The sequence below is a fragment of the Meriones unguiculatus genome, chromosome 11, assembly GCF_030254825.1.
Source record: "Meriones unguiculatus strain TT.TT164.6M chromosome 11, Bangor_MerUng_6.1, whole genome shotgun sequence".
Lineage (NCBI taxonomy): Eukaryota > Metazoa > Chordata > Mammalia > Rodentia > Muridae > Meriones > Meriones unguiculatus.
Window position 1 is genome coordinate 58,689,815 of NC_083359.1, and position 72,089 is coordinate 58,761,903.

Sequence of the window (72,089 nt, forward strand, 5' to 3'; positions counted from 1 at the left end):
ACAGCTACCACGGTCTAGGTGAAAAGCCACTTCTTGTATTAGATATATATTTTTTTTTCTGAAAATACATCAGTGATTTCAAAAGCTTTTTTAATAAGCAAATAATGTTGATTTATTTCAAATAAGTAATTAAGCTTTTGAGAGTATATAAACCTTTTTAGCATGACTGAGTTGTTTGTGGAAGGCAGGTCATTCACAAAAAGTGCTGATGATGTTTACTAAGCCATTTTGTGAAAGACTGTTGAGCATTTTCCATCTCAGGGAGTAGAGGCCCTGATTTAGGCAGAAGTCAAACCAACAATGTAGGAAGTGAAACAGAATTAAATCTTGAGTTGAATACAATTAGAATTGAATTTATAATAAAATCCTTCTTCGTACCATATGATTCGAGTTTATCTTTTTAATATGAATAAGTGTAAGCCCCCTATCTATGTCTACAAAATAAATGTAGCAGCGGAAGGGTAGAAGTGTGCAATAGTGACTTCATCAAAACGATGAATGTTGGGTTGGTAGCTTTCCTTCTGCTTTACACTATGTTAGCTGGCATTTCATTGTTGTAATTAATACAAGAGATAACAAATTTATGAAGAGAAAAGGTTAATTCTGTCTCATAATTTTGAAAGTTTTGGTCTTTGATAAATTTGTCATTGCTTTTAGGACTCCATCAAGGAAGCATTAGACTTACCACATGGCCTGATGGGAGGGAAGGAAGAGACTGGGGCTCTCTTTAAGTGCTTGCTTCCAGTGATCTAACACATCAAAATAGACCCTCTTCGTGTGTCAACTATATCTTTACAATAGTGTCAAGTTTGGGAGTAGGCCTTTATCTGGGGATGGGGGATATTTTAGGTTAGAACCGTAGCTAGCAATGACCTTGATACTATTGGGAACTCTGATGAGTTATTACATTGAGCATGGGGACTTGGTTTTGCCTGATTTTCTCCCTTGGCCAGCCTGAGGCTATGCATTTCCAGTGAGAATGGATGCTGTCTCCTCCCCCTAACTCAGGAAGTACAGGGCTGTGTACATCTTGGTAATTGCGGTGTTCACTGACTTTAGTTATTTCATTTGGCTTCAACTAATTTCCTAGTCAAACTCCTTTACTTTTCTTAATTTACATATGCTAGCATGGTATATAGTTCTGTGGGCTCTAACAAACCCACTGATCTGCTATTTCATCTTGAGAATAATTTAAATTTCCATGCTCACTTTCTCGCCTTTGCCTTTGCTGTTACTCCTGTCCCCACATCCCATGCTGACAGCCATTGGCTTTGGTTTAAGGCACTATAGTTTTGCCATGATAAAATGAACTTAAAACATATTTCCATTTTTGTGTGAATCAAATTTTCCCATTTCTCTTCTGCCCAATGGTAGTATAGCTTAGCCATTCACCACATCAGTTTTTAATGACCGTCAATAAAGATGCTATAGACATTGCATACAGATTACAGGTCAAGGTGTGTGGCTTTTGTATAAGGATGCTCAGTTGTTCCAGCCTCATGAAATTGCCTGTGCAATTTCACAGTATGCTGACACACCTACACAGGTCAGTTTCTGATCTTCTGTATGGGTTGTTGTGTGCATCCTTTACCAAGGCCTCATTGTCTACACTGCTGTAACTTTATAGTAAGTCCTAACACTGGGTAGTGTGAATTCTGAATCTTGTATTTCTGTTACAAAATTATTTGGCTATTCTATTTCTTCATCTTTTCAAATATATTTTAAAATTAGTTTAACAATAGTTATTCTCTCCCCAAAGCAAACCGGACAAACAAAAGACAACCTAGCCTGTCTAAAATTTTCACTGGGATTGCAATAGAAAACTAGATATTTTTTTAAGCTTCACAATGTTTCATTATAACAGTATCTAATATAATGTTAACTGTTCAAATTAAATGTTATATAATTTCTATAGTTTGAATTCACTTACAACATAATACAATGTACCTATATTACAATTATAATGTTAAGAAGTATTTTAAAACATTCAGTATAATATTATGTTATTGAGTTTTCCAGTTTATGAACAAGTATATTTCCCCATTTATTTAGGCCTTCTTTGGTTTATTGATTAATATTTGGTAGTACACAACATATATTTAGTTAAATTTTAGTATATTCTTTATAGGTTTTTACTATCAAATTTAGGGATACCTTATATTCCTTGTTTGTTGAATGTGTTTATAATTAGTAGATATTTTTTATTTTTCCAATGTTAGTTTATGGTGGTTATTTTTGCTTTGTGTTTTGTTTGTACTACCTACTAATTTTTATTGAACAAATGTTTATTTTAAAATCATTTAGGAACCATCCTAGATGTCCATCAACAGTTGAACAGATGATGAAAAAGTGCTACACATATAAAATGGAATATTATTCAGCTCTAAAGAAAAAAATGAAGTCATTAGATTTGTAGGAGAATGGATAAACTTGGAATGTATAATATTACATGAGGTCACTCAAAAACTCAGAAAAAAAACCACCTTCTACCTCATATGTGATACTAACCTATAGTATGTGCATGAATATATATAAACATCTTCAAGTCTTGGTGTAGTATAACATTGAGAAAGGAGACAAACGAAGATAATATTAGGGGACGAGAATGGGTAGAATGCAGGTAAAGGATACGCAAATCATGAAAAACACTACAAAACTAATTGGCCTTCTTGTTTATGGTAGATGAGCATAAAACTGTAATTGATGGTAAGAGTGTAAAACATTAAGTGAAGTTCCATGGCTTCAGCATGGCCATTCTAACTAGGTAGACGCTCACTGAGTTACATAGTTTAGAACTGGTCACTTATCTGAGTGGCTTTCTTTATTTAACTGTGTGATGTTTTCATTTGTGAGTTCATTATAATGAACTACTTCAAAAATAAAATAAAGCTACTTCAAAAATAAAATAAAACCAGAAAATCCAGAGATACAAAATGTAAAGTCGCTGCCACTTACTGGTTTAACTACTAAAGTTTATATGTACTTGTATATATAAAATGTGGGTCTAGTATGGCTGCCCCCCCAGACCTGATAGGCTAGGGTCAGATGGAAGGAGAGAAGAACCTCCCCTATCAATGGACTGGGGCAGGGGCATGGGAGGAGATGAGGGAGGGAGGGCAGGATTGTGAGGGGATGAGGGTGGGGGCTACAGCTGGGATACAAAGTGAATAAATTGTAATAAATAAAAAATTATATATTAAAAAAACAAAAACAAAAACATGGGTCTATATGGTAATGCGTGTCCTGTGAGTAGTACTCGAAAAATTGTGTTTATAAAGAGTTCAGTTCAAATTGCGTATGTGATAAATTCTCATGCAGTGGCAATCTTATTTTGGAATAGGAATCGCTGACTACAGTAGCTAACACATAATGTAGCATGAAGCTGGACTGTCCTGAGTATCAGGTATGCAGAACTCTGAGATATTAGCTCTGCTCTCTTCCTGGGAGCCAGATACAGGAGCCAAGGCACAGAGTAGATGAGCACAAATTCCTGAGCTCCTGCAATTACCGGAGCATGGGTCTATCTTGGCTGTCAGTCTATTTTCAGAGCTAGCTTTCTATCTCTGTCTTCTTTCTTTCTTCCCTACATCCCTCTATTCATCCCTCTCTCTCCCTCCCCCTTGCTTTCTTCCTCCCTCTTTCCCTCTTTCCCTCTTTCCTTCCTTCCTTCCTTCCTTCCTTCCTTCCTTCCTTCCTTCCTTTCTTTCTTTCTTTCTTTCTTCCCTTCATCCCTCTATCCCTCCCTCCCTCCCCCTTTCTTATTTTTTGGTGATACAACATAATCCTCATTTCACCATTTGTTTATTTATTTGTGTATGTGTGGCCAGTGCCTGTGCAGGTCAGAGAACAATTTGTAGAAGTCAGCTCTCTCCTACTTTGTGGATTCCAGCATGGGATTCAGGTCATCAGGCTTGGCAGCAAGTGTTTTTTTTTTTTTTGTTTGTTTGTTTTTTTTTTAAATTGCTGTTTCAATATATGCAACTTGAGCCATCAAAGGCCATCTTCACATAAGAACATACTGCAAATCCCTCGCTCATCCCCTTTGTACCATGCCTATACATTTTATAAATGTATATATATTTTTAGTCACACTGAATGTGACTACACTTTCATTTTTGTAGTTTAAGAAATTAAAAAGAAATATCTGTATTTATTTTTATTCTGTGTCTAGGACTCTCTGGTATCATGTTCCTTTCTTCGGAAGGACTTTCTAATGCCTTCCTTACAATGCATGTCCCTGGCAATACGACTCAGCTCTTACTTGTTGAAGAGAATGTCCCCCACCCCCTACTCACTTTGTTTTTTCTTTGGGGACAGTGTCTCTCTGTGTGTCCATGGCCAGCCTTGACCTGTATCAGCAACTGTTGTGGCTCAGCCTCCCAAGGGCTAGGACTACAGGTGTGGCTGCCACGCTAAACAGGACAGTTTATGTTTCTACTTAATTGCTGAGAAAATATTTTGGCTAGGCAGAGAATTCTGTTTTATCACGTTTTATCCCAGCACTTTAAAAACATTACTTGTTTCTGGCTTTCACTGTTTCTGACATTTGTGCAGTAATTCTCTTTATTCCCCTGTATATCGAATTCAGTCTCAGTCTACATATTTTGAATGCACATCTTTTCCTCTCGCTGCTCCCAGGACAGTTCCCTCCTCTTGTTCAGCCTTTGCGCATGCTCTGTGGAATGGGCAGCATTTTGTAGTTGCTCCATGGTTTGCTTTTTGTATCTGTGTCTTAATGCCTGCCAATAAGTGAAGAAAATTCCCAGTTATTGTTTTCTTAGAATATTTTTTCTACCTCATCGTTCTGTCTTCTCACTCAAGGATTCTGATTTCACCTGTGCTGGTTCGTTTGATCAACAAGTAACATTTGTGCATCATCAGGAGGCTGTTCCTACACTTATTAGCTGACCAATTAGCAATCATTGCTGTTTCAAACTTAAAATAATCTTTTAAAATTACTAATATATCATTGCAATGCAGACAAAATTAAATATATTTCCTCCCCATTCAGACACATACACACGTACAATTAAAACCATGTATGCATAATAATATGCTTTTTAATTTTACTTTATACAGGTCATCTTGTCATGTAGGGATATATGCTTACACTGATCCTTTTCATAGCTACATTGTCTTCTAGTGTATGGATAAAACCCTATTTGAGGAACAAATCCACTAATGATGGGACGCTTATGGAATGTGGACTTACAACCAATGAACAATGTTGCAACAGGCATGGATTACATATATTTGTATTGCAAATTACATATTAACATTTCTAGATGGAAGTCTGCTGAGTATTGGAAGGTGTAATTTGTGGGTTTACAGAACACTGAAGGCAAGAAGGGCACAGAGACCGCTGGGGCTGGGGATACTTTGAAATCCCAAACATGAGGCACGTGCAGGTGGAGTGCTCTGTTGGAGCTTGGGGAGCACCAGCCAGCACCGTGGCAGTGGATGATGCATGCTGGGGTCAGGCCTGTGCTTTGACAGTGGTTGGTGCTCCGCTTTCTTTCAGCCTGTGACCCCCAGTTTGGGTTTCCACCACTGGACTGTCTGCCTTTCTTGTTTACTGTAACTCCACACAGATGCAGAGTTCTAACCCTGAGATGATTTGAAGACAACTCATAATTTGAGAGACTGTAGCAGTGGCTCACGCTGACCTTGTGATCAATATGATAGTTGGACCCAGGCGTTCATTTTGATGCTCTGGTCAAGGAGAGATCTTCTGACCCTTGCTAATTGTTACATTCAAAAGAAGCATGGAAAAATAAAAAAATTTTACAAGTTAACCTATAGAGGGCACTGCATAGAGACCCGAGGATTCAGCCCAGCAGCAATACACTTGCATGTCTGAGGCCCTGGGGCTGATCCTGCCACCTCAAAACCAGCAACCAACAAACCCCTTAATGCAACTTCCCTTAAACACAGTCATCTCACAGTGCATGTTAAACACAGTCATCTCACAGTGCATGTTAAACTGTAACACAGTGACACCTGAAGCATGCGAATACCTAGCACTCTATGATGTGACCCAGACACACCACTTGTTTAGGTCCGTGGCTTAGAGCTAGCAGGCTAGACTCTCTTCTAGTCTTCAGCATGACTTGGTCATTAGACAGTCACCTAGCTGCTGGCCTTTGTTCTAGTGCCTCCCAACCCCTCCCCTGTCTCTGCCTAAATTATTGTTCTTACTATCTGCTTTTCTCTTACTTTATTATTCCCTTCTTCCTTCCTTCCTTCCTTCCTTCCTTCCTTCCTTCCTTCCTTCCTTCCTTTCTTCCTTCCTTCTCTCCCTCCCTCCCTCCCTCCTTCCTTCCCTCCCTCCCTCTCTCCTTCCCTCCTTCTTTCCTTCTTTTCTCTTCCCTTCCTCCCTCCTTCCTTCCCTCCCTTCTTCCCTCCCTCCCTCCCTTCCTCCTTCCTTCTCTTCCTCCCTCCCTCCCTCCCTTCCTTTCTTCCTTTTTTAAAAATATGGAACACTTCATAAATTTGTGTGTCCTTTTTGTGCAGGGGGCATGTCAATCTTCTATGTGTTGTTGCAATTTTAGTGTATGTGCCCCTGTGGTGAGCATGTGCCCTGTTTCTGATAACTCAGGGCTTTTGTACTTTATTCTTTTACCCAGTGAACATTCAGTTGTGACTTGTGTAAATTATTGTGCCATCATTTTATATATATAGCTATCGTTCACGATTAGTCTGATTCCAGATCCATATCAATAGCTCTTCTTCAAATACATTTTACTTAAAATGTGATTCATGTGTGAATCATCATCAGCTTATACACATCGTTACACATGGTAGTCTCTTCTGGCAAACTTCCTAAACCACCACTGCCACATTTTAACGGACTGGCATTACTCTCTTTCTGGGCTAATGTCAGGCTGATTGGTGGTTGCATGCTTTTCTCATGTCCTGCACTGCTCTGGACTTGGGCATGGAAGCAAATACAAAATTTCTTTGTGCTAAGTGTAAGATCTATGCCCTAGTCTGCAGCACGGATCCTGTTAGTTGACATCCTTTTCCCTCCTGACCTCTCACTAAGTAGCCCAGGGTGTCCTCCTTGAGGTCCTCTGGCCTCAGCTTCCTGAGTCTTGGGATTATAGGCATACCACAGCCAAATACCCCTTCTTGTCACTGCTGATTTCCACGATAGACCTTCAGTGGGTGACTGATGGCTGCTTGCCAATGAAGATGAGCATTGCATCGGAGTATCACAAATGTGCCTGAGGTTGCACATGATAAAGTCAGCTCTCTCAGCTGAGTGCAGCCTTCCTCCACAGTACCAGCATATCCTCCCTCAAGATGGCTCACGGAGACAGCCACCTACCTCGTAAGTCCTCTCAAGAGCTTCACTGTGTCACCTCCTCAGGGCTTGTTTGAATGTCCGGTTCTCAGTGACATCTTCTTAAGCCCTTCATCCAAAATGGTTTTACACCGTTCTAGAGTCTGTCTCTGTCTCATTTTTTTCCCCATTTGTTTTTGGCATTTAGCTGACATGTCATAGTTGCGTGTTGGTTTTGGTATCTACTGCATGTACTGTGAGCCTCAGGCAAGAGTTTGTGTCTTTGTACTGATGTTCATTTAGGTGTCATCCACCCAAAGAGCATCAGACCCGTCCGATACCTTTTTCTCAGAGGTGGGACCTGGGGCATCAACCCGCATGCAATCAGACATGCTCTTCTCTGGGTCCAAAGCGGCTGACCCTGAGTGCAGTGCTTAGCCTCGCATCCTGAGCATCAGTACAAAGTCCCAATTTATTTCTAGTATCAGAGATCAGACCTCTACTCTTGCCTGATGCGTCCAAAACAAAAAGGGGGAACTGTAGAGAGCTGCGTAATACCGCGCCTGAAAGATGGAGCTGGTTTCCGCCTTCCACCTTCCCGATGGTGAGTGCTCTCTGTCACAAACAACTCCACATTTGGCTAAGGCTGAGGATCTGGCTTGCTTCCATGTATGTGGACCTTCTTTGCATTGCCCACGTGGCATGCTGAGGTTGGCTACCCAGAGGCTATTTAAAGTGGGCTGGCTTTACCCAGGGTCAGATGATTGTTCAAGCTTCCTGAATAAACTGCATTGAAAAAAAAAAAAAGAGTTTGTGTCTTCATGCCTCTAGTCTCAGTCTGTATCCTGAGGGAACCAATGAGTTGAGCTGCTGACTCATTCTTCTGCCTGCTTTCACTTTCTTCTCCCTGATCCCTTTCTGTGTCTTCACTTCTAGCCTAGAGCAAACTCTCCAGGCACCACAGCAGGGTTCTAACCACACTCAGAAGTAGAGCAGCAGTTTCTTAGTCTCAACCTCAAACTCCCAGGTACCAAAATAGAATCAACACCGTTTTCAGGTATGCGTCTGAGTTCCGTCTTTTGTGGCCAGGGGATAAAGGGCACAAACGACTCATGCAAGTTGTTAGGCAGGATCTGTTTTTCTGGGAGATGGTAACACCAAGGAAAACTTCACTGTGCACTTAGTAGGCATCATGTTTCCAGTTCCAGACTGACAAGTGCTTTCCAAATTGGCTAACCATGCAGGATAGTTTTATGTCAACTTGACACAAGCTAGAGTTATCTGAAAGGAGGGGACCTCGAATGAGAAAAATGTGTTCATGAGACATGGCTGTAGGGAAGTTTCTTACTGAGCGATTGATGGAGGAGGGCCCAGCCCATTATGGGTGGTGCCATCCCTGGGCTGGTGGTCCTGGGTTCTATAAGGAAGCAGGCTGAGCAAAGCCAGTGAACAGGCATCCCTCTTTGGCTTCCCAGGTTCCTGCCCTGTTTGAAGTTCTGTCCTGGCTTCCTTTGATAATGAACAGTGACATAGAAATGTAAGCCAAACAAACCCTTTCCTCCCCAACTTGCTTTTGTCATAGTGTTTCATCATAGCAAAAGTAACTCTAACTAAAAAAAAAAAAACCTAAAATTCTCAAACATTTTATTTTAAATATTACTTTTATGTGTATCTGTTTTGCTCGCATGTATTTAAATTATATCACATACATGCAGTGCCTACAGAGGCCAGAAGAGGGTGTCAGAGACTCCAGAACTGTAGTTTCAGATGGTTATGAGCTGCCACGTGGGTGCTGAGAAGCAAACAATTAAGAGCAGTAAGTGCTCTTAGCCGTTGAGCCATCTTGGCAGCCCTATTCCCAAACATTTGAAAAGGCTCCACACGTGGGTGTCTTAACTGTTTTCTCCTCAGCACTTAGCAATATTTATTAATGCATCTGTTCTACTGAGAACTAGTGGAGAAAAACTGGAAACTGATTACCTAATGGGGATGCCGTGAAAAAGAAAGCTAAGTCAGGACAAGCAGGGAAAGATCATTTTAAAAGGTGGCAGTCAAGAAGAGGTTCATAATCTGACCTCAGAAAGAGCCACCGTATTTTGAAATGCACAAATGCACTGTGAGCTAATAATGTTTTCAAAGCCAGGCTGGGCCATGGGATAATAGCTTACAAGTTGTCCCTTGCTGTTTGGTAATGTTAATGCACAGGAAGTGGCTAATGATTTCTAAAGTGGTGTTGGGCTGTAGTTAACAGGCCTTCCCAGGCACAGGGTGGAACTGCAGCGCTGCTCCCTACCAAGGGAAGGGGTTTTCCATGCTTCCCTGGTTCCATCCCACGCAGGATTCAGCCTCTACGCGTCTGCACCATTTCACCCTTTCTGTCACCCCTGGTAGTACAGAGCCTGTGATGATAGCTGAGGGACCTTCTAGAGTAGGGAAACAGAAATTCTTTGATATTGGAAGCTCAGCTAAGTGGGGCCTTGTATTTGATTTTATATTTTCATTGTAATTATATTTTAAGCTGGGGGGGGGTTAAATGTACAGAAAGAGCTCATTCGCCTTTATCTGAAATTGAAAATCAACTGTGATCCTGCCTTGTGGCAGCTAGCCCTGTTCACTCTGCCTTGTTCCCTGAGTCTCAGTCTCCTCATGCAGATGTGCTCCTGCTGCTGCTCACTGTCAGCAGCAAGCATGGAAATGACAGACCTGCCCAGGAACACAGGCAGAAGTCAGGCTGGACACGGGCTGACCGGGAAAAAGCTGTTTTTCTGAACCATGCTGAGTTGACATTCAATGAGAGCATCACTGGTTTTTGTTAAAATTTTTCTTTTTATTTTTAATTTGTGCTGTGTGTGTGTGTGTGTGTGTGTGTGTGTGTGTGTGTGCTCACAAGCATATGTGTGCAGAGCCTGGCAAGTCCAGAACAGGCTGGAGTCACAGATGGTTGTGAGCCTGATGTAAGTCTTCTGGAAGGAAGAACAATTCACAAACTATGGAGCCATCTCTTCAGCCCATGAGTGACTGCACTAAGAATGTTGCTATTAAAAAAAAAATCATTCTACATTTAGATGAGAAATCCTGGAAAACCACAGGCAGACCAGCCAGAGAGAACTCAGGATGTATGCTTTTGTTTCACTTTACAGAAAAGGGCATGGAGAGGGAAGTAAAGTCTAGTGCTTTCACCTAAGGCATCCAGGCTGCATCCCTTAGAGACTGGAGGAGATGGGCCAGAACCTCTGCACACCACCTTAGAGAATCCCTCTGAGGATTGACCTCAGGACTGATGCTCCAGAGCTGCCTTCTAGGTGTGGAGGTCCCTTGCTGCCTGGCTTGCCAATGCCTGGCCAGACTCATGGCCTGGTGAGTCCGGCTTCCGGCGTCCTGTCATCAGATGACAGCTTGAGTCATCATTGCCTGTTATTTCCAAAGCAGGGTCCAGAGAGTCTACTGCAATAGATACTTTGTCAGTGCTGACACTGGCCATGTCATGCCAGTCAGAAACATATGGACGAGAGGGACAAGTAACCCTCCTCTAAAGCAAACAAACACCCACACCATAGAGGACCCTGGGCCATTTTTCTTCAGAGACCAAAGGTATTCTCACTCCAGGCAGCAAAGTTTAAGCCAACCAGGCACCTCCTTTCTGTGAAGCAGAGACTGCCTTTGTTGCTACTGTCCTCAAACTTTGTTTTTATTCAACTTGAGAGATTTGTTTATCCCAATGGGCCAGTGGTTTTCTCCAACTGCTCCATTTTTGCATGCCCCGAAACTGCAATTCTCAAAACACTGTCCAGGAAGCCAGTGTCAACAGCAGATGTTAACCTACTGTGAATGCACCTTCTCCCCCTTCACCCCCAACCCCCACCAGCACCCTGGATCTGGCACCAGAGGAGGTGCTGGCTGAGTATCTGCCGTCCTCAAGTCTCTCAGCCTCTTTGTTCGGATAGTCATAGTCCTGCCTGTGTCTTTGTCCACTGTATCTAATTATGATTTGCGGACATTCACTAACTTAAATGACAATATGGGAAGGAGAGACATTTACATTGATTAAATATTGTTCTCATTTCATCTATTGAGTTATGACCGGGTGAGCACACACAGAGGTCAACACTAGTGACAGGGAAGCTTGCTTCTACCCCAGTACCCCAGAAATGGGACATGTGGGAGGCAGTACCAGGGTGGGTCAGTAGGCAAGGACAAAGGCTGAAAAGCCAAGGCTAGTGTCTTTAATGGGGTTTCTCCAGGAACAGTGAGGCAGGGGAGGGGACAAGCTAGGGGTGGCCTAAGCATGAGCACCTCCTCTGGGCTCTGGAGCACAGGGCAGTCTCTAGGCCCTTGGTACTTGTCCCTGGAGTGATTTGAAGCAGGAGAAATACAGGCCTGGTGTGCTAGAGTTGGATGGGAGGTTGAGGCCATGGACTTGGGCTTGGCTGATGTGCCACCAGCCTTTGTTCACGCTAAAAGATGGCTAGCTAGTCCTGGGAGGTACAGCCTGTCTCTCATCAGTTACTTTTAAAGATGTTAAAAAGAAAGCATGTAAAAGCAAAAAGAATATGGTCAATACAAGTGTGTGCCAGGTCTTGGGCTAGAGACAACAGCCCTGCGTGGCTGGTATTAACAGTTTATAAACAACGAAGGTGGAATTCAGAGAAGCCGGGGATGATCTAAACTCACACACTGCAGAGTTTAAGACCAGCTTGACTTCCAAAGTCCTTTCAGGCTTAGGAAGGTAAGCAACCGTGCCTAGGTGCTTCTGCTAGGAGCCGCAGGAGACAGTGAAGGAGCTCCAGGCTGCAGTGATCTGGGGAACAGGGTTCTGAAGCTTGTTGGCTATGGGTCTGGGCGGGCAGCTATCAGAGAGCCACAGCTGCCAGCCATTCTGCCCGCACGCCAGCGGGGGAGGGCTGGGTGTCCATCCCTGCATTTCTCACAGCCAAGTTTAAACCAGTTTAAACGAGACAAAGTATTCAATTAGAGATGGTTGAGGAAACAAGGCACGTATCATCTGTGTTGGCAGCAAAGGAGAAGAAAATATTGAGCTTTTGCAAGCTGTGAGCGCTTAGGCTCCGCAGGATGGTGTTGCCTCTCGGAAGAGCAAAAGAATCCACCGAATACCTTAGAGAGATTAATTTCCCTAGGAAAAAAATAAAACAAAGGAAGAACCTCTGATTACATTTAAATGTTTCCTTGCCAATGCTTGGGGGAATTCTAGTATTCCTCCCTCGCAGAGGAAAGCTTTTGTGCATGGGGAAAAGGCGGTTAGGGCACAGGGCGCCTGGGAGGACGGAGGTGAGGGAGGGCTGGTGAGGGGAAGGATGTTTCACTGGCAGCACAGGTGCAACAGTTTGGAGTGAGTGATGGCCTTACAAATGACCCTGGCACAGAGCAGAGGAAACCCAAGGAGAAGATGAATTGAATTACAGCTCCAGCGTGGATGCATTTGATTTTTGCTGCAGAGTCTAATGGATTGTGGGGCTGGCTGACCAGCTGGGGGAAGGTCAGAATATTGAGGAAATGGGAGGGGCTAGTGATGAACAGTTTTCTGGATGGGGAAGAAGCTGCAGACCATTCGCTTTGGGATGGAGCATTTGGAGTGTGAAAAGGCACGGGTCATAATCTCCTTTATCTGTGAACACTAATTATGCCTCATGCCAAGACACTGCCAATCTCCGAGGAGTTCACTTGAACACCAGGGAGGGCAGAATGGGATAAGCCGTAAAACATTCACTTTAGTTTCCCAGAGAAACTGACATTGCTAAAGAGAATTAATAGTTTTTCATTTAGGCTGAAAATACGATTTATTTAAAAAATTGCTATCATATACCTTTTCTATGGCAACCCCCAATGCTGTGACATTTTCCTTATGTATGTTTTATGACATATACAAAAATTTTCAATATTGTCAGTATGACTTCCTATTTCCTTAGAATGTTAATCAAATCAATTGAGGAATGTGATCAACTCATTGTTCAGATATTCAATTAGTTTTTTTAAAAACATGAGTTCATCTCTAGGTAATTAACAGTTCAGTTTTCTAGTTGGTCAGTTTTTACTTAGTTACTTGCTCAATTCCTCTTTTAATTCTGTTTGTGTGATGTCTGTACCCTTGTATGCCTCTGGCTTTTGAGTTACGTATTGTAATATTTTTCCCACTGTCCTGTCAGTTGACCAGGAAGGAAGCAACCTCGTCTATCTCAAGATCTAGACAACACGGTTCTGACTCAGAAAATGCAAAGTAAGCCCCCCAAAGTAGCCAAGGTGCTACAGATTAGAAATATTACAATGGGAAGAAATATGAATAATTTTAAAATAATCATGAATTTTTGAGTGAGACAGGCTTGTATTCCAATCCAGGTGTTGCTAACTTCCTATGGCCAGAGGACCCTTCATGGTAATCATCCAGAGTCAGGGGTTCTTTACACGCCAAACAGAAACCATCCAAATGGCTTGTAGGGTTGCAGTGAGAAAGGAATAAAATGTTTGCCCAATGCTGGATTTCTTCTTGACTCTTCTAGGCTTTTCTCCCCCTTGCCTGTTTTAACAGTATGTTGACAGAAACTCTGGTACCCTGGAGGGTCACTCTGTGTGGGTCTGTGGTCTGGACTGCAATCTAGCTGGGAATCCCAAGCATGTTGCCTATTCCACATACCTCCAAGAGGGGCAGAAATTGCTCTTCTCACGCTTGCTGGCCTCTTTCGTGGCCACCGGTGCCATGGTGTGGTATCAGCTGCTTGGCCTGCCCCAGCAGAAACCTGTTCCTCACCACTCTAAAGTCTCAGTGCTTCACTGTGACTTCCGAGTGGACGCTGACTACCACAGAGAGACCTAGACCTGCCCTGCCAATTGTAAGCTGAGAAGAAAACAAGCGAAAGCCACTTAAAAGACACGGAGTGCCAGACACATGCTCATTAAGTCTGTGCCCTATTCCTGTACCCCTGGATACTTTTCGAAAGCTTCAATTACCTTTTTCTTTTTCTTTTTCTTTTTTCTTTTTGTCATTTAGCCTCACCATAGGCCTTTAAAGTAAAGAGCTAATTGCTTGGCTTAACAAACTTCTTCCTCTGACGGTCTATTAACTATTTTGTCCTTTGTAAGTTGTGCAAAGTGCAAACAGCAGCAGCAGCAGCAGCAGCAGCAGCAGCTTTGAGGTCTTTTGGATTTTTCTACGTAAGGTTTTTCCTGGGGAGCCCAGCACCAACAATTCTAAGATAGAAGAGCCTTGCTTTTCTTTCAGTGCTCTGCTTTTCATTTATTTAGTTTTCAATTGGCAACTCACTTTGATAGTGTTTTTGAGAAGCTAATGGTGAGAACAGTGGGCTCAAGTGAAGTCTCTGAGCAGCACACACCATAGGCGCTGTTAGGTGCCCTGAGCTCTGTAGATTTTCCCAACACTCTCTGTCCCTGTGCTCAGGCCTCTGGAGCCACAGCTACCTTTCCGTTGTTTGCATGGGATTCTTTCTCAAGTTAGAATACATTGCTTGGAGAATCTACAGGCTTGCTCCTCCCAGCATGGTGTTCCATCCCCACTGTAACCATACGGTCTGTGGAAATATGCTATGTAATTACCCAGTCTTCCCAGTCATTTTATTTCCCATCAGAATCTTACAGGCTTTAGTTCTTGCCTGTTGCCCACTGTGCTTTCAATTCTTTGAGACCATGCTTCTTTCCTGGTGTCATTTCTAGTGTTCAGTGCAGGGGTTGGCGCAGAGTTGGCTGACAGTCACCAGCTGAGCAGAAGGACTTGCTTTGTTAGCGATGTGGACAGAGGCTGGTCCTCATCAGACAGAGAGCAGCTTTGCATGGCTGCGTCTTAGAACCTCAAGTTCACTTTTTCCTCACCCTAGGATGTGTGATAGGCAGATTGCTTGCTTCTCTGATCCACAGCGGTGGCATTCAGTCTTGGGGATTTCATTAGCACAGCAGATTGACCCCACTGAAAGGGAAATAGGGCTCCCCTCACACGGGGAGCACAGTAAATGTGAGCCCTCTTGTCTGTGAGTTTATCTGTAGCAGAATTTAGGCAGGGGGACTCATTCATTCTCTGAACTTACACACACACACACACACACACACACACACACACACACATTCCCCCAAAGAGAATCTTGTGCAGCATGGGAGTCTGGGGATGGAGAATGGTGAGTTGGGCCTGGGGGCTTAAGAATGGGAGCAGAGACAACACAAAGAGAAGAAATCCTTGCCTTTCACAGGGCACCAGGGACAGAAGCACAGACCATCCATTCATGTGGGAAAGCAGGGGACAGGGTTACTTGTGAGCAATATAAAATACACATTCACACTCTTCAAGAACTAACATGTTTCTGTCAGCATAACAGTTTTAAAAAATATTTTAAGGAACATTATGCTATGTTACAAAAATCACAAACTAAGGAGGTAGAAGAAAAAAATTGAGAACATTTAATGTCTTTTGTTTGTTTGTTTTACTATTGATGAAACCAAGACTTTCACAAAAGTGTTAGTGGGTCTTATTTCTATTCTGCCTCCCACGTTAATTTTGGAATTGTGTGGAATTATGCTGGGAGTGGTCGTAAGGCAAGGAGTTCGTACACAGGCCATGGTGGTAACGAACACACTGAACCAGACGGTTAATTTACCTAAAGTCTTGGTTTAACAGACAGAACTAATCTAACGGCAATTGGAACAGACACAGCTAGTCGACCTGATGAATGGGGGAGTAGCCATGTACTCCCTTGTGTTCAGCAGCACACACTCACAGCACACTTTTCTGTGGGAATCCTTAAGAGCATCCTTACAATCCATGCACACTGTTTTTCTGAGAAACGTACACCACGCATTTGGGGAACAGAATTCGTTCATGATTTTGGTGACAACAACCCAGATGCTTTGTCTTTCTTATATCGATTTCCTCAAGACTAATTCATTCTTCATACAATCAGCATTCGTTTTTGGTGTGTTTGAAATATTCCACATACATAAGAAATATTGTGCTCTCCACTTCTGCTTCCCCAGATTGCTATCTGAAACAGTAACATATTCTTCCTCATAAACTGACTGGAGTCAGCTCAGTCTCCTTGACCAGTTGGCCTTAACTCACCATACACTTGGGGAAAGCCTGATTTTCTCCATGGCGTTAGCTTTTTAGAGCAACACAGAGTTTCCAGTTACCACAGCAGACACTACTGTGTGAAACTCGAGGCCTCTTTGTGGTACACTACATTCAAACTCAGGGACATTAGTTCCTATGCTTTCTGGCTGTGTCCACGGGATTAAGAATGTAAATTGATGCTAACTGCATGACTGACATCTAGTGGATAAATGCCAGTGGTGCTGTGTAGACTGGCTTTTTCTCCCCTCTAATCCTTTCCTGCACTTTCAATGGGCTTTCTTAGATGCAGCAGACTTTATCTGTATGTAAGGAATTACAGGGAAAGAAATTAATATCTGAAGTACAAAGTTATACCGCTATAAAGAAAACTGGTGGGGATGAAATCTTCTAGAAATGGAGAATTTTCACTTTGTAGAGATTTGTAAGAATGCATAATATCTTTGGAATGGAAAAAAGAAACAAACCTTGAATATAAATTTACTTGGTTTATTGGCAAGCATACAGCACAATCCCCAGAGAGAATGTCAACACTTATTATTTTTGATTGTGTTTTTTACTTAATCACTGTAAACGGTTGGATCTGTGATTCTGATATGGAAAATCACTTGTCACTTGTGACTATAGTAAGCATGTTGAAATTTTACTGTTCTTAGACTCAAGTATAAATAAATATTAGAATAATTTTTAAATTACTTGTGTCTTTTTCCTACTGGAAAACTTTATTTATTTATTTTTTTAGATTTACTTTATTTAATGAGCGACATTTCATAAGACCCTGTCTCAAAACAGGGCTTAGTTTTCAAAGGTTTTATTTTATTTATTTATTTATTTATTTATTTATTTATTTATTTATTTATTTATTTTTTGTATATGTAGGTGTCCACAGAGGTCAGAAAAATTTAGGCAGAAAATATTTCAAAAAAAAGTGCTTATATAGGTATAAATAACTTTAGAAATATAGTGGTTTATTTTTCAGATTTTTATTTTTCAAAGTTAATTTTAATAAAAAGTTTGAGCTTGTTTTTATTTTATGTGTGTGGCTTGTGGGGTGGATATTTTGCCTGCAGGTGTGTCTGTGCGCTATGCCCATGCAGTGCCTGCGGAGGCCAGCAGAGGGCGTTGGGTCCTCTAGAACTGGAGTTACAGACAATGGGGAGCCTCCACTGGGTGTGCTGACTTTTGAACCCGGGTTTCCTGGAAGACTAGCCAGTGTTTTTAACTGCTATTCTCCGGTGGTCAGAATTAACTTTTTAAAGCGAAGGATTTGTTAATTTTTGTTGTGCATGTGTGAGTGTTGTGCCTGTTTGTATGTAGATACGCTCTGAGAATGCCTGGTTCTGATGAGGTTAGAAGAGGGGGCTGGGTCCCCTGGAACTGTCCAGCAGGGTATAGCTTTGGGGATGAATATTATGACATGGTAGGACTGAGTTTAATTATAAATTTTCTCTTTTTAGAAAAATAAACTTTATTGTAAAAAAGCATGCAAAAAATAAAAACACCATGCACCAAAATTAACCAGATCCAAAGTCTATACAACTCAGTGAACTTCTATACCGTTAGAATAGGCATTTAGAGCAGTGCTTTACAGTAAATTTTCAGCTAGGGTTGAATACATCTTTTGTACTTACCTGTCAACAAAACCATATTTCCGACAGAATCAGAACTAGAAAAACAAAAAGCTTTGTATCATCTATCATAACTATATCCATTGTCTGAATTCAGTCCCCCCTCATCCCCTTATCTTTAGCTCTTCCTGTCTTCTTTCCCTCACACTCTCCTACACTATAGCCACATGTATGCTTGTTTACACATATGCATTTATTATTAGCTAGAGTCCACATGAGAGAGAACATGTGGCTATTTCTGAGATTGTGAGACCATGATTAATGTTACACATTCGGAGTCCATCCACTGGCCTGTAAAATTTTAACTCCATTTTTTCTTTTGAAATGAATAATGTCAATATATGCATATATAATTTTCACTGCCCATTCATCTGTGGATGGACACCTAGGTTGATTCCAATTCTTTGCTATAGTGAATAAAACAGCAATGAGCACGGATAACTAGAGGTGCACTTAGCTCTGTGGTGGGGTGCAGAGTGGGCTTCTGTCCAGGAGTGCAATAGCTGGTCCCTGCTAGTTATATTTTTAAACCAACTTATTTTCACAGTGACTGCATTAATCTGCACCCCCACCAACAGTGAATAAGAGTACCTTTCTCTCAAAATCTTTTTCAGCATTTTTTTTTTGTCAGATTTGTTGGTGTACCCAATGGAACTGGGGTGTGGTAGTAGCTCAAAGCTATTTCAGTTAGCATTTTCTTGATGGCTAAGGACATTGAACATTTTAAAAAATAGTTATTGGCTATTTTTACTTTAGAAAACTGTTCATTTGCCCTTTTAGTGACTGACAGTTTTATTTCCTTGTTACTTAATCTCTGCAGTTCTTTGTAAATTCTTAATAGTACCCCATTGTCTAAAGTAAGCTTCTAATGATATTTCTTTTCTCTCTTTCTTTTTTCTCTCTTTCTCCTTCCTTCCTTCCTTCCTTCCTTCCTTCCTTCCTTCCTTCCTCTGTCTCTTTCTTCCTCCCCCTCTCTCTTTCTTCTAGAAAGAAGGTCTCAGTCTATAGCCCAAGCTGGCCTGGAACTCACTGTATAACACGAGGCATCAGTTCCTAGGACTGGGCTTGCAGATATAAGGCACTGTTCCTGTCTTTACTGATACACATTTTCTTCTTGGACTATATGATAAGTTAAACTGATTACTTGAAGAGGTGGGATGAAGTCTCACTCTTAGCTGAGGAGCTATTGACAATTGATTGTTGCTGGAAAAGGAGAGTCAGTTTTCTCTAAGGGTGGGTCTCTTGGTAGGTTGGCCATACTCCAATGGAAGGTCGCACATACCAAGAATATACATGAGCAGCTCTAACTGGACTTGATATGTTTTAAAAACAAAGGACACAAATTTGGGTAGATAGCCAAGGGGTAGTGAATATGATCAAAATACATTGTACAATTGGGGGAAGCAGCTCATGTATTTAATCCCAGCACTCAGGAGGTAGAGGCAGGTGGATTTCTGAGTTTGAGGCCAGTCTGGCCTCCAGAGGGAGTTCTAGGACAGCCAGGGCTGCCCAAAGACATCCTGTCTTGAAACAAACAAACAAACAAACAAAACAAAAACCCAAAAAAAATCCCCCAAAGCAACAACAAAATGCATTGTACAAAATTCTCAAAGAACTAATAAAAATAAATGTATTCTTTGTAGCAGAACTTCCTTTGAAAGATGCTGTGTCTTTGTAGTTTGAAGCCAGGAACAGATCTTTTCAGAGCACCATCAGTGGGCCTCTCGGTTCTGCTGTCTTGCCACATGAACAAGAGGTGTTTATACAGTTTTCCAAGATACGGTTGATTTAGCCACGTGCCCTGAGACCTGCATGGGGATTGTTAATTTCATATTGCCCACGACAGCCATCTCATGACTGCTTACAGAGTTTATAGGAGTTCAGCTACAAACGTGATTATGCCAGCCATTTCTCAGTCCTGACACCAGTTTCAAATTAAAAACTGACAGCCCTCACCTGCTCTTGGGTTCACCCACAGGTCACTTTCCTGTCATTTCGGTTCTCCCCCTATTAAAATGACATCTCTGTTCATAAAGGCACAGAGAGGGGCTGTGGGAGTGTTGCCTTATTGGAGAATGAGAATAAGGTGTCATCTGCTCAGATAACGCAGTGTTTAACTTTGGCCTTTAAGGAGACAGGAGGCCAGGGATACCCAATGGATCTCCAGATACAAGAACAGAGGTCCAGAGAGGTCAGCGTCTGATTGTATGCAATCCACACACGAGAGCAGATGTGTCTTATGAAGACACATTGAAAGGACAGAATAGATGGAATTATGCAATAGTCTTTCAAGTATTCTCTCTAAACATTTAAAATTTAAAACTCTAGATGTTTATTAATTTTACCTAAGGGTAATTTTTTTCCTCTTAAGAAGAATAAGAACAACTTAGGATAATATCCACTTGAACAAAGTGAAAAAACGTTTGACATACTCATATAAAGGATTTAGTGAGACTATTTGGCATCTATAAGTATGATGCTTGCACAAACATAACAATGTACTGTCATCACCTTGCCAAGAAACACGAGTGGCCTTTAGTTATTACTTCAAATAAGACAAGTGAAAAAATTAAGGAAAAAGCTTCTTTTCTCTTTCTGAGAGAGAATGAATTGACAAATAATTTGAAATAACAGTAATTTAGCATCGTAAGATAGTACAGTGCAACACCCTCTTCTGGCATCTGAGGACATTGCACACATAAAATAAAGATAAATTCTAAAAATCTCAAAAAAAAAATCCCCAATAAAACAACTTAAAATTGTAAAACAAATGTCATTATCAAACATCTTTGTTTTAAAAAAAATATCAGAGACTTTAGACCATGAGAAGAATAATCTGCTTCCATTATCAGCGATGACAGTCTTTCAAGACTGTGACTTTAGTAATTCTGGATGTGGCTCAATGGTAACATACTTGCCTAGCATGCACAAAGTTCTGGGTTTGAGTTCCCAGCACCACAGGAGGGGAGTGGGAGCAGGGGCTGACTTTTTCATCTACCATAATCTCTACTCATGGTCTTCAACACATGCTTATTAGCATCTTTCTGTGTCAAGTATTTGCTGATTGTAAAATGAGAATAATTACACTGTATTCTGAGAGGCTAATATAAAAAATAACAAAAAGCAGTCTTTGAACACATATATATTTACTTGATAGTATTGTTATTGCTATATTATTAATTATTATTATGACTACAAATACCTTACGGTGCAATGGTTGCACTTCTGGGTCCTGCTTACATGTAGACAATAATGTTAGACTAACTTCTGGGAATAGGACATTTCATGCTTAGGGAGACACCTTTTGGCAGGTACAACTGGTTATTCACGAATTTGTCTTGTTCAAGTTAGACAAAAGTCCTTGGCTTGAGGCAGGCCACATGTCTGAAATGGTACAGGAATCAGGAGCTTACATAAAGATGTCATGGTAGCATCCTGAGACAAGCCTTAGAGGGTAGAGTTTGAGAAACACAGATAAAGACATTCATTTGAGCAAATCTATACACCAAAATCTTATGTAAGCTGTAAAGTAGATAATAGAAAACTATTTCTCTGAGCTTAAAGACCGTCTTGATTTTATTTAAAATCATTGGGAATCAGGTCGTGAATGCATAAAGGTTTATATAGTTTGTATAAGATGAGTTACTCAAAGGTCAGGACAGGAATGCAAACTGCCTGCGTCTTCCCAGACAAGTCACTGCTGTTGTATCCACGGACGTCACCGTTTGTCTCGTGCTTGTTAAATAAGAGGCAGTGTGTTAGCAACTTTATATTCATTCTTAATTTAATGTCTGATACTTCTATAGAGATAGGTTAATACTTTTTGGCTCAATTTCATGTTACTTTTGAGGCATAAGAGGTCAAGTTTCCTATGGTTACAAAAACGAGGAAGTACTGGAAACAAATCATATTCACCCCACTCTCACTCCTAACTGAATCTGCCTTTGCGCTGCTTGTTTTAAGTTTTAATAACTAATGTTGTAAAAAGAAACTAAATAAGCCACCACAGATGACACACAGAGTCAGGAACTGGGGTTTGGAACCAGAAGAGAAGGTTTAGAGTTGTTTTGTTCCTTTACTACACAACGTTGGCGAGTCACTGAATCTCCTAATACCGTAAGTAAAAGAAATGATTTACCCATGTCTCACAGGGTTAAAGTGGAAATGAGATGAGATCAGGTGAGATCACAGAGCTGGGATTCCTAAGACGTATCCTGTGATGATTGTGTTTTGAAGGTCATAATTTGCTTGGAGGATGAATGTTCGTGTTAGAAAACACTATCAGATTCCCCCTAAAGTCAAATGTGGTCTCAGTGCTTTATCTGATCCTGTGCTTCCAGTGCAGCTGTCAGAGCAATAAACACACCTCATCGTTCACTCAGATGTTATTGCTAAAGACACACATCAAATGTCGTTAGCTGGAAGGGCGTTGCACTGTGGATCAACAACAAAAGCGCTATCTTAGCTTTTTCAGAAAATCGGAATATGGCATAACACACGGCATGTATTTACTTATTGACTCCTTCCAGAAAAATTGGTCAAGTTGCAAAATGTTTCAAAGAGCTACAACAACACATGTGTAGGGAAGGAAGTGGTTTGTGTGTCTATGTGGTGTAAGTATATATTATCGGGATGCTGGTGAGATGGCTTTGTGGGTACAGTATTTGTTGTACATGCAGAAGGACCTAACACTTATATAAAGGCTAGGTGTAGCTCCACAGATTTGTAATCTCAACACTAGAGGGCCGAGACAGGTGAATACGCGGAGCTCACTTGCTGGCCTGCCAGACTATCTAACACATCCAGCTCCAGGCACGGTGAGAGCCTCTGCCTCAAAACACAAGATGGAGTGCAAGAGAGGAAGACATCAGGACATCAACTGCTTACCTCTGTACGCACTCCCACGGTGAGTGCTTCTGTATACACATGCAAATTCACAGTTATTACACACACACTACACACACTCATACTTTATTCAAAAAGAGAAAATCTGAGGAAGATATAATAGAATGACAATTACAAAGACGTATTTGACTAGGATGAAATACTAATACTTAATACTTTTATCTATGGTGTGTGGGCTGAGTCTAGTTCCACAGCATATATATATATATATATATATATAAACATGTATACATATATGTGCATGTTTGTAGCTGTGAAAAAAGAATGGCTTTAACATTTTTATATGACTGAAAAATTATTTTGTTGCATGTGAAAATTACGTGAGATTAAAATTCCATTGCCCATATTAAGGTTTTTAAAATTTTTATTTATTATTATCATTTATTACAATTCATTTGCTTTGTATCCCGGCTGTGGCCCCTCCTTCATCTCCTCCCAATCCCAACCTATGTCCTTCTTCTCCTCCTATGCCCCTTCCCTATCAGTCCATTGATAGGGGAGTCCTCCTCCCCTCCTATTCGACCTTAGCCTATCAGGTCTCATCAGGACTGGTTGCATTGTCTTCCTCTGTGACCTGGCAAGGCTGCACCCCCTCCCCCAAGGGGGAGGTGATCAGAGAGCTTGTCACTGAGTTCATGCCAGAGAAAGCCCCTACTCTCCTTGGAACAATGGCTCAGCTGTTAAGAGCTCTGGTGCTCTTCCAGAGGAACTGAGTTTAAGTCCTGGCAACCACATGGTGGCTCACAACCATCTGTAATGAGATATGGTGCCCTCTTCTGGTGTGCAGGTGTATATGCAGATAGATCACTCATATCCATATTAAGGTTTTAATGAGACACAGGCATATTTATTTGTTTGCATATTGTCTATGGCAGAACAGAGTGCATGTATGGGCCACACTGCCTGAAATATTTGCTACCTGGCTCTTTGTGGAAAAATTGTGTCTGGCCTGTGCTAGGCCAAAGAAAAGCAGCATAACTACACTATAGGGATGTAGACCTATGAAAATCGATTCTTATTTTTTTTTTTTTTTTAAAGCTAGCTTCTGAAAACGTTTGAAGCTTCAAACTTGTTTTGGCTGCAAATTGCCTTTTTGCCTGTCTCAAATACAACCAATTTTATGATGCTTTCTTTGCTCTGCCTTGGGAATACCTTTTCTCTCCTATGCCCAAACCCAGTGTATTATGTACTGTGCTTGGGTACCTGCTTGATAGAGCTCACTTTGTTTTCTAGCTGCATTGTTAGCTCCTCAAGGAGCTAAGGTGTCTCTGGCCCCACTTTTCTCTCAAGACAGCTAGCGGTGTTTTCTTTGCTAAGTGACCCAGAATTTGTTGAATGAACACAAATAGCTTGGTTATGGATTTTGAAGAAGCTTCACTCTTGACACAAAACTCACCTTCTACATGGTCTCCAGTGTAGAGATTTGGGCAACTTTCTTCACAAAAAGCCTGCATCTTCTAAGAGCTACCATCAAAACAATAGGACTCAGTGGTTGATTATATGACTTACCTGGAAAAATGTCACTTGAAGACATACATTTGAGCTCCAGAGACAACAAAAAGATAGGAAGAAGGAACAAACCAAATGTTTTGTTTGATTGTTTACTGAGGCAGGGTCTCACTATACAGCCCTGGCTAACCTGGAAGTTGTTCTGTAGACCAGGGTAGCCTCAGATTCAAAGAGATCCACCTGCTTCTCCTCCCAGGTGCTGACATTAAAGGTTGCACCATCATGCCAGCTTCTTTCTTTTTCTAGATGAATCTTCTCTTGGAGTATGCACGTCTGCTTCTGGTAGCTAAGAAAAGGCGACAAGTTTTAACTCACATAATGTTCTCCACTTTATAGAATGAATTAATTGAGAACTTTATGTTCTAATAGTTTTTCTTATCAATTATTTAGTTTTATTGGGAAAATATATTTTCAGCCTGAAAAACAATTTTTTAAATAAAAAAAATTAAATCTGGACATGCTTTTCTTTATTATTATTTTTGAACTATTGTAGTATTCCTTTCTTCTCTGATAGCTTTCTTTATCACTGCAAATATAAACTTCAATGTAATATAAAAGAATTGGAAATTCACTATCTAAATCTAAAGAAAAACTTGTTCAGCCCAAGTCATCAATATACTGAATAGCTGAGAATAAATTACAGAAATAAGTTAAGGAGAGAGCTATGTGTGCAATTCTGGGCTTAAAGAAGGGGTCTTTACAAGGTTTGTAAAGCCAGACTTGACAGGGGGAAGAAAAACAAACACGGACTTGCTGAGGGAAACCTTCTAATAAATTATTGTATATTGATAATTTCTAATCATTCCTCTGAACTACTAGGAGTTATATTATCGTCAAAGACGCCAATGAAAAGCAGGTCTGTTCTTTCACCTGCCCCAATTTGCTGTGACGTATTTTGTATCTCAGGGGATTTGGCCACAAAGTCCATTAGAGCTTCGGAGGCAGTCAGGTCAAATCAATTGTCCACGCTGCAGACAAGGTCCCCATTTACGGTAATTCTCACAGCCATGGTGGAAGAGAGGAAAGGTTAAAAGCGGTATTGTCATGAGCACATCTCATCCATCTTTAAGGCTATGGGTGGGACCCAAACACTGGGTAAGGAATAGGGTGTAGAACTTGAAGTTGCATTTTAGGACTCATACACACATCACCAAATGAGTAATTCACACTCCGAGCCAAACTGAGTAGCTGCTAATACCTGCTAAGATGCACAAAAGGCACTGGGAATGCTCAGCTCTTGAGAGGTTCAGAGTAAATTGAGCAACTGACCTCCTATTGGGAGATCCTTCGCGTTCCCCCTCTAACAATTTCCACTTCATACTTAGTCACATGATAGAGGAGATTCACCTATCTATCTTCTATGTTCATTTGATGTAAATAAGGGAGGAAAGATTGAACAAAAGGGTCATTCCAGTATATTAGTAACTATTGTGTTTTCAGGAAGAAGAAAATCTTATTATTGAACATGACATCATGAAATAGGTCAAATGGCACTTCATGGAGGCACCGACCCAGTGCAGCTGCATTTCTCCCTCCTTGTGAGTGGGGGAAGCTGCTGTTCACTTCACAAGCCCAGCTTCATTTTCAAATGACATCAGCTGCTTGTTAGACTGTAGCAGAAGCAAATGCATCCAGATCCACCTGCCCTGGGATTCCAAGTGAGCAACAAAGCCATTTGCAGCTTTGTAGGGCGGGGTGAGTTGGAGTGCATGTAGGAAGGACTAGCTCTTCATTCTGCTTTGTTACCTTACTGCTTGATTTGCATAACTTCCCTCTGGAATTCTATTTTCCTTTATAGACTTTCTCAAGGAAAAAAGTGTATGTGTGGGGTGTGTGTGTGTGTTTAAATCATATCCACCCCTAACAATATAAAAAGCTCTGGCTGTGCATTTCTCTTAGACATTACTTGTCTGTGAAACAGATATGGACTTTCTTTTTGTTCGTCTTGGTCAGATCTTGTTTATTCCTTTCCCAGAGTGAATGGGACAGAGTCAGGGCTCTAAGAGACAGCAAAAGGAATCATGAACTGAAACGAGAATCTTGGCTTTGTTTTCCTTTTCAGTGGTCCTAAAATGTAATAATGAATATTTTTTCAGCTCCCCTTTTCCTGATCACCCAAATTAAAAATATTCTGAAAAACATCAGATCAGGAGAATTTCAAACTGATTGTCGAGACCCTTTGAGAGACTCAACAGTGTCTAAATGCATGTGGACTCATATTACAGGATGGTTAACGCTGTATCTGAAAGTGCCTTGAGAAGCTTCTGTCTGCTCTAAAAACAAATGCAGTGTGCACTAGGTACCAACTGAACATCTAGCAAAGCAGGTGGATTCCTAGACTTTGAACAAAGGAGAGCTGTGGGACAGAGTTATTTTCAAGTTGTTGGTTGTTTCAGAGTATATGCAAAATATGTTTTTGAAAACTCAAAATAATGGTTTCAGCTGACCTGAGTCCTGTTACTAATTATGTGTGAACTTGTAATAAAGCCAAAGGATAAGCAGAAGAGTGGAGTCTTTTCCAGAGAATTAAATCAATGGTTAATCTGGAAAAAACAAACAAACAAACAAAAACAACAAAACCTCCCTCAGCTGGGTGAGAAAATGAATGAGATACTCTTTAGAAGTTAGACTATATATATTTTCATTTTCTCTCATAACTCTTTGTGAAGACTCAGGAAAATCAAGAATTTTCAATTTTAAAACAATGACAGAAGACACAAACCTGAGACTGTCTCCTTGGGCTCTGTGGATGAGGTAAAGTGTGTCGAGGCCACTTGGTTTTTATGCCCAGTAGGGACATGTGACTAAATGATTATCAGTTTGCTCTCCATACAGGCACTACAGTGTTTCTATGTAATTGCTGCTTATCAAGAGAGGTTGGGGCTTATTAAAAGAGGCTGCAGTAGTGAGGAATTTCCTACAGGGAAACTGGTACACAGTGTATCAGATGGCTGGGCATGGTAATGGATAAACAGAACACATTCTTATTTTCCTTACTGAAAACTTCACGTTGCCTAATGAGACTGGTCTTCTCTGTCCATCATTTTGCTTAAAATAACCCATCCTACTCACTACTTCAGTTTTCTTCACAGAAGTGATGTTTTATTGTACTTATTTATTCAACTTGTGAATTCTGAGAATGTTGGCCTTTGTTAGGCCCTGAGCTGTGTCCCCAGAACCTCCACTGGAGCCCGGCACATAGCAGGCAGAGGAGAAGTGTTTATTAAATAAGTGGATGGATCAATACATGATCACATTCATTATTTCCTTTTTTGTAAAACATTATGTAGCTTAATTGCCCACTTAACTAAGTACATTTGGCTCAGCATTGCTTTAGTCTATTTCCAAAAAGCAAACTTTTTTTTTTAAAAGAAGGCTTGGTATTCATAAGTATTTTAAACAGCATGATACATATTTCAAATATAATTATAAAGAAAATCAGTTCTTTATAGGTTTTCTTCCAAACTGAGGAGCTGAAGTAAGATAATGCACAAATAGAAATGGGTTGAAAACATGAAAACATTTCCTCTCTGAGTACTTGAAGTTTGAATTATAAAATTAAACATCACATCTCAGAAACTTAAGTTGTAATGTGGAGAAAAATTATTTCTTTTCTACTCAAATTATTCTGCAATATTTGGCTTTCTGTGACTGTATCAACTAAATGAGATAATCAGCTTATAGACACGGTTCCAGAGGTTTCCGTGTTGGCACTTTTCTTTGGACTTATGGCAGTACTCATGGTAGGATTTTCGGTGGAACAAAGCCATTTGTTCTCATGTGAGAGAAATAAAGGAGACAGAAGAAGAGGCCCCAGTTTCATGATCCCCTTCAAAGGCATGTTACCAATGACTGGAGACGTCTCATTAGGCCATTCCTCTGAAAGGTTCCGCCATCTCCCAGAAGCACCCTGCTTTAGCAGATGGCTCTTTATTTTATTCCTATCTTTGACTGTGTGTATATTTGTGAAGATGTGTAGATGTACACGAGAGTGTAGGCCCCGTGAAGTCTATAGAATGGACTGGATCCCCTTCAGCTGGAGTTACAGGTGGTTGTGAGCTGCCTGGGGAGGTGCTGCTAACTGAATCTTGTTCCTCTGCAGGAGCATTCTCTTAACTGTCTTCTCTCCAGCCCACACATGGGCCTTTGAAGGATATTTGGTACCCAGAGAACAGCAACTTCTCCATGCAAATATTTATCTTTTCTAAAAAAAATTCATCTAATCTGGTGGGAAAATGATAGTTAGAGAATCTACAAGAATCCTTACTTTGATTTTCTGCCTCCCAGGCTGGTCCAGGAGAGTCTACACCAGAGTCCCTGCCTGTTAGTCCTTCCCTTCCTTCTGTGTCTGCTTTCCTTCAGTGGATCCACCCCCTCTTCCAGCTTATTATGTGCTTTGTTGGGGAACAAGATGAAGCAAAACACACGTTTGCCAGTGGTCTTAGCCTTCACCATCTAGTAATTTTCACACACCTTCATTTTCTCAGTTCAGTGAAGAGAATAGCTTTTGTAGAAATCTTTGTTTTGCATTTGGTTATCTTTTATATAGAACTCAGGCACTGACTAAGATGTTTACTGATTTAAAATGATTTCATTTTGTTGATGAGATTCAAAGAGAGGTACATTCCAGGAAGTGCAATGGAAGAATTATAGGCAGGGTACATTTGGGGATAAGCATAAAATGAAATTAGAAAGATAAAATAGATGTCTTGTGCTTATTTCTCAAAAAACTAAACATAACCAAGACAGCATAAGTATAAAAGCCCCAATGAAAACATTGTGATAAATTGTTATTACCTTTGATTTGACAAAGTGTTCTCCAATATGGCACTGAAAATGCTGGCAACAAGCAAAAGAAATGAGTTTGCTAGATTTCATGCAACCAGGAACTTTTGTTTTGTAATAAGGCATCAACCCAAATGAAAAGATGGCCCACAGACAGAAGGGATGCTTTCTGAATTGTATGTATCATAAAAATTTTGTATCTAAATGGTGAAAAGAATTCCCATCACCCTGTAGTACAAACAGAAGATAAGTGAACAGGAGTTGGGAAAGGATCTAAACTTAGCAGAGATGTTCCACAGATGTACAAACGGCCCATAGATACGTGAAGAGATGCTTATCATTAGTCACAAGCAAGCCACCAGGATGGATAGATTTAACAGTTAGAAAATAAGAAGTGTGTGTGCGTGGGGGGGGGATGTGAAGAAAGCAGAACATTTAGACATGGATGGTGAGCATTCACAGAGGCCTGGCCAGAGAATGTCCTTGTGCCATGGATGGTGGTTAACACAGAGGCTCACTACTGGTCAAAGTTCAGAGAATAAACTACTGTGGTATGCTCAGCCACAAATAGAACATGTATATCACCCTTGTCTTTCTAAAGCTTAGTGACCATTTGAGAAGAAAGGACAGAAAGATTGTAAGAACTAGAAGTTGTGGAGGAGGAGTAAGTCACACATGACAGGCAGGCTCTCATGAACTCAAGGCAGCTGTGGCTGGTGGCACAAGATCTGTGTAAGCTCAAGCCAGTCAGCTTTCTAGCGTGGATCCACCCTTTTCTGAGAGCTATTGATTGCAGATGGCTTCCAGGTGAGGGCAGCCAGTTTTTCAAGGGTGCATCCTCTGATAGGTGGGTACCAATCCTGTGGTTGGTCCCTGGGGTATGTGGGCATCGAAAACCATACTTGGTGCGTTATTAAAGAGAAAATAGAGGACACAAAGTTGGGAGGGGTTGGAGAGTAGAGAGAGGATTTGGGATTAGTAGAGAGTGAACCTATCAAAATATATTATATGTACCTATGAAATCCTCAAAATGTATATAAACTTAATAAATATAAGTAAATGCATTAAACATAAATAACTGGAGTTTGGCATTAAACTGTGACCAGCATTATTCATGATTAGTTTCTTTTAGGAGAGGTTAAAGCTTGCATAACCTAGTTCTATTTGGGATGTAGCTTTGGCTCAGATTTACATGATGGTGGGAGCAGATTGTCAGTGTGTGATGGGAGAAAGGAGTTTTAAATTGAATTTCTTGGTAACTCTCCTCTGCTGCATAGTAGTTAATGGTGGTGTGCTGTTGGGGGATCAGAGAGGAATAAATGACTGAGCCAGATTTTTTTTTCTGAGCACAAAAGACTTACTAGTGTTAAGTTTAAACTTAACAACTGTAATAGTCAACAGACCTGGAAAGTGTTGAAAAACTGTGAGCATCCTAGCTAGATTCAAATTTAGACTTTATCACTGAAACACGGGTTTCCCCAACCCATTCTAAGTCCAACTGCTTTCATCCTTAGCATGTGTTGTTCTGAAAACTACATGAGAAAATGCTAAAAATGTATGAACAGTTTCTTATGAGGTTTCCACTGTGTACACAACAGCTGGTCATCAATGATCTATTTTTCTGAGTATACAATGGACACTTGACCAGGAGTTTAGAAACCTATGTAAAGCAGAAATTTCCGGTTTCTTTGAAGACTGAATTTTGTCATGTGATGTTTGCTCAGGTTGGCTTGTGAAAGGGGACGTGACATTTTGCTCTCTCATGGGAGGGGCGTGACTTTGGCCAGCTGAGAACATCCATGGGTGGAGGACATATATAGAGGCCCAGGCAGAGTGAGACATTGCTTTTTGGATTGACATCAGTGTGCTGATCTTTGTGCTTTGACAGTTGGCTTCACATATGGAAACATTCCAGAGAGCTTCTTGGCACAAATCCAGCTGAGTCTTCTGGCTTTCACTGCTTCACTGGACTGCTGGTATCCTGATGACTGAGTGTGGTAACTCCCTAATGACCCATCGACCCTGATCAGCAGGAAGTAGGTAAAAGAGAACTACAACCCTATTAATCTCCTATCTAAGGTTTTGGGGATGGGGCAGGAGAGTGTTAGAAGGGAGGTAAAGGTGCATAAGAATCCTAAATAAAGTAGTTTTGGTGGAAAAATCTAAGCCTACACCTATGCTTAATATTTCAACATTCTCATGCTTGCTTTTTGGCAGGTCATATAGACTATCTAGTTGATACCTAATAGACATCTGACCTTGAGCAAGACGAGTGAGAGATTTTGTGTCTCTATTTTCACAGCTACAAACCTAGGTTAACATATTTCTTAGTTTGCTGTTAGACTTAAGGAGGGGATTTAATACGCTCAGAACATTGCCTCTCACATCACAAAAAAACTCAAGAACAGTTGGGCAACATCATCATCACTTGCCGTTTTTTTGATTGCTTCCTTCTGCTATGTCACCTGTTCCCCAACTCGGATGCAAAGAATAGTCTGCTTATGACTGGGGTGCTTAAAATAGGAACGTTCTATAATTGCTCCACAAACTCTGCAAAGCAATCTGTTTTTAAATTCCTTATTCTGACATCTAGAAGTGAACAAAACTGGATTTTTAGTTAATGTCTTCTTAACAGATTTATTGAAGAGTAATTATCACAAACTGTCCATATTTGGAGCTCAGAGTTAATGAGTTTTGACATGTGTATGCACCTGTGAAACTGTCATGGCGGTTACTGAACACATCCACCATTCCTACAGCTTTCTTTGTGCTTCTTGTAATACACCTATGCACATGCTGCCCACACTAAGGCAACAGCTAACAGGCTTCTTCTATTACAGTCGCTGGTATTGTATACAGGAGGCTGTTCCCGTGTGCTTTGTTTCACATTCCATGATTATTTTGTGGTTCATCCATGACCAGTATAAATCAACAGTTTCTTTTGTCTTTGTGCCGGTATGAATATTTGTGTACAAGTCTTTGGTTGTTAGTTTTCATTTTTGTGGAATAAAGCTAGATTTTGCTTCTGAAAATTCCATGCATGCATATAATGTACTTAGATAACATTTACTCCCTTTACCCTCTGATACTACCTCTGCCCTCTGTGCCCTCTGTGTCCACCTGATCTAATTCTTCCCTTGCCATTGTAATGTTCACATCCAGTCTGGCATGCAATGTACATCCCATAGTCTCTTTCAAAAATTTCTTTTCAAAAGTTGTGTGTGTGCGTGCTTACATGCATGTGCCCGCAGAGGCAGCAGGACTAGGTCAGGTCCCCTGGAGATGGAGTCATGTTGCCAGATGTGAGTGGTGGGAACTTAACTTGGTTCTCAGTAGAGCAAGAAAGTGTTCTTGACCACTGAATCATCTCTTCAGCCTTCTTTTGAATCCCCTTTAAAGTAATTTTTAAAAATAATTCTTCATCTGGCATTGCACCCACTTTAGCATCTTTGGAATGAGTAGTTAGGGAATTGTGAACTTTTCTACCAGTCATTTTGCCTTATGCTTCTTAAGTGTTTCTTGTATTTCTAATTTTACGTGAGAGCATTTTTGCAAAGCACTCATATTTTGGTGATGTGTCCTGAGGCACGGTGCTATTGTGAAGTGTTATGGATTGTGCAGTTTTCTTAATTCCTTAGTGAAGACTACCACACTTTGACACAGTGAATATATACCACAGCCTGGGTTTACTGCTTTCTCTTTATGTGTAAAAAGATTGAGGGGGCACTTCTCGTGTGTCAGTCATGTGTGTTGTGGAGCGTGGAGTCTATAGTATGAAAACACTCTCCAGCTGTATCAACGGGAAGTCTCTGGCTCCCCTCCACGACGCGCCCTGTTGGAGGCTTGTGACCAGTTTGGGGTTATCTCTGCCCCATGCTCTGAGTTACTCCTTCAAGTGTCCGTGGGTGCGGCTGGCTTGAAGCTGTCCTGAGACTGCTCCGTGGCACAGTGTCCACATACAATATACTCAGAATGTCGTTCTTAATCCTCAGCACTGCGTGGAAAGAGACAGATGAATTACAGTGAAGCAGGAGCTGAAATAATGCAAAACTCAAGGATTTACTGGTACATCCATACAACTTTAACAACAAGAACAGGAATGGCGGGTAAACTAGAGAGTTTTTAAGGATGATAAAAAAGAAAAATAACTGCAAAGAAACTGGAAACTGGAAAGCAAAAGAAAACTGTGAGAGTTCAAAAGTTAAAAGGGAGAAAACAGGAGAAAGATGGTAACTGAAGATAGTAGTTACAAAAACAAAGAGGTAAATACAGAGAGAATAAATGAAGTTGGTTACTATAAGGAGAAGGGGGAAAATAAAAAATGTAAATGAACCTTGTTCAAGGTTCCTGAATAAACTGCATTGAAAAAAAAAAAGATAAACAAAAAACAAAAAACAAAAAAAAAAGAATGTAATTCTCTTTAGGTGTATAGATTTTAGTATGCTTATCCTATGTTATATGTCTAATATCCACTTATGATTATAAAAAAATGTAAATGAAAAAGAAAACACACACAGAGGAAGTAACTAAAAACTGAAAACAATCTCTGCACATCTGCTGCCTTAGGCACTCTCCTGTGCTCTCCTGCACTGTGGAGAGTGGGAAGCTGGAGGATATTTATGTCTCTTTACATGAGTTTCCAGCTAGTCAGTCAGGTGTGGTCTGAGATGAGAATAAGTTGCAATGGCCTTGTTTCTCTATTTTGTATTGCGAGAGGCCACAAAGCCCGAGTTTCCTCAGCTGGAGATTTCTCTGGACATATTATCTCCACACCTCACACAGAAGGACTGGGGATGAACACTTGCTTCTGGATCTTGGTCACCATCATGAAACACACACTTAGAACTGGACATCGAACTGTGCTCCCTGGGCGGGCGGAGCAGGTCTCATGCTTTCTCCTCAAGACGGTGGTTTTCCGAGGTCCAAGCCCTGAATGTCATGTGATGTCCCTGCTTACTTCCTTGATCCTGCTGACTGGACACATGAGCTGCCTTTGAAGAGAAAGCGAGCTAACTGCATTCCACACAGCACCACACCTAGTTAAAGCAATGATGAGGACTGAAGCCAGGGGGTGTTATATTAGGCAACTGCTGCGCCCAACTGCGCTGTATGCTCTGCTCCTTCTCTCTCTTTGTAATCAACTGTTCTGAGGTTTCATCAGTTTTATTCATTTTATCCGATAATCTCACTGAGCTCATTGTTTCTGTTTATTTTGTTGATATACTAGTTACATTCGTTTTAATCTACTCAAAGTCAGATTTACGTAACTCCAGTTTGAACTGGAGTAATCGCACAGACCTACTGAATTTGGGGTATCTTCATTTCTGTCAAATGGTTGCTATGGAGTGTCCAGGTTAAAGTAGTAAGATCATTGTAAAGGATGAACAGGAGAGTCTAACTTTTCACTTCCGTACAGTTCAGTCAGCACTAGGGCTAGGAAGAGATGTGAAGGCCCTTAAAACAACTGTTCTCTGACTCTGTCCTCTGTGTAACTCCATCTTGCTTTAGGGCCTCTGCATCCTTTCCCTTCAGTGAGCGGCAGAGAGGCAGAAGGAGTTCGTGGACCTGGACTGCCACATGGGTCCTTACCAGTAACCCTGCCAAGAATGTGTGTCCTTCCCGTCTAGTTCTTGTCTCAGGGTTCTGACTGCAACCAGCTTTCCCACTGCCCTTACATTTCCCTGGGGTATCAGTAAAATTGTCTTAGACCTTTATACCTCAACAGTCTTTGTCAGTTCCCAGACGCCTCAAATATTGCCTGGGAGCCTGCTTCAAATCATGTGATCCCACACCTCTACCCAGGACCATCCAGTACAATGGGTATGGTAAGTGGACATTCTGACTCCCAGAGTACTTAAATAGCCCTGTCAGTGTAAAGGCAGTCACATTTATGTGTCGCCCCAGGGCTTGGTAGTCTGAATCCCAGGCACCCCTTATATACTCTTAGGCTTTCAGTTTCATTTGTACTCATGTTGTAATTAGTGCTTCTAAACCTCTCTGTGATTCAGAATCTCTTTGAATATACTTCTTTAAACCAGAAGGTGTTTTCCTCTCTGGTGGATGCATGTGTGCATGTTTGTATACAGATGCACACGTTCGCACACGTGTGTGCACGGGGAGGCCAGAGGATGACTTCATTTCGTCAGATGCCAACCCCGCCCCCTCTTTGAGATAGGGTCTTTCTTTGGCCTGGAACTTACCAGGTAGGCTACACTCGCTGGCCAGGTAGCATCAGAGACCTGCTGTTCCCTGTCTCCCTCCTACTCTTCCGTGCTACAGTTACAAATATGTGAATACACAGATGTTTATGTGGCTTTTGTTTATGTGGGTTCTGGAGTCCAAACTCAGGTCCTCACACTTGCAAGGCAAACACTTTACTGACAGAGTTATTTTCCTAGGCATAAAAAGTATTTTTAAAACTCAGTAATACATGGCTAGAGAGATGGCTCAGTGGGGAAAAGGCATACAACCCAAAATAAATAAGCAAACTTGAGCAATTTTAAAAGAATATGTTATTTACATTATTTTTATTCCAGTGCTATAAATAAGTGATGTGCTCATTAGACATATACATCTGTATTAGAGACCTGATTCATTCATTCATTCATTCATTCACTAATTAAATTATCATGCTGGGATTAAACCCAGAGACTTGTAGGTGTATAAAACAAACGTTTTACTGCTAAGACATACCTGTAACTCTTTTTTCTTTCTTCTCTTTTAAAAATTATGACCTTGGGACTTCTTATCTGAAGTGAAACATATTTGGCCTTGGCTTCATGTTGCTCCAATGGTCAATTGATATATAAAGGATATTTTATCATTTATCTTTTTGCTAACTGTAGTTGATTGTGTCTTGAGCACATTTTAGTCAGACTGTCTAAATGTGCTTATTGATCTAAGGGCAGGAGAGCTGAATTCAGTTTGGCCTTTTGAAAAAAAAAGTAATTTCTCTTCTCTTCATGTACCGTTCATTAGCCTCTACGTCATTGCTGGCCCTGTAGTGTTTTGTTAGCACCGTTGTCCTCAGAAGCACAGATTAGCAATATTTTTGCTTTGCTCTCTGCAACAGGGATAACAGGTACATTTCTTTGGCAATCTCTGTGCTCTCTATGAAGTTTGCAGTTCACTTCAAATTGACACGTATTAGTGTGATGAGGAGAAAGCAAGAATCTCCCTGACGTGAGCATTTTCTACCAAACGAAGCGTCTCTGGGTGTTTGCAAAGAAACCACAAGACCTGTCCATCTTCTCAGCCTAGAGATGCTGTAGTAGCTGTAGGGAGCTTCGTCATTTATAAATGGAAGAGGTTAACTAGTCTGACTTCCCCCTCTTATCGATCTTCTCTCTCCCAAGAGGAACAATGTTGATTTTTGCAGTTGTTATTCTTTGGATGGGGGCCTGTCAATGGAAAGAGAGGGTGACTGAAAATGAGACCCTAATGAGTGGATAACCAATTACCACATACATGGGGCTGACAAGCCGTATGAAACACAAATCTTTGTTCTCAACCAAAGTGCTTCATTTCTAATGGAGATTACGGTAAGAGGCAGTTGTCTAAAGGAAAATGATGTCTCAGGAGTCCGCACTAGCTTGCCACAAGTTAATTCTGTGTCCAGTGTTTAAGAGTGAACAGCAAGACAACATTACCTTTTAACAGACACCACTCATGTGCAGTCCAAACAGGTCAATTACCAGCAAATTTCTGATGCTCTCAGAACACTTGGAAAGAGTCACAGAACTCAGAGGGAAAGACACACAGAACTGGAATGGGGACAAACCAGCTTACAGAGATGGTACTTCACCCAGCAGAGAAACAAAAACAGGCTGCTGCATATTCATTTCTATCATATCAAATCAATTATTTATACAGGATGAAGCACAAGTTTACAAACCATGAAATGCATATATTTTAAATCCCCTTTTCATAGGAAATGGTATGTCCTTAAGAGAGTAAGAGAAAAGAGAAATACAGACAGAGAAGGTTTCTTCTTCTTTTTTAATATGAGAAAACAAACAAACAATAAAAATCCCATTTCTTTGTTGCTAGGAACTCTGGCGAGGTTCAACACTACAAGTTTTGTGGACAAGCAAAACAATCCCGCAGTAAACACAGTAAGAGTCTATTCATCTCTCATAAATGCATATGTCTAACTCTCATTAATATTAATGGAGTTGCATACAAGCATTGAGGCGATAATAGACCCCTATTAAAATCCATTTGTATTCATGAGCTATTTTTTAAAAGGTTACTCTTCAGTCACTTTTTTTTTTTTGAGAAATGTGGGTGAGTGAGCTTCTTAAGTTCAAATGGAGCCGACTAAATGCGTAAGAACCCAATTAAAGTTTATTTGCAAGAGATTTTCTTGAGGAACTTGACAGTAAATTGACACAGTTTCCCCCAAATCACCTTCCCCGGCTCTGTTAATTTGTATTAACCAGAAAGCATCAAACGAGTCTCCTTCTTGCCTCTCTTAGTCTTTGTATTCTGAATTTGACAGACTGACAGCTGTCAATCTGTCTCAACTAAATCCATCAACGGAACATCTGCAGCTGGAGAGCAATCCAAACCAGTGTTTGTGGCATTGGCATTTGGACTGCACAGCTCAGGTCTCTCAAAACCAGACAGGCCTTAGAATATCTTTGGCTGTGAAGCTGTGGGAAATCTTATGTTCAGGACATAAACCCTCTATTTGTTAAAACACTTACTCCAATGTGATAAAGGAGAGGGTGATGGGAAAAGAAAGTGAGTGGAGCAGAGCACAGTGTTCATGCATTCATCGTGCTTGAGGAGGAGGGAAAGGGTAAGGGAAGGGATGGTGTCTGAGATCACACTCTATGTGTGTGTGATAATTTTCTTCTGGATGATATTATTAAAGCTATACTTTGTGCTTTGGGGAAAAAAACCCTTACGTTTTCAGAATTAAAATTTAAAGGCAATCCAACTATTCCTGAAAACAAGATGTATTAAATAAAGGAGGCAACTGGCTTGTTAATAATTCCTCCTTTCAAAAAGGACTAAGCTCAAGCCACTGAATTCAGTAAAATGTTAATGTGTGTTTTCTTGGCTAAGCCTTGTGTGGAATAGTGAGGTCCTCAGATATTTAGCGCCTAGATAGCAGAGAAAATATGTATTGAAACTGCAGTTTGTATTTCAAGCAATTCCATGCACCATGGCATGGATAGCCTAAATACAGGTGGAGCAGGAATAAAAGCAGAATATCTACTAGATATAAAAGAACCACAAAGGCATGGATGGGGCAGGGAGCATGGATACAGCCAGCGAGGACTTAGGATATACACACCTCTTGCACAATAATACAACCCGACCCCCACAACTTGTCCATATCTTTATGTATTTGTATATTTATATGTGCATCTACATGTACATGCATATGGAATATGAATTCCATTACATTCAGTTATAAACATTTAAATGCATATATGAGAGTTCACTGACTATATAGTGCCTAACAAATACTAGGACTATAAAAAGTCAAAGAAATTAGCGTGTGTAGAACAACTGACAAGGATAAAGCTTTGAATCCTGGCTAACTCTCTACTTTTGTGGGTTTCACATGACTTGTGTTAAGTCTAATGTCGGGGCACAGCATGTATTACAGAACAACATGACCGGATTTCCCACTTAAATGTGTCTGCTCACACACTTTGATTAAAAGCCCTGTTTAGTCAGGTGCTGGGCTAGATGATCAGATAAAGGAAAGAAAGACACGTCCTTATCCTTGTCCTGGATTGTCTGACAGTGGGAGAGGCAACAGCAGATGAATACTGTAGGTGAAATCACTGATGGGTATGACAGCCGTTGTGAGCAGGCTGGGAGAGAGGCCTGGTGGTGGCTTCAGGAAATTATTGCCAAAGATTTAATGACTGAGTTACATTCTGAGAGACCTTGTCAGGGGTTAGAAAGAACAGTGTGCAAAGTGCAATTTTTCGAGTTTTGTTGTCAGGTAAGGGGGCTTGAGGAGCTTAACAGAAATCCCTGGGGATGGAAAGAGAACATGGACTTGTGCATCTTATGAAGCTTTGTGTCTTACTTGGAAGCTAAGGCAAGTCATTGTAGAACTTTTGGGATTAATAAACCGAAGGCAGATAGAACCATTACTGTGCCTGTGTGGAGAATGAAGGAATGGGGTTGATACCGGAGACACAGAGTCTCAGAACCCTTTGAACAGACAGATCTGTGTGCAGAACAAGGACCAGCCACAAAGCCCCTGTGGTATGCACAGGAAAAGTCATGTTCAGAAGCTCTTTTGGGGTTAAATCTATGGTGTACAAGGTAAGAGAGAAGGCATCTAGGACAATGTCTTTATCTCTCTGTGTTATAGAAAAAAAATCCCAATAAACATGATGGTATCAAGACATTGTCTCAGTTTTGGAGAGAAATTGAATTGAAGATACAGTGACCACTGGCCATTGACTTGGAACTAAAATCCAGAGGAAATTTTGGAGCTCAAAATATAAATTTGTGCATTCAGTTGATGGCTGTGGCTGATGGTGGTTAGAGACGGGAAACAAAGGCTGAACTGGAGCAGCAACCATGACTCGGGAAGAACTGGTGAGAGCCATGAAGCCAGCGCAGCTGTTTGGCACAGTCCACCAAAGCTGAGTTGAATGCTGTTTTTGCCATGGTGCTGACTTTCACTTTGGGTTTCTGATCTCTGTGTGTTGCATTGATGGGGGACTGTTTGATTCATTTATGTCTTTTCCCTAGAAAATTATTTCTGTGGCCTTATCTGGCCCCAGTCGGGAGTCTTCCTTGCCATGGAGATTATGAAAAGCACAAAAAAAGTTAGATAGCTCGAGAGTTCTTGGCACAGCTGGTGCTAAGCAAACTCAGAAACAAAAGATTTGGCAACAGATCAGATCATAGGCTTCCTTCTATATGTAGTCTACCGGGACACAGAAAATACAAATGTAATAACAAAGTTAGTTTGCCTAAAACAATCTTTGATAATATGTAGAGATGATGTAAAATTAATATGAAAGAAATAAAAGAATTTGCCAATCATAAGGAAACTGGTTCACATTAAGTTACAGTGATGTCTTTGACTAAAATCTGAAGAGAAAACAAAGGAATAGAGTAAGTAAGTCTGGAGCCTGGGAGAGCTTTTGACTTCTGGGCTAGGCTAACTCACAATTGTACTTCAACCACTGTGCATTGTTCAAGGTTTGGGAACTCGCCTGCTGATCCAGACATTTTCCCATCTGCTCAATATTTGACTTTCCTGAAGAATAGAATGTCATATGTCATAAATGCTTACATAATCTAAAATGATGCTAGATGATAATACCTATTCTCTTTGTATTGTAACACTTGTCCAGTGACAAGATGATAGGACCTGCATTTCTTTTGCAATCATAAGATGGCCTCTTTTGTTGAATCTGTATAAATAAAGTAGCATCCTGGTTGCTAGTAGTCAGAGCTGTAAGATTCTCCCAACCGCGGTCTCTGACTCATTCATTTACTTCTTTCCTCTCCCTGTTTCTTATCTTCTCTGCCGGGACCTGTCTGATTGCTGGGACTGGCCCCAGCATGGAATTCTTATATTTTTGTGTGTGCTGCTATATGTTTGCATTTCTTTTAGTCAAAGCTTTGATTTAGGTAAATGGTCATCCTGCTTAGGTCCTCAGGAACCTAATTTGCCTCTGGTTCTGAGGGAGGCAGGTGACTCCAGCCTAACATTCTGTGTTTTACCTCCTTTCCCATAGCCAGGGGACTCAGCATATGAACCACACAGGCCAGTGGGGTAAGATTCCTAGATGTTAGCTGTAGAATTTAAGGATCGCTATCTTTTATGTTAGGATAAAGGAGAATGGCGTCAGACTGTAACAGGTGCCAGCTCTCTTGCTGCCAGATGGGAAGACCTAGAAACTAAAACAACACAGTGAAAAGAGAGCTGAGGGAATGACTGGGAAAACAGCAAGAATACCAAGCAGCCGAGCTGTCTGAAAGAGATTTACAGCAGAGTCACTTGAAAAGGACACTCTCCAGCCTGTTGAGCTGCCTGCAGGATATTCCCAGCTTTGTAAACTGTCATGCTGGGTAAGTGTTGGTGATATGGCTGTCCTTGAGCCATTTCTGCTCCTTAAGTCACCCCTCACCCCAGTAAAACTCATTGTTTCACCAACTTGGACTTTGGTTGTGTCCGTTACTTGTTCTGCTTTGCGTTCCCTATGTGGAGGAGTAGACAGGTATGTTGCATCTTCCCCAGGAAGAGCCATCTCTCCACGGTGAGAAATGAGAGAGATGAAAAGGTGTGCCCATAGACAGAGATCTTAGGCTACGGCTGGGACTCAGAGCTCAGCCGTTCTGTTCGGGAAGTTCTGCTCCAGAATTGTCTTTGTTCTCCACCGCGATGGAGAACCAGAGACAATCCTCAAATGCTGGGTGGCTCCTGAGTCCTCCCCAGTCACTTTTTACTAATGGTGAATCCAAAACGAATATAGAAAGAACAGCAACACTCATTAGTAGGAACATGCTGTGTCCCAAATTCTGTTCATCCTTTTAGCCAGCTATGGATTAAGCGAAAGGACATTTCCGAGAGGGTAAGAGGATTACAGTCAGTTTTGGACAATTCACATGCTAAAATGTTGGTAGCTGGCAATTTAAAGGGACTGAAGTCTCTTGTTATGGTACTCGTTAAAGTTAACATTAATGAATGCTTACCAAAAAACATTAAAAAGTCAATAACTTTATTTAGCCTGTGGTTGCACAGCTCATTATGCTTTCCCCCATTTTTTTTTCTTTTTTTGCATAAAGATGAGCTTTGCCTTGGCTCCATCTCAGGACCAGTTGAGATGTGCAACATTTAAAATCAGATCAGCTCAAGACTCACTCGTCTGTGAGATGACTGCTCTAATTAAGTCTACCTGGAATTTAATATAAAAAAGTAAACATAGTCCCCACAGCATGTCGGTGTTGGTGTTTTGCTTTTTCTTCATGTTTTCTTATTGAAAATATCATAGAGTGTCTATATGTACTTCTGGCATGTGTAAATTTAAAGGAAAATTTACTTCTATGGCTAAGAAAAACATGAAAAAATTATGCCCTAATATTCAATGCACATGAAAACTGGGAACCAATTACATGTATGTATGTAGGCTTTAGATTTTTCAAACATCTACTTTATTTAAGGTTTTTAAGTGCTTCCACCTCCTTCCCACCACCACTCCACCTTAGGAGATTAGTAGGGAAAGGGGCTGTAGACCTCTTTTATCTCCTTCCTGTTGATTAGGGTCATTGGGTTCTTTAGGGATGTACCAATCTCAGTTGTCAGGACACCTGCAGTCCAGTGAAACAGCAAAGCAACAAACCACAGCAGCAAACAGTATGCAATAACTGCAGCAGCAGCAGCGGCGGCAGCAGCAGCAGCAGCAGCAGCAGCAGCAGCAGCAGCAGCAGCAGCAGCAACAGCAGCAGCAGCAGCAGCAGCAGCAGCAGGACCACTCAGCGAAAGAAGCGAGACTCTGCCCAAATGGCAGGAAAAGTTTCTCTGGAGCGTTTTTCTCTTTGAAAACCAGCACAGTGATGTAAAGCATGTTGTCTCACTGTGTGCCTCTATTTATATCACTCCTCAGTGCCCATATGAGGATGTTTTCCAGCTCACAGGAAACCACGCCCCTCACAAGGTAGTGTTCAGCTGACAAACATCATGTGCCATTTCACAGAGGCTGCTTTCTGAGGCAGGGGAGCATTCCCACATCCCACACTTGAAGTCAAAACAAAAACATGTTCACGTGACGCAACTGAAAAAACCAGAAGCTTCTACTTCATGTGTATTTGTTTATTTATGTATATATTTATAATGCTTTATGTTTTCTGTCATTACTTGTTCCAGGACTTAACACTTGACAATTTTTTTTTTTATGAAGTTTTTCTGTTGAGAGAAAGACTTAAACCTTTAAAGAAGTCCTTTATAACTAAAATGGTTTCTTAGGTAAAAAGAAAAATCAAACATGTAAACATATATTTAAATAAAAATATATTTTATTTTACATGTATGGTTATTGGCCCACATGTTTAGGTGTACCATATGCGTGCCTGGTGCCTGAGGAGATCAGGAGAGGCGTCGGATCCCTAGGAGCTGCTGGATGGTTGTGAGCCACCATGTAGGTGCTGGCAACTGCATCTGGGTCCTCTGCAAGAACAACGAGCTTTCTTAACCACCCAGCCATCCGTCCAGCCCCTAAAGCAGTTTTAAATAAAATATTGTAATTCTCTTATGTCTCTGTAGTAGATTTTATGTTTGACAGTAACTGAAATTTACATATTCGGTATATAATTTAAATATTTCCCAGAAGATGTGTATGTGCGGTTTTAAAAATTACTCCAATCTTTTTTTTTTTTTGACTCATTCTGAAAAACAAAAAGCAGAAAGCTGTGTGAATGCATAAGTTTTTCTAATTTTTAAACCCATTGCTAGACTGGTTAGGTTACATAGTGATAAGTTATATTTTACGTGATACAGAGAATACAGAAAAGATAAGGGAGCATGGGACTTCCAGGTCTTGTTTGAGTTGGTTCTTACAGTGTCTCTTGGTCCTAAACAGGTCTTGTGTTTCTTACCTGTGAACCTCCCCAGGAGGGCCTAGGTTACTACCCAAAGCACATTCTGTGGGCCAACAGTCTCAATATAAATTAGGAACATTTTAGAAATAGTTACTCTTTGCATTCATCCTGGGCCTACTGAACCATAATCTACATTTTAACAAAATCTCCAGATATTTATGTGATGATTATAGTTTGAGAGAAACTGGGGTAGCTTGAATAGCACAGAGCCTGAAACTCTGTTAGTCAAGAATTTTATGATTTTACATACAAATACCTACACACCCTCAAACAATAGAAAATGTCCTAAGAGATAGCATAAATCTGGCTTCAGTTAACTATGGGAAATTGGTTGCCCTCTGTATGATCTTGGGTAAGCTATTTAATTTTATGCTCTCATATATAAAATTCAGACAATAAAAATCTATTTCTTAGAAATGGTGTATTAAATAAAAGTGTGTGTGTTTTGTTTTGTTTTGTTTTTAAATAGAGTATCTCTTTTGTTCAGACTGACCTGGAACTTACTATGTAGCCAGGCTACTCTCAAACATGAGAGCCTCCTGCCTCAGTTTCCCAAGTGCTGGAATTGCAGGCCTATGCCACCTTGAATGACTAAAATAACTAGCATTTAAGATAAGGCGCTCAACCATATTACTTGTTCACCATGATAGTCCTCTCCCCACTTATTACCGATTTGTGTTAATCCACACAGTTTGAGTTGAATGAACTTAATTCTACCAACAACAATAATATGGTCTTTTATCCTAGGGTAAACTGAGCTCTTCATCCTAGTTAATGTCCTATTTCATTCTCTAAGATTGTTTGAACCCTACCCCTTTCCTTTCAATTTATTTATTTATTTGACTATTACAATTTATTTACTTTGTATCCTAGCTATAGCCCCCTCCCTCATCCCCTCCCAAACCTACCCTTCCTCCCTCTTCTCCCGTGTTCCTCCCTCAGTCCACTGATACCTCCCCATCCATCTGACCCTTTGCTATCAGGTCTCATCAGAACTGACTGCATTGTCTTCCTCTGTGGCCTGCTAAGCCTGCACCACCTGTTACAGGGAGGTGATCAAAGAGCCAGCCACTGAGTTTATGTCAGAGACAGCTCCTGTTTCCCTTACTAGGAAACCCACATGGATACTGAGCTGCCATGGGCTACATCTGAGCAAGGGTTCTAAGTTATCTCCATGCATGGTCCTTGTTTGGAGTATCGGTCTCAGAAAAGACCCCTGTGCCCAGATTTTTTGGTTCTGTTGCTCTCCTTGTGGAGCACCTGTCTCCTCCAGGTCTTTCTATCTCCCCGCTTCTTTCATAAGATTCCCTGCACTCTGCCAAAAGTTTGGCTATTTCTTTAAGTATAGAATGTTACCTCTTCTTGCCACATGCCCATCTTCTGACACTCAAAGTTCATGATCTATAGCTATTTCGTGGAGGTTTCGATATCAGATGTATAATTACCTCCATGGACAGAAAAGTATGGAGTCCCTATCCCAACCTATGTCACCTTCCCATCATGTCCAGATTCATACACAGTGCAAGGAACATAGATAGTGAAAAAGGAGGAATCTGTGGACCTGCTAGAAAGCAGACCATGCCTCTCTGTGTTATAGCTAGACCCATGGCACAATGCTTGAGGATTATTTCTCAGTGAATACAGAGGGGATGAAATGTTGAAGAGCAGAGTAGCCTCATGAGTGATCAGAAATGGGAGAAATTTGTTTTTAGGTTTCAAGACATCAAAACGTAGAAAGTGGTCTCAGAAAATAAGTGATCAGATACATTAAGAGTGTAATGTATCAAGGAAGACAGTGAAAACCAATGGAGGGAGAGAAAAATGGAAGTGGAGTCATTGGGCTCAGTCTCAGAAAATGACAGGAAGCTAGCTACTGAAATATGGCAGCCCATAAGTACAAGACGCTTGGCAGGGATCATGTGGAAGTGTCTATGAGTGCTGTGGAGACAGAGAAAGACCATGGGATTGACAACAAATTCTTCGTGTATGGGATGGGATTTGGGATATATTTCAGTTAAAAGCAATAACATGTAGATGGGTAGTGACTGTCATGAAGGATGAAGTGTCTTCATAATTTCCTAGAGTGGGATGGCAGGAAAAAGACTCCATGGGGTGAATTGTTTACAAAAGAAATGAGGGAAGACTACATCCCTCATTGTTGTAGACATGAGGCAGAGAGGTGTTTAAATGTGCCTGTGGATTGTACAACGTGAAAATTGTCTTCCTCACAAAGAGAGTGATGCCAGCTATGCCCAGGCTGGCAAGCACCAGTGGCTATGATTGGCTACAGTCTACAGGATGCTAAAGCATAAAATCAGAAAATTAAATGATGGCTATTGTATGATGGCGAGGCAGAGAAAAGAGCCCTATAGAGCTGTGGGTCCTGGGCTGTAGAACCCTCTGTACCAGCAACACTCTGAGAAACCATTGGGATTGAAGGGGTGGGCAGAGTGTCAACGATTCCTGGCTTCCACCATAAAACCTAGGCACCTGGTGAGATTAAAAGACATGGGTAGTTTAGAGAGCTGTGGGCTGATGGCTTTGGTCACCATCATAACCTGTGTCAAAGGGTGTGGTCATAAGCCTGGGGATAAAGGCTATATGCGTGTGACCTTGTCAGCCTGTGGGGCATAGAAATTCAGAGTTAAAAAAGAAATTCATTATGAAAGCACCAGCTTTTGTGTGATGTAGTGGTGCCTCTTACAAGCTGGTGGCCACTCAGCCTGTAGAAGGACATTTGTCCTGATGGCGGGAATAGAGATGTATAATGGGAATAAGGACATGGATAGTATCTGCCATTCACCCTGCCATGAGCCGGGTGAGCAGCTGGAGTGGAGGAGAACCCATCTCCAAGTTGTGCCACTGGAGCACGTGGCTGCATCTTTCACGCCCAGCTTCCTCTTTCAGATCCCAAACACAAGGGTTGCCCTTAATGTGTGTGAAGCTTTGAGTTGATGCCTGGGCCAGTGCTTCTCCGGCCACTTGGCTGCAAGTGCTTTTGGCGCTGGGTGCTTGGTCTTGAACATCCTAAAGGGCTTCTTACAATGATTACATTATTCTATTAGACATAAAAGTTAAGAAATGTTCGTCAACTTATTAAACATAATATGTCAATTATTAACACGAATGATGAGTGCCAGTGAATAAAGGGCCGTATCATGTTTTTTTCTTTCTTTTCAGAGAAGACAGCTGGCTTCTCATATCTGTTTCTTCAGCTAATCTGTTGTGATCTCTCCCTCTTCTCTTTTTAGACAAGGTCTCAAACCCACACAAATTCACCTGCTCTCTGCCTCTCCCCTGTGAGTGTGGCGACTGAAGTGGTGTGACCCCAGACACTGTGGTGATGTCCTATTTTCAGGTCTCACGTGGATGCTACATGGTCAGGACAGGGTAGGGTGGGGGCAGGCTGTGGGCCTCTCTAAGAGATCCCAGGAGGCCCCGGCCCTGGTTGTATAGGACCTGAAAACTGCTAGCTTCCATTTATTTTCAAGTTTCTTGTCCTCTTCTATTTACCTATTTATATTTCAAACTGGTATTTAAAGGTTTTAATTAGTGTACCTCACAATTTGTTTAACACCCCACAATGAATTTTTCTTTCTTTCTTTCTTTCTTTCTTTCTTTCTTTCTTTCTTTCTTTCTTTCTTTCTTTCTTTTTCTTTTGCCAATGTTTTGCAAGAATGTTTGCACATTAATTCTCAACTCAAATGAAGAATAATTGTGATTTTTCAGATACTTCATAAGAATTATAATTAGAATGGTATTGTTTAAAAAGAGATTTGGAGAGAATTGACATGTTTACAAAGACAGGTTTTTCTCTTTTGTTCTTACTCTTAGAAAGTGGAAGGAGAACTTTGCCCTGTACCTTAATAGAGCAGGGGTAGGGTCACTATGAGACAGGTAGAGTCCACATTTGGATTAAAGGCCTGTGAGGAGAATGAACATTTCAATCTTAGCAACTGCTTGAAATGCGGTATTAAATGAAAAAGGGTCACTATCCCAGCGTTCAGTTTTAAACTACGGAATTTGGCAACTGGTTATTTCTCTATTAACTTCATTAAAGCGTTGTCTTCATGCTTGTGATGAAACTCTTAGAAGCTTATTTGAATCTTACAGAAATTAAAATCATTAAGCCTGATGAGAGTCTTGTATATGGAAAATAGCGTGATGTGGAAAATAGCGTGATGCAGTGCTGAGGTCTTCTAGAGTCCGTTATAACCCAGTTTGCTAGAAGTGAGATCACTCTCATTTCACCATGAAACATATGTGTGAATATATATATATATATATATATATATATCTTCTCATTGAAGAATGCATTACCTCCTAGATAATGTCAAGCGTATATGATTCCGACATGCAGGGAAGACAAGTAGATGGATATTTGGTTTGTATTGCTTTTCTTTCCCTTTAGATGACTCTCCTATATAGGCACAAACAAGTGGATTATTACTTTAGTATCCAATCCTCCTGAAAGAAAAAAGACGATGTGACAGGTCCTTTCCCAACATTTCAGAGCAGCTGACCTTGAGCCTGAATCTCAGTTACTCTGGGGTAGAGGAAGATCGTGCCGGTTGTCTTCTTCCGGTGAGCAGAGAAGGTGTGCTTCCGGTGAATGCTCCTGGTGTGCTGCTGAAGCAGCTCGCTCCCGCTGCCTTGTAGGAGTGGTTTCCGCCCGGAGGGACAGTCAGGTGTATGTCTATGCTCCCCACAGCCACCTCACACTGGGCACCCAGCGTCTGACATGAAGAAGCCATGTTTAAGAGGAGTGAGGGTCTTTCTAATTTCTTTGTCATAGATGTACTTTCCTTTCCTGCCTTATCATAGGAGAGCAGGATCCCGTATCAAGAAAAATTGAAAGCAGATGATTTAAGTAAAATATATTCAGAGTTTCTTAGATTTGCTGAGCTCTTTAGTTCTGCAAGGTGGCGGATAAGCATCTTTAAATTTCCTGTTAACGTACTGGGCATGGCTCGAAGTTCATACTCTGGAGTTACAGCTACACGAAACCTGTAGCCCGGCTTGCACCCCAGGGTCACACGGTGAACTCTGCAGAGAGCAGCGGGACTTTGGATTAGTAGGTGTTGCAAACGTATGCAGACTGTGTGCTTCCTCACCGATGGGCCTTTGTTCCAGAAAATGATCTGTACTGAATGCTGAGCCCTCCTTAAACTGGGAAAACGAAAGTCTCATTTTACACACACTCTGCTTTTAATTATAATTTGACAAAAGAAATAACCACATTACCCATTTGATTTGCCAGAACCTTATCTAGTACCACCTGTTGAGCCCAAGGCACTCAAATGCTGACATATTGCAGGGAACAAAATTATGGAGCTAGCTTACTAACGAGCATGCATGCCAACAAAAGCATAATATAGCCTTTGTACTTGAAATAAAACAAAAATACATTAAGCTACCAACTGCAAAGGTTTAAGAAAGCCACATTTAATTACACACAAACAGATCCCTCTGACAAAGAAATATAATGAAAAATGGTCTTGGAGTTAAAAGGCTGAAGTTTGCGGGGTCCACACTCAAAACTCTCATGAGCTTAAACAAAACCAGGATTTCACGGTACAGTTGACTTATATTAAATATGACAAGGGGATACCGAACTTGTTTTCATGAACTGATGGGTTCAAGAGAGGAACATTTGCGGCGCGAGGGAATAGCAAACTGCATTGTCAGAACTGCCAGAACAAAAAGTGTAATTAGTTATTAGCTCAGAGTGTACAGGTCATGGGGCTCAAGCCTTTGAGAGTGGATTGCCCTTGAAAGACCACCTGCCCTTGTGTCTGCATTGGAGCCGGCTTACAGAGAATCAGTGCTGGAGATTCAGGGCAGCTATCCAGAGGCGTCCGTGCCCCTTCATAAAGGTCAACTTGGAAGAGAAGCGATGTAAAATATTCGGATGTGTCACTCACTGTATCTGCTTGTAGTTGAGTCTTTACCCTGGGCTGAATCGTTGAACTTTATGAGTATTATCTCATTTATCTTTCCAATAAATCTGAAAATTATGCATTGTTATTATTATGATGATGCTGTTCCAGGGGATGATTACAATGTGAAGACATTAACTCACTTTTCTGAAGCTGCTATGAATGACCCTCAGTGGGCCCCATCCCATCATGTGTTCTTAATTTTCATGCAGCAAATATCGATGAAGATATAACAACAATTAATGAAAAGAGAGGTCATGATTTGAACGAGGGCAAGGAGAGGGATATAGGAGGATTTGGAGGGTGAAAAGGGAAGAGGAAAATGATGTGATCATATTCAAATCTCAAAAATAAAAGAAATAATTAAAAATCTCTGTGACGGTCTTGCAAGGATGACTTCAAATTTGTGGTTTAGTATACTAAAGAGGTGGTAACTTGTATGTTACATCAAACTGTAACTGCATGAGAAGCTGTTATTGATGGAATGGCAGCATTCTATGTAGAGATTACAAAAAAAGGGTGGGTTCTATAAGATAGTAAATTATGTTCAATTTAGTACAGGACAGATGATCCCTTAGGTCCAAAAAACCATCTGATTGTGGGGACAAAAATATCCCATGTGAAGAGAAAGTAATTGAACTCACATAGCTGTCCCTCACTGGCGAAGAGTTCATTATCTTTAATGCTGATGCTCATCTTGTCAAAGTTCTAATTTCTAATTTAGTTTCCGAGACAACCTGATATACTAGGAAGGGTCACTCTAAGTAGGTGATCAGAGTCTGTGAATCAGGCATCATTTATTCTAAGAATGGCTGTTCAGGTTTCAGTTTGCCTGGATGATTCTCTTTACATTAAATTGCTTCAACACACCAGTCAGTGGGCATTCCTGCATCAGAATCCAACACAAGGACCAGAACCTAAAGTGCATTAATTTCACTGCTTACAGGATCTTTGGGCTCTCCTTTCTCTGTTTGGGTCCTTGAGGGGAAACAAGGCCTTCATAGTTAAGTCCCCTCATTTGTATAGATGGAGAAAACAAGGCAGAGTATTAAAACATCTTGTTTAATAGGAATAATGATGAGTTCTCACTACGCCTTTCCTGTTACATTCATTCATTTATTTACCTTAGTTTCACAGACTCAGCTCATGTAGTTCAGTTGTCACTTACCCTCCAGTCACCAGCTAAGTTTTGACATTTAAGCCGTTCCAATCTGCTAGATGCCAAAGTGTAATGTTTTATCAGTGGGACCCTAATGCCTAGCATCAAAAATGCTATTGAGTTATACAGTATGTTTACACAACATCATGATAATTGATTTTGAAAAGTATGTCACTCATTAAAATGTGCCAAAAGTTTTCATAAATTTTGCAAATGACAAAACTGATTGTTAAATTGTTTATATATTTTTTCTGTGGTCTGGAGGGCCCTGAATGCTTCAGTGGCCAGCTGTCACTGACTTGAACTTTTTAATAATATTTTTAATAATTTAAATATGCTATAATTATTCTCAACAGCTATTAATTGGTAAAACCACAGACTATTTTCAAACTTTATATATTTTTCCTGAAATACATGCTGTATTTGGGCTAAAAAAATCACAATTAGCTGGGTGTAGTGGCTTATACATTAAATTCCAGCTCTTTTCTTTTCTTCTTTCTTTCTTTCTTTCTTTCTTTCTTTCTTTCTTTCTTTCTTTCTTTCTTTCTTTCTTTCTTCCTCTCTCTCCCTCTCTCTCTCTCTCTCTCTCTCTCTCTCTCTCTCTCTCTCTCTCTCTCTCCTTTTTTTTTGAGACTGGAGGGAGTCAGTCGTCCAGGCTGGGCTACATAGTGAGGCCTTGTCTCTAAGTAGAGAGCTAGCCTGGGCAGCCAAGTTCCTGGCACCACCCTTCTCAGGAGTAAAGGTGAGCAAAGTGCGCTGCCTTTTTGTTTTGTTTCGTTTGTTTTATTTTACGAGACAGGGTTTCTCTGTGCAGCCTTGGCTGTCCTGGACTCACTCTGTAGACCAGGCTGGCCTCGACCTCACAGCGATCCCCCTGCCTCTGCTGGGATTACAGGCATGCGCCACCAGCCACCATGCCCGGCTATATCGATTGTATTTTAAACACAAATCCCACAGGGTTTTTTGAGAATGGACTGTAGAGTATGAATCATGTGAGTCAAGCGTAATGTTAAGATTTTTGTTGCAAGCAGCTGGAGAAGTGGGAGTTGCAGTGAGATCCATGGGAGAAATTGCGGGTGGAGAAGTTTTCTAGTTGAGGAGTCCATGTTTGGTGAACAGACAAGCAAAGATTTCAGACAGGCAGTTGTATGTCTAAGTTTGGTGTTCCTGTGATTGTGAGGACTGGAGATGTGGAACTTGATGGCATATAGGTGATATTTAAAGAGATGACTGTGCCAATGATTATAGAGAAAAGGAGATAGTGTGGAAATCTCTGCAGCAGTCCAGTAAGTCAGGGAATCAGCAGTGACAACTGAAAAGGACCAAGCAGCGGGAAACCGTGAGGCCCTAGATACCACATGTAAAATGCAAGGACAGAGCTGGAGACATGGTTAAAAGTATGTGGTTAAGAGATGGTGTTTAAGAGTATGTGTAGTTCTTTCAGAGGACCTGGGTTCAATTCCCAGCACCAACATGGCAACTCACAACTGACTGTAATTCTAGTTCCAAGAGATCTGACATTTTTATCTGATCTCTCCAGGGTACCTGGCTTGTGAAGCAAACATGTGTACTGGACACAGATGTACATGTGAGCAAATCACTCACACACATTGTGGTGCTTTGACTGAAAATGGCTCATCTATTTGAATGTGTGGTCACTAGGGTGGGGTTCTACTTGACAGGGATTAGGAGTGTGGCCTTGTTGGAGTGTGTCACTGAGGGTGGGCTTTGGGGTTTCAAATGCTTAAGCCAGGCCCAGTGTCTCTCTCTTCCTGCCTGTAGATTCAAATGTAGAACTTTTCCCTCCAGCCCCACCTCTGCCTGTAGACCACCATGCTTCTGACCATCACAATAATGCACTAACCCTCTGAATGTAACCCAGCCCCGACTAAATGCTTTCTTTCATAAGAGTTGCCATGATCATGACAGCTCTTCACAGCAACAGAACACTGACTAAGACACACCTAAATAAATAAATATAAATAAACAAAAATAAAAATAAAAAGGAGGGGCAAGCCATTGTGTCCAGTTCTGTTGTTATATCCAGTAAATGAGGCTGAGGGTTGCCCAGCGGATGCTGACATGTTGGGTTGACAGGTTACTTTAAACAAGGGGATGGCTTTAGAGCTGAATGGAGTAGGTTCAGAAATCCAGTTTTCAGCACACTTCTACAAGTTTTAAATGTAGCTGAGAGATGAACTTTTACTTTTTTGCAGGGCACACACCAAAAAAAAAAAAAAAAAAAAAAATCAATGAACCTGACTGCACAACTTAGTGGATAGGAGGAATGCTAAGGTTCCAGAGAGCACAATTTAAAAACGTCTCATACTGCAGCAGGAGCCAGGAACGCCACCCCCTAAGACCTGCCTGGGGAGCCGGCACTCACACAGCTGCAGGCCCTCACAACAGCTGTGGGGTTTGCCAGGCAGGGGAACCACCCTGAGGCTTCATTTTCTAAGATGTTAAAAACGAGTCGTGACCTTTACTACCCTGCATTCTTGCCAACACCAAATCTTTTAGTGTATGTCAAAGTACTCAGTGTCCGAAACATTATGCCACGAGAAGGAGGCACACAAGAAATTCTGTATGTCTCCTTGTGGGAAGAATTGAAAGAAATGAAAAGGATTTCCAAATCTTAAGAAAAATACAGGGGTAAGAAAAAACAATAAAGGAATGAAGAGTGAGTCTTATTTGATGTGAGAAAAAGTGATTTTTGTTGGAGATATTTTTCTAGTAGGACACATGGAATAAAATGCCCTGCTTTGGAATGGGATGGAAATGTTTGCAGAATTAGATCAGATGCTCCGAAACACTGACTGATGTACACCTAATTTAACAAACCAACCATCTCATTGTTAGTCGTTTGTCTTTTTTTTTTTTAATTCAGTGTTTTCTTCAGCTTTCATAGAAAGCACTAGGAAGTGACCAGCAAAATACATTAAGTGTTGAAAGGCACAGTGCCTCCAGCTTCCTAATAAGCAGACAGTGTGTTCTAGAGTTGAAGGGTTAGCCGTGCTGTCTCCTTGTTTGTGCAGCGGCCTGGGTCAGCTCATGGCTACCAAGCTGGAACTGAACACCGGATAGCTCTCTCATCAGAGATGCAGCAAAACCCCTTCTTGTCTGTGGGTACAAATGAACCTATACTCCCTGAACGAACTTTTCTTGACATCCAAGAAAGAGCCAGAAGTATACATGGTTTAGTGACTTTCAATTATTCAAGACTATGAGCCAAAATTCAGTGATACAAAAGATTATATATTAGTGGTTCCCAAACTTGGCTGCTCACCAGCATCATCAAGGAAGCTTGTTTGTGGAACACATTCCCAGGGATTACCCCAGAAATGCCGATTTGAGTACAACCATTGGCTCTGTTCTCACCAGAATGTAAAGTCCACTGTAAACAAGCTCGCTATGAGACTAATATACACAAAACGGTGTTTTCTTACCGTGACAGCCACATTCCTGTTCTGGTTCAAGGCATGGAGCTAGACAGCCATCTAATTCACACAACCTCTCATTCCACTGCTTGCCCTGTTCAGGCACCAGCTATGCCGTCCATTAAGAATTACTCTTTTGTTTGAACTCTTTTCATTTACTCTTTTTTGTGCTTCCCCCCACTCCCAGAATTCCCTTTGGTTTTTCTCTTAGGTTTCCTGTAAATGCTTCTTGACTTTGGGGGGGAAAGCAGGCCATTGAAGGATTCCGCTAACAAGTTAATTTTGAGTGTAGAGAAGCTACAAGGAAATTTAGAGGAACCTTGAGTAGAACTTGAACTTTTTCATGTAGCTTATGCATTTTCTTATGTCAATACCTCTTTACTTCCTACCCTTTATATATATCCCGCCACTGGAGGGGAAGGGGCAGCCAGTCAAGTAATCTAACCTTATTGTATTGAACATTCTTTCTGAAATTACCTTCAGTTTCAAAAGTTTTACATATACAAAAAATTTTGGTGTCTTTCAAACATAAAGGATGGAACAATAATTCAATAAACGTTCTATATCCACCATGCGAAATTAGCAGACTTCAACATCTTGTTACAATTTAATCCTTACATGTTGTTGGCAAGAGTCTAAATGAATTCAGCCACTTTGGGAGGCTGTTTGACAGCACCCACTAGAGCTAATCCTATGCATATACTGCGACTCAGAAACTTCACTCCTGGGTTGGTACCCAATCTAAGTGCACACATGTGTGCATTTAGCAGATGTAAAAAAATAAAAGGCTTATCGTGATATTTATAATAGTCCCAACCTGAAGCCTCTCAAATGTCTATTAAGAAAGAAACTAAAATAAATTGAGATAATAGTCGTAAGATGGAGTGTTAAACAGCAATGAAAAGAATAAACTATTTTTCCCTCACAAGATGAATGAGTCTGACAGACAGCGTATGACGTCAAGTGAAAAAGACCCGAGAGGGTACATTGTGTTATGCTATTGCTATTTAAATAAATAATACACAAACCTAATAAATGGTGGTAGAAGCTAAAACAGTTTCTCTTCTGGGATCCTGGGAACATCTTTTTATTATTTATTTTATTTTTTGAGATTATAATATAATTTCATCTTTTCCCCTTCCCTTTCCTCCTTTCAAATTCTCTTATAGAACCCCCTCTCCTTCTCTCTTTCAAATTCAGGGCCTCTTTTTTTAAAAATTGTTGTTACATGCATACATGTGTGTATACATTTGTTCTCTGCTGGTCTTTCTCTTTTGCCTGCTGTGTTCTGCTCATGGCCACACCTCATATCTCACATCACACATCACACATGGGAATTGCCATGATGCTCTCTCTTGAGCAGTGCAGATTTGTAGTCTGCTTGCTGCCTGGCCAGAACTCTGGTAGAAGGGTTTCTTGGGGAATTAGGTGGAAAACAAGCATAACGTTTTCTGGCCAGGCTTGTGTTGCTTTGAAAATACAATTTCCGGAGATGTTTAACAGGCTTTTAACCCTACTTGTTTTCATGAGTTCCATATGCAAAGATCCACAGCCAGGAATCTTGCCTGGACTTAAAAACCACTCCCTAGGCCCTGTTTATCCCTCCTCCCAGCTTCAGGATGGCTTACTTGAGGTCATGTATAACACAAGCAGGAGCAGGAAGATGAAATTCTGACATCTTCACCACTGGAGAGGCTTGAACTGTGTGACCTAAAGTCTAAAACGAAGTGAATTATTTTTTTAAAGTTATTCAAACCTATTAACTTCACTGACCTCTTGTCCTATATCACAGAAAATGTTATTTTCTTCTTCTGGAGGCTTCTTCTAAAGAAGAGGCTGCAGATACATAATATGCTAAAGTAAGCTGAGCTTTAGTATGTCTGAGGGCAGTTTTTCTAATGCCTTCAATACTCCATGTGAATTTGGCTAGATATAAAATTGTAGAACCAATGGGAGGCACTTTTTACTTCCGTTATGGCTTTAAAAATATTGGTCTTTTCTCTTCTGGCTTGTGGCTAATGAAATTTCTCTGGTTTGCTCATGCTGACAAGGAGTTGAAATGACTAGTGATTCCTGTTGTACCAGTTTCCCCTCTCTAAATAGACACTTCCCCTTGTGATGCATTTGTTTTCTTTCTGATGTTACAAATTGGACACAGAAAAAGAGAAGGCAGACTGCTTTTGTTTTGGTGTGTGGGTGTGAGATCACCAGGCACCTGGAGAGTTGGAGAGGATCATCTAGAGATCCAGGACCAAAGCCTGGATTCACGCTGGAGTTTCTGGAATGGTCTTCCCTCTGGAGGAGCCTTTGGATGCAGCAAGCCCTCAACAGCATCTCTGCTTTCTTTACAGAGCTTTGACTAGAATGCTGATGCTCAGTGTCTTGTGCTAGGTGTGGACATGCAGCTAAGTTATGGCCACTGGAGTGTTATTGGAAGGAAGAGCTACTCTTTGAGGAAAAGAAAAGGAAAGAAAGAAAGAAAGAAAGGAAGGAAGGAAGGAAGGAAGGAAGGAAGGAAGGAAGGAAGGAAGGAAGGAAAACAAAGTAAAATTGGAAAGAGATTGAAAATTGGGCCTCAGAGAAGCATAAATTACAACATACATAAACCAGCTTGGGTTATATAGTGAGGCCCTGTCTCAAGTAAACAAACAAACAAACAAATAAACAAATCATAAAAATACAGCAAGTGAAATCAAAACAACCCTGAGATTCCACCTCACACCTATCAGAATGGCTAATATAAAAAACTCAAGGAATGATGCATGCTGGAGAGGTTGTGGAGAAAAGGGAACCCTCCTCCAGTGCTGGTGGGAATGTTACCTTGTAAAACAACTTTGGAAATCAATCTAGCACTTTTTCAGAAAATTAGGAATAGTGTTACCTCAAGATCCAGTTATACCACTCCTAGGCATGCATCCAAAGTATGCTCTACTGTACAACAAGGACCATTTGCTCAACTATGTTTGTAGGAGTTTTATTCATAAGAGCCAGAATCTGGAAACAGCCCAGATGCCCCTCAACTGAGGAATGCATATAGAAATTGTGGTACATTTACACAATGGAATACTACTCAGCAATTAAAAACAAGGAAATCATGAAATTTGCAGGCAAATGGTTGGAACCAGAAAAGATCATCCTGTGTGAGGTATCCCAGAAGCAGAAAGACACACATGGTATATACTAACTTATAAGTGGATATTAGACTTATAATATAGGATAAACATACTAAAATCTATACTCCTAAAGAAGGTAAAAAACAAGGAGGACCCTAAGGAAATGCTTAATTCTCATTCAAAAGGGCAAACGGGATAGACATCGAAAGTAGGAGAAGACAAGAAACAGGACAGGAGCCTTCCACAGAGAACCTCTGAAAGATTTTGTCCACCAGGGTATCGAAGGAAATACTGAGACTCATAGCCAAACTTTGGCCAGAGTGCTGGAATCCTTATGGAAGAAGAGGGAGATAGAAAGACCTGGAGGGAACAGGAGCTCCAGGAGACCAGCAGAACCAAAAAACCTGGATCAATTCTCTAACCAAGAACTATGCATCAAAAGAATCTAGATCCCCTGTTCAAAGGAAACCCATAGCTTCCTCAGTTTCCAAGTGGGTTCCCTCATAAGGGGAACAGGGTCTGTCTCTGACATGAACTCAGTGGCTGGCTCTTTGATCACCTCCCCCTGGGGGATACAGCCTTGCTAGGCCACAGAGGAAGATGATACAGTAAGCATTGATGAGACCTGATAAACTAGGGTCAGATAGAAGGGGAGGAGAACCTCCCCTATCAGTGGACTAGGGAAAGGGCATATGGGGAGAAGAGGGAGGGTGAGTGGACTGCGAAGAGACAAGAGAGAAGGCTGAGGTGGGGATCCAATGTAAATAACTTGTAATAAATAAATAAATTAATTAACTAAATAAAAAACAATGTAAAAAAATACAGCAAGTGTATAGGGCATGAAAGAAAGTTAGACCAAATAATTTTAGTAAATGATAAAATGAAAGTCAAGATAAAAGAGAGCAAGAGTGAGTACAATAGTCCCTGGAGCAAGAAATACAGCCATGCTCTCATAGCAACTGCTGCCAAAGATGAAAAGCAACAAATAAGTAAACAAAAACATCCAAAGTTCTCAGCTAAACAGATGGAGATATTAACCACTCTTGAAATAAACTAAGTTATATATATATATATATATATATATATATAACTAATTTTCCTTCTTAGTTTATATATATATAAACTTAGTATATATATATACATATATATATATACTACAACATCTAGAGCCAACAATGAAGAGAACAAATAAATAACATACGTTATTTATTGATAATATGGAAAGAATAAATCTTTGTTTATTTTTGCTTGTTAAGTACTTTTCTTTTGTATCTCTTATTGTGAGATGTTTTTACATTTTACTTTTCATTCTTTATGTTGTAATGTATTCTTATTTGGGCTCTTTTAAAATATATCAAGTTCAATTTATTTTCACATAACATCTTTATTTTATTTCCCTACTGATTTTGAATCAGTCTTTCCCTCTTTTCATATTATATTTCTAGTTTCATATCACACACACACACACATACACAATTTTAAATCTAGGTTCTGCATATGAGAGAAAGCATGTGATGCTTTTATTTCCAGGTCTTGCTTATTTTGCTTAACACAGTGACCTCCATCCAGTGCATGAAAATGTCATGATTTCATATTTCTTTACATCTAAATAAAATCCCAGTGTTTAAATTGGAGTCCTTTTTAGAAAGTCTATGGATACCTATATCTTGAAGTGTTTTTCTCCAGCAATTTCAAAGTTTCAGGTCATACACTAAGATATTTGATCCAGATTGATTTTTGTACAGGGCAGAAGATATTGATCTAGTTTCATTCTTTCAAGTGTGGAAATCCCATTTTCCCAGCACCGTTTGTTAAAGAGGCTACATTTTCTGCTTGCTTTTGACATATTGATCTGACAGATTTAGGTGGCTATCACCGTGTGCATTTATTTCTGGTCTTCTATTCTTTTGGTCCACATGTCTTTTTTATTTTTATTTTTTCCCTCTCCATACTACTTTTACTATTGAGGCTTTGTAATGTAAGATCAGGTATTGTGAGATCTCTGACATTATTCTTTCTGCTCAGAGTCACTGTGGATGATTGGCCTTTGTGGATTCCATATAAATTTTAAGATTTGGAGGAAAGGCTAGTGAGATTGCTCAGTGTGTAAAGATTCTCATGGCCAAGCCTGATGACCTGAGTTTGATTCCCAGGACTTACATGACAGAATGAGAAAATGGACTTTCCCAAGTTGCCTTCTGGTCTCTCCATACACACTGTGGGGCATGTGCTTGCACACACACACATACACACACACACACACACACACAAACTAATAAATGTAATAATACTTGCCAGTAATGATTTTTTATTTGTTCTTTGAGAGTTTCATGCAACATGCTTCGGTCCAATTCACTTCCCCTCCCTAACTCTTCCCAGGTTTGTTCCCTCTTCTCTATACAGCCAAGTATGTGCTCTCTTTTAAGAAAAAAAAATACTTAATTTGTTCTGCCCAAATATGATTGGCTGTGTGGTCTTCCACTGAAGAGCAGCTGACTCACCAGGGACTACGCTCTAGAGAAAACTGTCTCCCAGCAGCTAAAACAATCGATGGCTCCATAGCTATGGGTGGAAATTTGCGCCCGATTCCCCTTTCCACGCTGGCCTTTTGTCTGGCTTGAGCTTGCAGAGCTTTTGTCCACGCTGTCAGTCTCTGAGTTCATATGTGCAGCCGCCTTGCTCTGTTTCGAAGATAACGGTTCTTTGCAGTCATCCACTACATTTGGCTTTTAGATTTTTTTTTTTTCTGGTTCCCTCTTCCACAAAGATCCCTGAGCCTTGGGAGGGTGTTCAGTATGTCTGTAGTCCTGAGCATTCTGTAGTCTCTTATTTTCTGTATCTTGGACAGCTGTGGGTCACTGTGTTAATCACCAAATACATTATTTTCAGATGAGGGCTAAGAAAGATGCTTATGAGTATAATGATGCGTCATTGAGTTGGTTTAATGCCATGTCCATTTAATAGCATGGCAGTGCCAGGTTCCCCCAGCCACAGACTTTACACTGATAATAGTGCCAGGTGGTGCTCATCTTCCCGAGCTTGACTTAGACCCAACGCAGAAGTGTTTGTTTACTTTGATGATGTCACGCCACTATTGCTCCACTGACTACGTCTTGCCAGGCCAGTCATTGTTTAACTCCTAGGATTAAAAGGTAGAAAATTATCGATTACTTTTCTACTCTGGTAACTTGCATAGTATTTTCTAGTTCTATGAAAGGTTCCTAGGGATGAAGCTGCCAGGTCCATAACAACTCAGTATCTTCATGTTCTATGACTAAAGTGTGTGGTATCTTAGCAATAGGGTCTTAACATCAAGTTCTGAAGGTTAACCATGAGAAATTATAATAGCTTATAATGTTTGGTGGAGGTCTATGGAAGCTCACAGGAAAATGACTCCAAAAGAAGTAATGCCTTTTCTGGCACTGGACTTTTTATTTGTTAACCTTTGGGGCAGTGTTACCCTACTAGGGCAATTCCATTTTAATTATATACATATATTAGGTTAAATTTATTATTAATTTTATATAACTTAAACATTCAATATAATTAATTTACTATGTTAACAATACATTTATGTTATACATTAATTTTACATATTACCAAATGCAATTATAAATATAACGTATATTATACAGTTAATTTGTTAATAAAATTTACATGCTTCTAATTACATATAATGCTTTAGGAAGGTTCTACAGTAGTAGGTTTCTATATGACTTTTTTAAAAGGTCTTTTGTGCTACTTATTTTTAAAGTTTTTTTTCTAGTTCTGTGAAGAATGTCATGAAGATTTTGAGGGAGGTTGCATTGGATCTGTAAATAGCTTTCAGTAACATGCTCATTTTCACAGTCTTGATTCTGCCAATGTGTGAGCATGGAGGGCTTTCTGTCTTCTGTCTTCAGTTTCTTTCTTCTGTGTCTTAACAATTTCTCTGTAGATGGCTTTCATCTCCTTAGTTATGTTCGTAGCTGGCTCGGCAATTCAGACAATTTAGATACCTAACCCCTCCTTTTTGAGAGGTGTTTCTGAGCTCTCCCATCTGCCAGTTATAACCCTTTCTCTGGTATTCTGGGGACTGCACGCTCCGTACAAGGCCTTCAGTCTGTGTCTGAGGCTGAGCGGGAGCCTGGAAGGCACAGCCTCACTTGTATTTACCTACACCACGGGATGTTTTCTTCTCATCCAAGTCTTGGCTGTTTTGAATTTGCGTTTTCTGCCACTGCCCCACAGTTCTTCACCCAGAATATTTGCACCCACCCATGAAATTGCACCAAGGTCAGTACACTTTTCGCATTCTCGTTGTTACAGTGGGGAGGTAACTTCAAAATATCCCCAGGCTATTCACTCCAGAGCACTCGAAGACAGTCTCGGCCTCAGACTTCTGTGTTGTACGGCATTGCGTCTCTATTAATGGTAGACTGGGCTCCCAGCTGTGTCTGTGCAATCCAGGCGTTTGTTCTCTAGACAGCTTATCTTTCACAAGGAACCAGGATAGAGGCGGGAAGCCACTTCCCTGATGAGGATCAAACACAGGCAGCATGGTTCATCTGGGCACCAATAGATAACCAACCACTCCCGGTTGGAGTTCTAATGGAGGCTTTGGAGAGCTCACCTCACCTTCTACATCATCTTTCTGATACTTTGCTTCTTCCTTTCAATTTTCAACTGTGCTACCACCCCATATATATTTCTAAAGTTACACAGGGACAGCTTCTAATCTGTGTCTGGTCCAGAATTCTCCAGTTGCGAAGCATTTTGAGCTAATGTGTCTCCAACCACCATACCCTTTGTCTTCTCTGAAGCCCCTTTGAGCTTGCCTGAGACATACAGAAGACATATATATTGTCTATATATATACACTTTGGCGTCTGTGTCCCACTTTGGTTTTTCTTCCCCCCAAATATCTCTGCTGAAGACTCGATAATTTCTCCAACCATGTCTCCTAAATCACTGATTTTCTTTTATATGCAATTGGCTCTTCCATGTATAGAATTTTCATTTTCATTGATTCCACTTTTTTTTTTCTAGACTTGCCTTTGAATGTGTTCTGTAGTGTCAATTCTTTTCTGCTCTGCTTGCTTTTTCATTTCCTGTCTGACTATTTAATCCTGGTTATGACCTGCGCTGTCCTCCAGCCCACCACCCCATTTACCTGTTTAAGTGGTAACTTTCACTGTTTTAGTCCGTGACTGTAGATGGAGGCAGGGTCTTCAAAGAGACAATTTAAGTGACATCATTATTTAATATCTGATGAAATAAAACTTGACGCAAAGATAGCATAAGGAGCAAAGTGAGACACTGAGGCAATTAACTAGTTCCTGGAGCAAGAGGATAGAATCGTGATGAATACAACACTGTCCTTCTAAAAATGGTCTCTGATCAGTGAATGCTCACATGCAGGAGACAGACCAGGAGAGGACAAGAGAAATCAGGTACTGCTCACCCAAAGATGGAGGCCTCGGAGGAAACCTGTAGGCACAGTGGCCAAACTCTGGAACTTGAGCCAGTGTTCTACTGTATGAGTACCTGTGTCTGCGGTACATCTCTAGGTCAGCACTACAAGCAAGGGGATAATTGAATGTTCTCTCTCCTCACCTTTTTGCTTTTGTGGGTAAACTTACTCATGATGAATGACTTCCTTTTGTCTTGTTTTAATTTGTCATTTGACTCTGGGTTCGTCTTATAAACTGATCAGGATCAGAGATTGTTTTGTTTTCCCTGCGTTTGCATGTGCAGGCTAGAGGCTGTCATCCTCTACTGCCCTTCGCCTTATTGTTGAATACAGAGCTCTCACTGACCCTGAAGCTCACCATTTAGGCCAGTCTGACTGAGTTCCTGAAACCTGCCTGTCTTCCTCCTGGTTAGTTCTGGGGTTCCAGGGCATTCCTCCACGATCAGCTCCTATGTGGGTGCTGGGAATGTAGGCCCAGGTCTGCAAGCCTGTACAGTGCTCTTTACACCACGAGTCCCCCTCAGCCCTCAGCTCGGGGATGTTTTAGTATATTAAACTTTATGTTTTGAAACTCTACCACTTACTCAAGGAGGCAGAGGCAAGCAGAACACTGAGTTTGAGGCCAACCTGGTCTACAAAGCAAACTTCAGGACAGCCAAGGCTACACAAAGAGACCCAGTATGGAAAAAAACTAAATAAGTAAGTAAGTAAGTAACTAACTAACTAAATAAATAAAAATTCTACTACTTTGCAGGTTCCTGAATTTGGATCCTTAGTCTATGCCATGTGCAAGATGGTGGTAGCAGTGAGTGACTAGAGTAATTTCAAAGAATTTCTCTCCTTTCTGCAGACCACAAGTAGAAACAAAGTTCATTGTCTGCCTGTGTTCATGATAACACCTTTGCAGACTTCTCTCCCTCAGAGTGCAGCTTCTTCATATCACCTAAGGATGTAGAGCCAACTTTGCTCCAACTGGTCCTGAGGAAACACGTCTCTGATATCAGAACCTCTCCTCCCTCGAAGCACCTCAGGCAGGTGCAAAAGTTGCCTAATTGTTCTTCCTGCCACAGTTTCTCTTCTATTTAGGATGCGGCCTGATTTCTTTATGCTTTTGTTATTTGGATTTCAAATGTATGTGGAAAATGGATAAATATTTTAATAATTTAATAAAAGGATAATTTCAAGTTTTATTTTCTCCCCTTCTGCTGGAACCAGAAGGCATTTGTTCTGATGGGTCTGGAGCTAGAGGCATCCAGTCATAAACAATCCTTGAAGGTCACGAGGTTTGTGGCAAGCAGGATCTTTTCAGTCATAACACATTTGACATTGATTTTGTACAATGTAGCATTTATAATCGTTTCTTAGTTTCATACCAAAAAGTACATGTCAGTTCTGATACTGTAAAGCACTTCCTAGCTGTTCTCCCTTTCCTCCATACTACCTGACCCTAAGAGAAAAGTTTTCATATTGTCTTTTGGTGAATCAAACAAAAACTGCTGAGACCCATACTGAACACATTTGTTATATTTAAAACAATTTGTTAGCCTCAGTAGGTATTATAAAGCTCCCAGAATTGTTGCTTTAAAAATAATTCTTCGATAATTGTAAAAAAATATTTTTCCTGTTTATTTAATTTAAATATTTTTTCTTTCATTGATCATATTTCCAAATGTTCTCGGGCATGACACATTTTATTCACTCCCATTAATTATTTTTGTAGCATCATTAAAGTTAGCGCCATCTCAGAATGCAATCTGTGAATGTTTACTCCTTCCCAAATAATTAAGATGGTACATAAAACCAGTCTTATCTCTGGCTTCTTTGCCACCTATTAAACATTTCTCACTATGATGATGACATTTTTCATTGCTCACTATTTCCGTCTCAGTGACATATTTAACCTAATAAACTTAGAAACGTACTTTGGAATGCTTTATTACCCAGTGTCTCCAACATCCTTCCAGACCACAGGACACCACACCTCCTCAGTGATTCCTAAAAGTCTATGAGTGTCTGAGACTGTGGGGACAGATTTTAAAAACTCTCTGTCCTCTCCAATTTCTTACACTTTTCTTTGTTAAACGGTTTTTCAACACAATGAATTATTACTATTTTTACTGTTTGAGACTCTGGAAAGAAATGAGGACAGAGAAGTTATGCTTCTGCAGACTAACATCCTTTGCAAAAGCAATAAGGATGATATTTATTCAGGTGTTGTGGCCAATGTAAAAAGTCAAGTCTGTAAACTGCCTCTCTACAACTCATCTAGAACCATCCATGAACAGCATGAGCATTTGCATACAGAGCAACCGAATAGCAAAGCACCCAGTGCTTGGGGCTGGAAGGATAGCTCAGGGGTTAAGAGCACTGTCCAGTCTTCTAGAGGACTCAGGTTCCATCCCCAGCATCCCCATGGTGGCTCAACCATTTTAACTTCAGATTCCAGGGATCCAATACCCTTTTCTGGCCTCCTTAGACACTAGGCACACCCACAGCACATACACATACATGCAGACAAAACACCCTCACACATGAAAAGTAACTACAAGAAATTAAGCAAACAAATAGAAAAAACTACACCATGTATTATGAATCTTATCTTGTTACATGAATTATTTAGTCTTATTGTACATGGGCTAGACATTGCCATAAACTGGGTGACATTTAAAAATAATAGAAATGTATCTTTCATTATTTTGGAGACTGGAAAGGCCAAGGCCAAGGTGCTAGCTGAATCTGTTTGATGAAGGCTTCCTCTCTTTCATAGGCAGCATTGTTTTGTATCTTTACCTGGTGCAAGGTGAAAAGCATTTGGTTGGAACTACTTTTTAATGGCCAAGATGATGTAGAGTTAGGCTTTGAATCATAACTATAGAAGTTCTAAAGAGAAACCACAGTTGGTTTTGTGGGAAGAACCACCTCAATTGTAGGCGAGACCACTCCTTGAACGGGATGGTACAAGATGGAGAAATCTAGCCGAACAATAACAAGCCTGCATTCATTACTCTCTGTTCCTTGACCTCAAGGGTCCTTGAGGGAAAGATTCTATCCATTAAAGGCTCTAACTTGTAAAGATGCAAATTTTTTGAAAGGAGAGGACATGGATTGAAGATGAACCCAAGGTATTTCTCAGCTCCTGCAAAGCAGCTGCTTAGAAGAGCATTTCCCCAGACTCAGTACACAGAAGTGGATGCAACTGTAGTCCAAGTGGCCCAGGCTCCATCCAAAACTGGCAGCAGAAGCTGGCAACAGTATTGCTCAAGTCATAATGGTTTTGGAGACATGGAAGATACAAAACTGAGGGGGTCATGGAGTCTTGCTCCAGAGTTTCAGGGAGTAGCTGCAGCCAGGCAATGTGTATCAGGGTTGGGGTCCGTGGAAGGAGTCCTGAGAGGACACTGTATGGAGCTGTGAAGGGGAAGGTAAAGTTGTGCTGGAGATTCCAGGATATTAATGTTGTCAGAATCATGAGATGTTTGCCTAAAAAAAAATAGATGAAAAGTGTTAGTAGCTTAAAAGAGTGGGTGCTTCAGGCAGCCTGTTCAAGCTGGCATGGTTATGTTATGAGTTCCAGATGACTGACAGAGCTGTAGGCTCACCACCAGGTGATGGGATAGTTGAAGTTACCCTGAATGTATTTTGCATCAAGATATTGCCACAACCTCTAGGTGTCAAGACTGGAATTCTGCAGTTTGAATGTGAAATGCCCCCACAGGCTCATGTGTTTGCACATTTGGTTCCCTGATGGTGACACTGTTTGAGAAGTCTATGGTAGTTCTAGGAAGAAGCTTTACCAGAGGGAGTGCATCACTGGAGGCAGAGATTAAGGCTGTGTTTCCTGGCCCCTGTTCACTGGCTGCTCCTTGAGTGCGAAAGCAGTGTTATCTGCCAGTTTCCTGCTCTTTCTAATTATGTCTTTTCTGCCAGCTACCATGCCTTCCCTACCAGGATAGACACTATTCCTTTGAAAGTGTAAGCTAAAATAAGCCCTCTCTCCCTTAAGTGGCTGTTGTCTGGGTTATTATCACAACCAATAAAAAAGGAACTAAGACAGGCATCATGAAGGCTAATAATTGATGCAGGGGCAAGACAAACTGCTCATGAGTAGACTTCATATTGTTATATTTAGGGTAAGTAAAAGCAAATGTGATAGAGAACAAACGAGCAGGCGATGGCTTTTGCTCAATGATGGATAGGACCTCAGTGAAAAAGAAGAGGGAAGGAGAAAAGAGGTAGAGATCTCAGGCTTCCCATGATCCATGACAGGATATACCAGCCGCCACTACCACATCATTTGGCAGAACTGGTAAATCTGGGGGAAAGTCTAACTCAGAAAATGTGCCCCACCCAGAGTTCACTAACACTGTTCCTAGCCTATTATATTATCATGAGAGATTTTAAAAAAGTAAAGGGGAATGAGTGAGAGATGTTCGACAGACTTACATCTAAAGTATGAGTGTGATAAACATTGGAGTTGTTTGTGTTTTGATCAGGAACTTGAAGTGAGGAATGTGACCTCCCCTGCCCCGAGGGAGGAACAGACTTGCTAGGCCACAGAGGAGGACATGGCAGCCAGTCCTGAAGAAACCTGATAAGCTAGGGTCAGATGGAAGGGGAAAAGGACCTCCCCTAGCAGTGGACTTGGAAAAGGGCAGGGAGGAGATGAGGGAGGGAGGGTGGGATTGGGAGGGAATGAGGGAGGGGGCTACGGCTTGGATACAAAGTAAATAACCTGTGATTAATATAAAAAATAATAATAATAAAGTAAACATAAAACAAGTCGGGCCGTGGTGACTAATCTGTATGAGTGTGAGGACACCCCTGTCTACAGAGTGAGTTCTAGGGCAGCTAGGGCTACACAGAGAAACCCTAACTCAAAAACCAAATCAAAGCAAGCAAGCAAGCAACCAACCATACAAACAAACAAAAAACCCAAAACAGACAGACCAATAGACTAAAATCAGTTTCCTGGCCAGTATAGGTTACACAGCAAAAGGATGAGTTAAAGAATAAGCGATTCTGCCACTGAAGAGTAGAGACTAGAGTGCTCTCCTGAATTTCTGTGAATTCAGGAAGAAAACATCTGGTTCTGAAAGAGGGGAGAAGGAAGAGGCAGGGGCAGGCCACAGTAACCAGAAGGCCACTGAAGACTAGCTAACATGTTAGATTAACAAAGGAAATAATGCCACAAAGCCTCCCCCCTCAACCCTGAATTTAAAAGCGGTGTGGAAGGAGAATGCTTCCTCTCTGGGCTTGACCTGCAAACAGAAGAGGGAAGAAACCAACACAGCAGATTTAGCTTGTGGATCCATGTGCTGCATGAAGCAGATGATGAGGAAGAGATCTGGTGCCCAGGATGCCAGTCCACCTAATAAGCTAGAGTGATGGAATGAGGGCCACTCTACTCTCGATCTGCTCTTCCAAGGACAGTAGAATATTTGACATCATTGACATTGTCATGTCTCTAAAACACCTCTCCCTCAACTGACTGTGCAGAGACGCTGAGGGCTATGTGAACACTACATGGGAGATATCAGGGACACAAATGTAGCAGACAGGGATACTCAGGCAAAGACTGGGACACTGGCATAAAAACAGCCTGACTCTTGGTGAGATGAGGGTTCTTGCTGCAGAGGGAAATAAAAACAAGGTCTCAGGAGACTCATGTCGAAATCTGCGCGTGGGAAGCACCGGCCCTGGAAGACAGGAAAAAGAGCTGGCAGGAGTGGGGGTCGGGTGGAGCCTTGTGCTCAGAGGCACCCATCCCGCTGGAGGCTGACTACTGCTGGTGAAGTTCACCGAGTAAGGAAGACAGCCGGTAGCCTGTGTACACTCCATCCTGCTCTAAGCTGATAGCAGCGCCGCGTTTTCCACTTTCAGCTTTAACTGCAGAAACACGGCTCCGGGACCAGGAGCTCACATCTGTCCCAACAAGGAAGAAATAACGACCAACAGCGTATTTTTATTTAAGTTCATTTTTAAATAAAAAAAATCACTTTCAAATTCTTGGTTTTAATTTTGTTATTTTGGTTTTAATTTTCTTGGGTAAGCTTTCTGAGTGCTCTGTCTTTTACAGCATCTACTGTGTCACCCCTGCTACTTTTCTTAACTTTTACCTTGTACCTACTTAACTACTTGGCTTCCTAGCCCCCTTTTCCTATTTTTTCTTCTTTGCACAACTTAATTATATATTTTTTCTTAGCATTCATAACTTTAAACTTCACTTACTTATCTATTATTTATTTATTTAATCACTATACAGCCTGATTCCAGCCCCCTCCCTTTTCGCCTCCCAATGCCACCCTCTCGCCCCTCCGCCATCATCCCTCCCCTTCTCTGAGAAGGGGAGCCTTCCATGGGTACCAACCTGCCCTGGCACATCAAGTTGCTGCAGGACTAAGTGCATTTATTCTAAAAATATCTCCACACCTACTCTCTGCTTTTCCCTTTGGTAGTGTTTCAGGGCCCCAGAACTGTCCAGACGAGGTCCTAAGGCCCTTCTTGCTTACCTCCCAGAAATAGCGACCCCACCCTTACCCTGCCTCAGCAGCTTCCCTGGGCTGCTGAGCCTTTCTTAGGCCAACCATGAGCTTATTGCCTTGCACACGCATTCCTTATTTTATCTTATTATTGGAAGCTTGACTATCCCCAGAAGCCAGCCTTCCCTAGTGCGGGCTATGTGCTCTGCTGCCTGCCTGCTCCAGCCTCTGTTTACTGACTGCTTACTGCCCTCCACATGAGTGCTAGATGAGTTTCCTTCATCTGCTCTTCTGTCCACACCGGCTCCTACTCATACCATACGGTAGGGGTATGAGGACGCTAAGTCCCAGCACATTCAGTGGGGCCAACTGTTACTCAGGATAACTACCTACATGCTTTGGGAAAACGTCACGTCTTCACACAGATAGGAATAAGAGTGAGGGCTAAGTGGGGAAACTGCTCGGCAGGGGGAGGAGATGAACCTGTATATTCAGTGGGAATACCTGAGTTTTGATGGGGGCTAGAGACTCTCACATTGCTCTTTCTCATTATCTATCTATCTATCTATCTATCTATCTATCTATCTATCTATCTATCTATCTATTTATTTCTCTCATGTTACTCTTACTCCCTCTTCCTGGAAGCCCTGTTTCACAGGTGGTCTTCCCATTACCAGTCTTAGATCTTAATATAATTGGTTCCTGTCTTTATGTAGGATAAATTCACTTATGTAAAGGCTTGAAAGGTAAATTCACAAAGCAAAGTCTTTCTGTGATAATCTGTGCATGTGTACTTTATTGTAGTTATTCTTTTAATGGCTCAAGCCATAGATAGCTGGAACTATTTAGAATTGCCACTTTTAATGAACAATTCACATTATTTTTATGAAAAAATGGTGTTATAACAGGAATCTAGAATTCAAGACATTAAGACAATTTCTTTTTTTAAAAAAATTATACACTTGAATAATGCTGCTTGTAAACGGTGTATTTTAGCTCATCTTTTGCACAAACAATGGAGGAAATGCAGGGCAGCTGAGACACTGAAGACAAATGTCTGAGGTCTTTTGTAGCTTGGTGTATAGAGCTAACATTAGCTTTTTTATTTATTTTTTTAAGGAAAAAGAAATTGATATTTTAAAGTATGACTATTTTTTATTTGCTCTGTCCAAAGCTGTCATATATATACCCACCCCAACAGCCTTATTTTCTTTTTTAAAAGTACCATTTGCGTTCACTGAGGGTGGATTGTGTGACAAAGCTGCATGAAAGTAGGAACATGTTTTCAATTTGAAACTGGCCAGAAAATGACACAAGTGGCATTTCCAGTGGCCTAAAATATTTTGTCAACTTTAATTAGAACTGAATTTCACAAACTGTTCTGAGACTACCTAGAAACACAATTAATAAAATTGTAAATCCAAGGTAATTTGTTAATTTTAGTGTATAAGTAGATATCTCAACTTCCTAGTTACTATGAAAAAATTCAAAGAAACCAAAATAATCCTGACTGGAAGTGATAGAGCATGTGAAACACTAGTTTTGGGGACACTTGTTGTCCAAGTTGGCATTACCTGACTGGAGGTATTATCGTGGAATTTTGTTAATGTAAACTTTATGCCATGTTAGACAACACGGAGAGATTTTATTTTCTTAACATGCTGTGATTGGAATCCAATTTTACTCAAGGCAGTCCTATTAAACCACATTAACAGTGTTTCCATATGTTTTATAAATATGAATACTGCCTCTTTAAGAAGCACTGTGATGCTAACCAAGCTGGCTGTTTCGCTGTGGGTTGTGTGGTGATGCCAGAGTGGAAATCATCTGGGAGGCTGGTTTGTCATCACCAAGGGTCACAGCCTCAGAACTGTTTTACTCTGTCACCTGGACTGAAAACAGCCCCCATGAGAGGGCAAGTGATGGTCAGCATGGTTTTGTGAGCTGCAAAATATCCTTGTGGGGACTCTGAGAAGGGATGTGTAGAAGCCCACAAACAGTGAGACAACGCTTTTTGCATTGCCACGGCCTGAATTCTGAATTCTTCACTGATTATTCTCAGAGAGAAAAGATTCCAGGGCTGCTTCAGCAGAGTTTTGCTGCTGCTGCTGCTGCCTGTTGCAAATGCTGCTGCTGGTATCCTGACAACTGAGTTTGGTAATCCCTTAAGAACCCATTGACCCTAATCAGCAGGAAGTAGATAAAAGAGGCCTATAGCCTTTTTCTCTACTAATCTACCTAAGGCCAGGGGTTGAAAGGAAAGTAAAGGAATTTAAGAACCATAAATAAAGCAGGTCGTAAAAAAATATAAGCCTACACTCTGCTATCATATAGATATTCATTCAGTAGCTGTCTCTCCAAATTAGAACAGTGAATTAATGACATTTTGCTACATGGAAACTAATTAATCATTTATTATTTCAGGTATGATAAAAATAAATTTTAATTTAATATATTTTATGAAATGCACAATATTTACTAATAGAACTTATTCTCTTAAAAATTGCCTTACCAGGCCACACTGGAAACCAGTGGAGACTGTGGGTTTCTAAGTTATTGATTGGTTTTGCTCAGTCCTGATACAACTTGATGAGCTGGGTGGATGGAATTCCTTTTCTGAGGAATAGGTGAAGGGGAAAGAGGGAAAGAGGGAGGGGAGGACTGGGAGGGGAGGAGGAGTGGGGCTATAACCAGGATGTAAAGTGAACAAAAAATAAATTAAAAATT

General features: G+C 40.9%; 1 long non-coding RNA gene and 1 other non-coding gene across 2 annotated transcripts; one reads left to right on the forward strand and one right to left on the reverse strand.

Moving 5' to 3' along the window:
- Nucleotides 1-6,468: 6,468 nt before the first annotated feature.
- On the reverse strand, nucleotides 6,469-6,575 carry LOC132646663 (U6 spliceosomal RNA). Its single transcript, XR_009584911.1, has one exon. It is a non-coding gene; the product is annotated as a U6 spliceosomal RNA (small nuclear RNA).
- A 32,978-nt stretch (nucleotides 6,576-39,553) lies between these two features.
- On the forward strand, nucleotides 39,554-43,415 carry LOC132646484 (uncharacterized). The gene is made up of 3 exons (XR_009584779.1): nucleotides 39,554-39,769; nucleotides 41,070-41,257; nucleotides 43,239-43,415. It is a non-coding gene; the product is annotated as an uncharacterized LOC132646484 (long non-coding RNA).
- Nucleotides 43,416-72,089: the final 28,674 nt, after the last annotated feature.